The sequence below is a fragment of the Caloenas nicobarica genome, chromosome 24 (genome assembly GCF_036013445.1).
Source record: "Caloenas nicobarica isolate bCalNic1 chromosome 24, bCalNic1.hap1, whole genome shotgun sequence".
Lineage (NCBI taxonomy): Eukaryota > Metazoa > Chordata > Aves > Columbiformes > Columbidae > Caloenas > Caloenas nicobarica.
In genome coordinates this window covers 1,177,570-1,248,711 of record NC_088268.1, presented here as the reverse complement: position 1 = coordinate 1,248,711, position 71,142 = coordinate 1,177,570, and the positions used below count along the sequence as shown (strand labels likewise).

Genomic DNA, 71,142 nt, shown 5'->3' with positions numbered 1-71,142 from the left:
CTGCCCAGATGTAAGACTCCGCACTTTCCCTTGTTATATTTCATTAAATTTTTCCCCACCCAACTCTCCAGCCTGTCAAGGTCTCTGGATGGCAGCACAGCCTTCCACTGTTAGCCACTCCTCCCAGTTTGGTGCCATCAGCAAACTTGTTGATAGTGCACTCTATTCCCTCATCCAAGTCATTGAAGAATATATTGAATAATACTGGTCCCAGTACTGACCCTTGAGGGACTCCACTACGTACAGGCCTCCAACTGGACTCTGCTCCATTGACCACAACTCTCTGGCTTCTTTCCAGACAGTTCCCAGTCCACCTCACTACTCGATGGTCCAGTCCACACTTCCTCAGTTTAGCAGCAAAGATGCTGTGGGACACTGTGTCAAATGCTTTGCTGAAGTCAAGCTAGACCACATCCACCGCTTTGCCATCATCTAGCCACCTGGTTATGTCCTCATAAAAGGCTATGAGGTTGGACAAGCACGACTTCCTCTTGGTGAAGCCATGTTGACTGCTCCTAATGACACCCTTATCCTTGATATGCCTTGAGATGGCACCAAGGATAAGTCGTTCCATCACTTTCCCAGGGATGGAGGTGAGGCTGACTGGTCTATAGTTACCTGGGTCCTCCTTGAAATGGAGATTAACTTCTAACTGGTAAATATTTGATGATGTGATAATTATTCAAAGAAGATTAACTAAATAGAAAAGTATTGAATATTCTAGGAATGAAATATGAGACGTGGATTTGAGGCTGACAAAAACCATAGTGGGGCATGGAATTATCCATCACTCTCCTATGCAATGCTGGGATGGATTGAAGATGCTCCTACCAAAGTAGGGCATACCCAAAGAGAAATGGAGGTGGTGATAAACAGAATTCTTCCCAGTTTTGGGAAGAAGGGTAAGTCATGACCATAAAATCAAAATCTACAGCTAATTTCAAAGTTGATGATATGAGAATGGTTTTTGATATTCCACCTGCAGGGTGCATTTATTAAAAACAATCTCTTACTTCTTTTGAGCTAAAGACTAGTGTGACTTACACAAATGTCAAACCAAGAAACGAAAGGGAAAGTTGGGAGATTCTTATGTGAACTCCATGGTTGGAAGAGACGGTCAGATAAAGGAGGATAAAGCAATGGACAAGTTGCATCACCTGGGCAAGCAAGTGGAGAGGAAAAGTAAGAAAATTTCTGTATGGGGGACAGCATGGTGCCATGGACAATATGGATAATGAAGTATCATCCCCTCAACCTTCTTTCAGGTAGAGCTGAACCCCTGCCTTACTTGCTCCTCCTCACTCCCTTATCTGCATTATCCACATCCAGGAAGATGTTTATGCAGTGCTGGTCATCCAAAATCACGCTAAATCTGGGTGGTTATATCACACCACCATTGAGTCCTTAAACTGTCTTGCATGCCTTGAAAGAAGCAGTGCCTCGGAATAAAGAGGGAGAGGGAAAAAAGTAATGTGAGTGGCTGTAGTTTTGTATATTTGATTTCAGCATTAAGCAAAGGATTTTGATGGAACATGTAATTGAAGAAGTGGAATTGACTAAAACACTGGTTTATCAGAAGATAATTGGGATAGACTAGTCAAACAGCTTGGTAAGGCAACTGTTCTCCTAAAAATACCCAGAAAGCTGAACTCATTTGAATTGAGTTCTTACCTTGTCTTTTAACATGCAGGAAGACCTTGCTTGATTGCCATTATCTATAGGTTTAACAAAGGCATTCCTTATTCCAGTGTCCTAATCATTAACTAATACAAATTCTCATAATACCAGAACCAGGACTGAAGTGGGGACCCTGCATGAAGTTTCATAATGAAACTTTATAATCACTTCCTGAAACACCTTACTGTTGTTGGAGGTAACCTAGGCTTTTCTAACCTACTCCAGTGACTCAAGATATGAATACGCTTGCTTCTTTCTTAGCCACCAGGATATGACCCTCACACTGGAGCTGAGCTACTTTGGTGTGATCTCTTCTTGAAAATCCATGTCAGTTTTGTCTGACACAGCACAAAGCTGGGAGGCACTGCCAAGAAAGAAGTAATAGTGATATCCTGGGGCATGTATCTACATCCCAGACAATGTGTAATAGAAAACGGATGTAATTCAAGAGTATAGAATGGAAAGATGTACATTTACAAACTCCTAACAGCACCTTCTGCTGCAAATTTGGAATTTGCCTCTGTAAAGCATCAAGGGAGATGAAAAGCTTATGATTCAACCACTGAATGGATCTGAAACTTCATATGATGTAGCCATGAAAATCAGAAGTGCAACATTCAGAGAGTGGGAAGAGGAATTGGGTAAGAAGAGGGGAATCACACAAACATAGAAGGTGTGTTGCGATCAGGTAACTTCAGTCTGGTAGTGGGTAGTGTTTAAAAATTTTGACACCCATCATGGTGAGATTGAGGAGGATAATGTCTTATGTGTGGCTACTGCTCTCTGGTACAAGGAGATGACTATAACCCTGCAAGAAATTTTCTGAGCATACTGATTCTTGCTTGTCAGAAATTACAAAGAACAGACCTAAGTATTTTTAATCCAGTATGGTTGACTTTCTGGGCACTGATTGCTCTTCTGTGTTGCTGGATGACAAATAAGGGCACAGCCACCAACAACCACCCTTTCCCCTATGGAAGAACAGAGGAGCAGATGAGAAATTCATCTGTGACCAATAGCTAGTGTGGAGAACCTAAAGATTATGGAGCAAATTAGAGAATATGCCCTGCATATCCTCAGGGCCGTCAGTGACTGCTGCTGGAATAGGCACTAGCCTCATAGCGAGGTCTGACATATGTTGAATATGTCTACCTCCCCATCCCAAGCTTGACTGCCTAAGGCTGCTTTGAGCGTCATGATTTCCAGGTATTCAATTAATTGATTCAAGTGTTACTGATATTGGTACTACCATGCATGACTTCAGTAAGTCTCTCTCAACAAAGTTCTAGTTACTGCAGGCTCTTGCACTGGTGTCTTGAATGATAGTTTCAATCTGGTAATTTCTGCTTGCCACATAAATCTGTTCTTGTACCACCACTGAAGCTTCATTCAGACACAGAGCAGTGCCCACCAGATGGACCCTAGAGAGAACCTGGACAAAACACACTTCCAGTATTGCTTAACCAGTTTCTTTCCCTTATAAAAATTAGAAAATATGGGGAATTTATCTTTATTCTAGTCTCTAGGAAGCCTTTGCACTGTTGGTGTATGGCCCACGGCACATAATAGCAATGGAGCAATCCAGCTATCTTCCAAGCTTCCTCATCTCTTGATTTTATTTCTGCTTTCTTCTTCCACAGTTTGGTTCTCATCCCTTCTTTTGTTCTCCCCAAATGCTCTTTTAATTCATTGGTCAGACAGAATATCCCTTATTTCATGTGTTGACCACAAAATCCTTTTCTTTGGCTATTTTCCGTTGTCTTTTCTGGTCTGAATTCTCACAATGTTGGTAATACTTGGAGGTTGGCAACCCCATCTTTTGTCTTACATGAGTTAGATCTTGGATTGCTCCAGCTTTGAGAAGTTTCTCTTTGGTGGGAGCCAGTGACTCTCTGATCCTTTTCCCCCTCTGTGTGTATTTCCACTCTAGCACAGTCTTTCGCCAAAATGGAACATCAACTTTAGGGGTTGGGTAAGCAGTGAAATGCAGTTGTTTCCAGATTTGCACCTGGACTTTCTGAGGTTTTTTTGTTAGTGCCTGAACAGACGTTGGGGCTGTAGACAGGCTGTAGATAGGACAGTTGTCCTGTTAGTGCAAGAGCTGGTTTCCTGTGGCACAGGATGGGCATCACAGGAAGAAAGATCTAGGCAGGCACCAAAGGGGCTACGCACAGGGCACACTTGTTCATCCCTCCCCCATTCCTTCTTACACCGGATACCTAAGAACAGCCAAACCGAGAGTCAGCGAAGCAAGAACAGGTAGGACAGGTCTGCTGTGCCTCTGGCTTTTTCATGAGCCTCCACCCAGGAGAATGAGAGGCATTGCATGCCCCTCCATCATAAGCTGCTGCTAATGATTCCTTCTGCCCGGAGGACACGGTCGGGATCGATGGAGGGTCAGCCATTAGACATACATTTCCCAATGCCCAGCATAGCACACGGGGTCAGGGAGCTAATCATCGCTCCTATCTCGCCTGCCTTGCTGCGGTGTCCAGCCTGGGGCAATTGGAGGTGCATTAAAGATTAAACAAGAGGTGGGGGGGTCTGGTGAGTGTGTTGGAATAATTCCAGGGTGGGTGGGCAGTGGTTGGCCCAAGAAAGTGGATTTCTGCTACAGCGGCCTCTACTTTAGATCTTTCAGCCGAACAAACCGGCGGCATCTCTGTTGAGACAAAAAATGCCTCTAGCTAAAATTCCACTAGCTGACCTCAGAAGGGCTCCAGCTGTTTCTGCCACCAACATAGCAGCTAGAAGAAGAGTTTTAAAAAGGTTGGCCATGCTGAAACAGAAACCCACTTCCTCAAAAGACCTGGCAGGACAGAGCCTTCCTCCTCCTTGCACAGCCCTTTCACCATAAGAGCAAACGCAGTGTGGCCTGAGTATTGGCTAATCCTAGAAATACTCTTTGATTCTATTCTTAAATGAGTGTCTGTCACTTGCCATCACCATGCCATGTAGATTTATTGCAGGACCTTGACACCTCTTCTAAGGTGGGAGGACTAAATGATCACCTTGCTTGACATCTTAATTCCTAATGCCTCCAATCTCCAAAACCAGTGCATTGCAACTCATGTTCCTGTTGAAGCAAAAACATTTTCACAGGAACAGGAAAACACCTTCCATTTGAGGTGTGTTAGTGGGACAGCGGCTCATCCCATGGCTCTGAACACATCAGTGTCAGTCTCGGAGATGATTTATACAGGCAATCCACGCACTTTTTTCCTCTGTGAGGCTAATGAGCATGTTGATTGTTAGATTCTAGTGTTAACATGTCTATTCTGACTCCAGTGGTCACGGGACTGCATTCATATCTGGCTCGGGTACCTGTGAGTTCTCACTGGTAGATGTGCCTTTAGAGGATGACTGCAAAGCTTGGCACTTAATGGAGAGAGGAAAATGACCTGTCTGGTGCTTAACAATATTGTCTGGAGCTGTGTGGGCTCAGGAACTGACAGTGGCTGATCGGCACCCTGCAGACCCTGCCCTTTGGTTCCCCAGATCCACGGGGGTTTTTTGAGCCTCAAATTCACAACCATAGAATCATAGAATCATTTCAGTGGGAAGAGACCCTCAGGGTCATTGAGTCCAACCATAACCCAACTCTAGCACTAGACCATGTCCCTAAGAACTTTGTCTAAGCGACTTTTAAACCCCTCCAGGGATGGTGACTCCACCGCTTCCCTGGGCAGCCTGTTCCAACACCTGACAACCCTTTCCAGGAATAATTTTTTTCCTAATATCCAATCTAAACGTCCCCTGGTGCAACTTGAGGCCATTTCCTCTCATCCTATCACTTGCTACTTGGGAGAAGAGACCAACACCATGCTACAGCCTCCTTTCAGGTAGTTGTAGACAGCAATAAGGTCTCCCTTCAGCCTCCTTTTCTCCAGGCTAAACAGCCCCAGCTCCCTCAACTGCTCCTCAGCAGACTTGTGCTCCAGGTCCCTCATGGTGTACTTAGCAGAAGAAGAGTAGAGGAAGAGATTCAACAAGAGAAATGTGCGGAGACAAAGTTACAGCCACGAGGAAGCAGCAGGACTCTCCACTCCTTCTGGTAAGCATTAAAACCCGTCCAGCTCAGGGATAATCTCTTTCAAGGCTTACCATCTTGTCAAAGATCCTTCCTAAGGAGTCCTGACACGGTGAGGGCTCTTTGCCAGAGCTTCCTCAACTTCTGTGTCCCCATCTGAGCTAGTTACTCTGTGCTCCCTTTATGGTCAGTGGAAGAATCATGCCCTCAAAGGATGAATGCTCTCTGAGAAGGGCCAGATGAATTGTCCTGAGCCTTTTTTCTTCGTCGAGTATGAACAGAGCCTAAAGTAACCGGCTCACACTTGACATCTCACTTTCCAGCTCCAGAACTGAGAAGAATCCCATCTACGAGGTCTCAGGCCCTGGACACCCACGTGCATGCTCCTCTTGCTGGTCGGGGGTGATGTTTTCAGTGGCATTAGATGACATGAACTGAAACAATTTTTAGCTGTGATTATCATCTAGGATTGTTTTTGATCATGGGGCTTCATGCTCATCAGCCAAACTCAACTGTAAAGTGTTCTCTCAACAGGTTCCCATCCAGGTTTGCCATTGCCAGAAGAATTCAGAACATGGGCTGCAGTTGCTGTTCTTATGAACCAAGCATTATGTATTTCATATGATACAAGGGAAGTGTTATTCATTTACTGGAATTATCCTTTTATCAAGTCAGTTTCCTATTGCATTTCACCCTTCATTGCACTGGCAGTTCATTCTTTTAACAAGGCTGTTTCTATTCTTGAAAGTATATTTAAGAGGTTTTGCAATTGTATTGTGAAATACAGATTTTCCTTTTTTTTCCTTTTTTAAATTGAGTTCCAAGCATCCTTAAATTCTGGAGAACTCAGAGCAATAATGAACAAACCTATCACGGAATTAAAAGATAACAAACAGGGCCTCATGAGAACTTTCTCTAAATTGTCTTTGAAGACAATCTGTTATTGTACTTTAATTTAAGCACTTTCTACTGTCAGATTTTGTTCTCTGTTTCCTGTTGCAGTGTTTGTTTCCCAAGTCCTGACTTGTGCTGGAAATCTGCTCCTGGGTCCTTTTGTAAACTTTTGGTTAGACTCACGAGATGGATTCAAGCGGTGGTGACCAAACTCCGCAAGGAATGATTTGGGGTGTTTAGTCATGCACAATCCCAAGCTGGTGAGGACTGGATTGCTACAAAGCAGGATAGCATGGGGTAGCTAATTAGGCTACAGGCAATGGTAGAGCAAAGAATTGAGGCTTAATCCCACCTCTCCGGGGTCACAAGCAGACCATGGGGACAGCACTCAAGTCATGAGCCAGGCCAGGCCAGGAATCGTGAACTGAGGTTGAAAGCCAAGAGTAAAATCAAAAATTGTCTTGTAACTTCCCAGTAGCTCATAGCGAATTAGCAGCAGAAATGCCCCTGCTGTGGGTGTTTGTTAATCAAGCATGGAGATAAAGTTGCAGGAAGAGCAGATTTGTCCCTGGTAAGAGTGAGGCCTCAGTAGTTCTGCTGGGTCCCTCTGAGTGGGCTCAGAGTGAAGAATGGGCACACATGTGGAAAGAATTCTTTACCACAACTGCATCATGACTAGTTCATAGAGGTTTGTATGTCCACTTTTTGAGTCTTAGCTCTTACATGCTGGTCAATTGGAGATTGTAATTCCTATCAATGGGTACAAAAATTGGGGCAATCCCAAGCACAAATACAGGTGAATGGACTGAGAACAGCCCTGAGGAGAAGGACTTGGGAGTGTTGGTTGATGAGAAGCTCAACATGAGCTGGCAACGTGCACTCGCAGCCCAGAAAGCCAAACGTATCCAGGGCTGCACCAAAAGCAGCATGGCCAGCAGGTTGAAGGAGGTGACACCTTTACTTTGCTCTCATGAGACCCCACCTGGGGCTCTGCATTCAGCTCTGGGGTCCCCAACATAAGACAGACATGGACATGTTGGAGCAAGTCTGGAGGAGGGCCATGAAGATGGTCACAGGGCTGGACCACCTCCCCTATGAGTACAGGCTGAGAGAGTTGGGCTTGTTCAGCCGGGAGAAGGGAAGGGTCCAGAGAGACCTTATTGTGGCCTTTCAATGTATATGAAGGGGGCTCATAAGAAAGTTGGAGAGACACTTTTTACCAGGGCCTGCAGTGGCAGGATAAGAGGCAATGGTTCTAAACTGACAGAGGGCAGGTTTAGATTAGATATAAGGAAGAAATTCTTCACATTGAGGATGGTAAGACATGGAAGAGGTTGCCCAGAGAAGCTGTGGATGCCCCATCCCTGGAAATGTTCAACATAAGGTTGGAACTGGCTTTGAGCAGCCTGGTCTGGTGGAAGGTGTTCCTGCCCATGTCAGGGAGGGTTGGAACTAGATGATCTTTCAGGTCCCTTCCAACCCACACCATTCTATGATTCCATGACTCAGTAAGATTTTTTTTAAGATCAGTCAAAAAATCTCTTCCAGAGCTCAACCAGTTAGCAGTCTGAGGTGGGTGAGTCAGTTTTGTGGGAAAAAGCTTATCAAAGGATGTTTTAAGAAGACAGGGGAAGTTACGTACATCTTCATGAAGACAAAGGGAAGAGGGTCTTTTTTAAGCTAAGATTGTAAAATTATACCAACATAGTGGAGAGCAGCATGTTGGAGATTTTGTGGGAGAGCTTCAGTTCTGGCAGCCAAGCCATAGTGGTAAATACATCCTGTATTTTTTTACAATTCTTCTTGGCCCATGTCTTGAGTTCACCCTAGCCTCTTCAAACATTGTATCATATAAGCAGAAGACAAAAAACCAAACCAAACCAAACCAAAACCACCACCACCACCAAAAACAACAAAAAAAGAGGTGCCTTCAGAATATTTGAAGCCATAGGTGAGAATTACACTTGAAATAAAAACCTAGTTTGCTGCACAGAGGAATAGTTGTAAGCAAATTCAGCTAGAACTCAGCTGAGAATTCAATCTATGACTTTCTTCTAAACTCAACCTAATCCAATAATGCTATTTGGATGGGATAATGAGATGCCGTCAAATTTGCTCCCAAGGACTAGAAATAACCTGCACGTGTGTCTGTCAGAATAAGCCCTGTAAGTAAACAAAGCAGACGGAAGAAACTTCTTCAGTAAACATTAAAAATTGATCACTTTAGTCAAAATATCAGACATGGGCAGGAAGAGTGAAATTGCCTGTGAAAGCTGACATTTAGAACTAAATTAATCATTTGCAGCAGTTTGTGTGGTTGTGGAGAATGGCAAAGTGGAGATGGCTCGTAGCAAGTTGAGGAACCGCCACGCTGCACTTGTAGAAGTAGAGCAAGCAATGTGTCACCCCTGGGTCATTGGAAGTTGTGAGTCAGGCTGTTGATGAGACTGAAATGTTCAATTAGGGGACTCATGACACAATGGGCTCCTAGCTTGGTTCTTGAGGTGGCACCTGCCAGATTAGTTTCTTATCATGGACTTCCGCCATACTGAGGTACCTTACCAAGAGAGATGTCTCAGGAGTGGACAGGCCACCAAAGCTGGATAGTTCTCTCTTGAAATAACCACATGAAAGATATGGGAGCTTCTTATAAAATACCAACAGGAAGTTTAACCTCAGTGCAACCAGCCAGCTCTCACTGTGTTAATCAAATAGGACTGTACTCTCATGGTGTGAAAGGATTGTGCAGAGTGCACCATGGGGTACATCACTTGGCCAGACAGTGTGATGTTGCCTCCATAACATTGGGATTGCCAGTTCTTCTGTGTAGGTATTTTGTGAGGGATGAGGTCCTGTCACCAGGGACAGGTAGATCTCTGCTGGCACATGGGTGTCCCTGTTCAGTGTTGGTCCTTTCTCAAATACAGATTCACTACATTTATGGGGGTCCCAGACTCCCAGGTACCTCCTGCTATGAAGTGACCTGGTGCTTCACTGCATTGGCTTCATTCTCTTTTTCCTGATGACCTTCCTCAGAGATTTCTCCTGGCCACAGCCAGCAACACAGCACTGAGCTAAGATAATCCGGGGCTTGATTCAGATTTGACAATCCTATGTCCACATGTCTTAACCAGGAGGGCTTTGTACAGTCTGTTCTTCTCTCAGCTATGCTTAGATAGACTGTTCACACTTCATGTAGTTCTGGGAAGAAATAAGCAGCTGTCTTGCTGCTAAGGTGTTGAATAAGAATGGCTTATAAAAATATATAATTCGTGATGTAGTTCAGCAAACATGGGAGTGAATGGCTCGTTGGCAATGAAAGTGAAAGACAAGAGAAGAGCCCTTCTACTGAATTGCATCAGAAATTAAGAGCTAAAGAGAAAGTAGGTTCTTAGACGGGAAGACAAATTGAAGATCTCACATCTACATTTCAAAGACTTCATTGTCCCAAGGCAAGACAAACAAAATAGTATTTGCATATTCACTGACAATTGGAACAGTATTGAAAGGCACCAGCCAAATGGAAGAAACTGAGAAAAGGGAGGCGAAATTAGCTTACAATATATTTCCTCAAATTGAAAAATGAGATGGAAGGAGTAGGAGGGGAAGATCCTAAAATCGTCCTTTGATGCTTGTTTTTTCCCAAAAGGAATGAGTCCATGGGGAAACTGTGATTTAAACCTGCAGTTCAGTGACAGGCTAAATCTAACTTGAGGGCTTTTAGTGCTACAGCAGAAATACCAGAGCCTTACAACTCAATATGCTGATCTGGAATAAACTTTTTGTGCCAGTTGAGATTTGTTCAAATACGGCTGTTTGGTTAAACTTTGTGCCGGCGTATTTCACATCAGGGATGCCATCTGCACCTGAAGTACTGTTTTGTTGGACCTCTCTTGGCTCATCTGTAGGCCTTTTCATCAATCCCCTCTTGCTGTCTTCCCACCCATGTCATTTTCAAGTCACTGCCTCCAGGCATCGCCTGGTTTAGTACCCTCCACAAGCTGGATTCCCATCCCCAGCAATAGCGAGATGCTCTGCAGACAATACGTCCTCCTTTTACCTTCTGCAGACATATTTCTGTTCACTACAGTTCTGAAAACACCCAGGCACAGTCTCATGTAGGATGGCTGCTGTGCTGCAGGACTGGAAAAGTGCAGGACCGAGGTCAAAGCCCTGGAAGGCCAAGGATACTGGTGGTCTCTCATTACTGAAGAGAAATTCTGGCTGTACAAGGATCTTAGCTGGAATTTCTAACAGGGCAGAGACCTTGTGTGGAGTGTATGGGAAAATCTTGCAAAAGTAGCTCCTTCATGAAAGAGTAGCAACCTGAAGATGAGTGTACCTCCATGGCAAAGCAACTCTCAAAGAAATTGAACCACAGGAATCACAACAGTCCTGGTGGAAAGAGATTCTTGGAAGCCTCCAGCCCAGGCTTCCCTGGACTAGGATTAGATCAGGATAACCAGGTCTCTGTACAACTGAACCCTGTAAATACTGAAGGATAAAGACAGTCTTGGCATTTGGACCAAGGCTGTGTCACTCTCCTGGAGAGTGTTTCCTAATGCCTAACCTGAACCTCCTAAGCTCCAGTTCATGTTTGTTGACCATTGCTATGTTGTCTGGTGAGAAGAGTTTGGCTCTGCTGTCCTTGTAACGACCCTTCAAAATTTTATAGACTGTTTTTAGACACTGTTCAGTCTCCTTTCACCCAGCAGAAGAGGTGCAGACTTCTCACCACCTCTGTGCTAAAGCAGCTCTGCTCCCTTTACATCTCCTGGCAGACCTTATGCCCCAGGCCTTGACCATCTTGGTTGCCTTGGCTGGCCCCTCACCAGTTTCTCCACATTGTTTCTGAACTGGGAGCTCAAAACTGAATGCAGTATTCCAGGTGCAGCCTTCCCAGCGTGGAGCAGAGGGACAAAAACTTCCTTCTATTTTCTGGCTACACTCATATATGCTATGATAACCATGTATAGTCCAGCAAGCAGCTTGTCTTATTTGCAATGAGAGCGAGTGCAAGCTCATATTCACCTTGGCATCCACCATCACCACTGGTATTTGGCAGCAGGACTGTTGCTTAGCCAGTTTGCTCACAGTTCATAGCACGGCAGGGGATAACACTGATCCTGGTGCAGAGTGAGTGAAAAGAAGAGTAAGAGGTAACAGACGGTATAATAGTAGTTGACTCTTCCTCTGTTAACTTTATGAGGTTTTTGCTTGGCCCAGGCATGAAGTTTAAGGTCCTTCTGCACTGAGGTTTGGCTATTCAGCTTGTCAAAAATGCTCCTCCCCTGGCCCCCCACCTCTAATTTAGCATCATCCAGAAAGATGCTGGAAGTTTAAAGTCTGGCGCAACCTGGTCTGATCTCATAGCTGGTGCTGCTTTGAGCTGGATGTTGAATGAACGTAAATGATCCTGTGATTCTAGATGAGTCCATATCACAGTAGAAGTCACTGGTAATGATCTTGATCCATATGGGCCCATGTATCAACCCCTGAGGAGTGACTCCAGCACTGGCAGCCACCAGCTAGATGTCTTGTCATTGATGACCATCCTCTGAGTCCAGCAGTTGAGCTGAATTGTCTGCTTTTCCAGCCTATATATTCTCAGCCTGCCAGCGAGACTGCTGTGCGTGATGGTGCAAAAGCCTCTATAGTTTGCCATGGCTAAATCATGGAATCACTTAGGTTGGAAAAGACCTTTAAGATCATCAAGTCCAACTGTTAACCTGACACTGCCAAGTCTGCCACTAAACCATGTCCTGAAGCAACACATCTACGTCTTTTAAACACCTCCAGGGATATTAAACACCTCTATGAACGCCCTGGGCAGTCTGTTCCAATGCCCAACAGCCCTTTCTGGGAAGAAATTGTTCCCCAGATCCAACCTCAACCTCCCCTGGCGCAACTTGAGGCCGTTTCCTCTGGTCCTGGTGCTTGTTCCTGGGGAGCAGAGCCCGACCCCCCTGGCTCCAAGCTCCTTTCAGGCAGCTCAGAGATCAGAAGGTCTCCCCTCAGCTCCTGTTCTCCAGGCCGAATCCCCAGCTCCCTCAGCCGCTCCCATCACACTTGTGCTCCAGCCTTTTCACCAGCTCCATCGAATTCTCCTTTGATATCTGTGGCTGGACTCTACAGGATACAGACGAACTGTCCCAGTGTGGATGCACAATCTGTAGTGGCAACATGTGAAAAGTAAGGAAGAAGCTAGTTGTAATGGTGAGTGAAAAGGAACATATGTACTTCTGGAAAAAGTGTAGCATTTCAGAGATGCATGAATCAGCTTCAGCTTGGCCTCTGACTGTGAGACAGTCTGAAGCATAACATATGGCATATCTTCCATAGGACTTATCACCTAATGTCTTCCCAGCATCTCATGTTCCTCCTGCAGTCTGATCTGGGTTGGATTCATGAAGCAAAGTCAGGCAACATGAAGCTCTGTACATTCATTACAGTGACTGTTGTAGAGTGACCCTTCAAAAACTCTTCTATGCTCTCCAGTCAACTTCTTCACATCACTAGCTTTGGTTCTAGCACTTCAATGCCAGTAAATGCTTCAGTCTTCATGTGAATTGAGATTATTTCTGTAGCTGAGATGTTGAAAGTCACAAGGATTTAGTTGGCAGAACCCGTAGGGTTGATCCAGGGGTCTGCAAGGGAAAATACCACCTGCCAATAAGAAATGTAGCAAAATTGGGAGTTTATTGTTTCCGTCCAATCTGGAAAATGTCAGGTTATAGCAAGCATCCATCTGGGATTCTCTGTAAATTAATCATGTTGATTTACCTTCCTGATTCTCAAAGCAGTGACATCCAACCACAGCTTGTGTAGTTACTGGTAGTTTCAGGTGACCTCCCTGGCCCTAATCCAACCTCTTCCACTAATTGCTCGTTTTGCTCCCATTCTCATGTGCAGGCAAACACTGTTGGGGAAAGAAAAGGATGGTCAACCTCAAATCTGACACTGAAGGTCTTCCATCCCTACTTTAGATCACCCCGCACACTGCACAGCCATGCAGAGCATCTGAGTTGACATTTAAGGAGATCCAAGGGACTGGTAGGCAGGATGACTGGTGTTGAAAGAAGCATGGTGGATCCATTGATCTAGGTGGGCTTAACAACGGTTGCTACTGGCATCACGCCCCATGTGTAAGGCTCAGTGACACCCTCATGTTACTTGATCTCAACACCAGGCACTCTGAAGAGCTCTGAGATATTTACTAAGCTGAAATATTGCTGATTTGTTCTGCAGTTTGGTGGCACTACAGAAGACTTTCAGAGGCTTCAAGCTTCCCAAGGCAATGGACTAACAATAGGATCATGAAACCACATGCTGATCCTGTAACCACAGGGACAGGGCAAAGCCAGTATTTGCTTCAGGGAATCTCCTGATGAACTGACTCCAGGCCTGGAGCCTTTTCTCTGCTATTTCCTATTCATTTAAACCAAGTTTCCTCCATGATACCTCATTATGGAATATGGTGCATTCTTTCCTACTCATGAGCCATTCACAATTCCTTTTCTGTTAAACAATTTGTCCTGAAATTCCTAGTAGAAGATACTGAACAGAAAGACATGGAGGCTCCTGTCCTGCCAGTCCTCAGAGAAGAGCAGCCATGGGCATTATAGATGGAGACATCATTGCTCTATGGGCAGCTTGTAGCAGTAGGAATGAAGACTCATTTTGTGTCACCGGCTTTGCCTAAGGTTATCAGAATGATTTTTTGCACACTTGAAGGTCTCTTGAAAGTGTTTAAATCTTTAAAGAGGGAAAAATTTAAATGTTTGACATGGAAGACTAGTGAAGGAGGCTCTGAAGTATGGCTACAGTGAGCAATATTTACTTGGGGGCTCCAGGAGTTTCCAGTCTGACAAAACCTGCTTGTGCAAATTCCTACAGTGAACATTTTCAGGGAATCAGCACAAATGTCTATGCTGAATGTCCTCAAGTGTGAGATTCTTGTGGGAATTTGAGCCCAATGGTATATGCTAAGAACATGGAAAGCAAATTGTCTCCTTTCATGGCTTCCACAGAAATACCAAGACAGGATCCACGTCCCAGACAATTGATCGCTTTCTTATTTTTGCCAGGAGCAGATGAAACTACTGACAATGACCAGGGAGGAAACAAGTTTGGCTCCTTTGAAAAATCAGGAAAAAAACATTTTTGGAGGCATCAAAGGTATTCTTGCATCTTCTCCAACTCAACATAGTGCTCTGGACCACTTTGATGGTTGTACAGAACAAGTGCGATCCAAAGCCAGGCCTAACCCCCTCAATACCTGCTCAGTTACCACCTGACAAGCAGGAGAGCTTGCTGGGGGTTAAGCATCAAGGTTTGACAGTTATTGTCCTCTAAAGCGAACAGCCAAGCCTTATGTCGTGGTTGAGACGGACAAACGACAGCCTAATGCACGGTCATTCATTACGGACTTTCTGAATGGTCAGCTGCAGTATTAGAGGTGGTCAAAGGTCTCTCCAAACATTTACCATCCATTAAAAGCTAACCTTTCTGTGTGTATGTTTGAGCTTTGAGTTCTCGAATAGCTGCGGGCGATGCATAAGACTCGGCACTTCTCTGGGGGTCTATTACACTGTCAGACGCAGCTCAGCCTTGCTAAACGCCCCAGCAGCATTCCTCAAGTGGACTCTCCCTCCCTGCCACCCATCACTCCTCCCGGAGCCTGAAAGCCGTGAACAGCTTGCTGGCAGCTGGACATTCCTTATGGGCACTGTCAAGTTTGCTGGTCTTCTCCCTCTGAAAATAAACAGCAAAATGTATTTGAGATCAGAGCTTAGGAGAAAATGTGTGGGGTTTTTTTCCTTCCCAGGGCTAGTTTTAAAACATTTGGAATTTTTCCCATTATATACTGTGATCAAAGCGAAAATTGTGGAGTCTCAGAGTGAGCTGACAGTCTGATTTTTCAATGTGGTCAATCAGATTTGTCATTTTGGGAACATTTTAAATGGAATGACGAGAGTTATTTATTTTCAATACCCGGAGAGATGCTAGTTTAGGGACAGTGACTTTATCAAAGCTTGTGCTTTCTATGCACTCAGATGACACTTGGCTATTGATGCTGTGTGCCAGGAAATCCCCTACTTTTCTCCAAGTCCAAAGTTTACTGTGAAAAATCCAGCAGCCTCAGGTTCACCTCTCTCTCGCACTCAGCTTTGCATTGTTTTATTAAACCCGGTGTCAAAAGGCACGCTGTCCACTTCTACTTTGCAAATAGCGTTTCTTATGTCTTTCCCTTCCTTCCATTTTTGGTCTATTTTCTAGTTTTGTCTCAATCACCTCTTTCCTACCTCAAGGTTTTAGAGATGCTTCTGGCAAACAGATAACTCACCTTACTTTGCAGGCAGCCTTGTATCACCTGTGATTTCATGGCTTCTAGTTTGGAACTAGCTTGGATTTGGCAATTTTAGCTTGAAGCGTTGGCATAATGATCCAGCTTTTGCCTGAAAAGAAAGCATAACATATCTTTAGGAGTTCTTACATGTGAGAAACCAGATTTTTTTTCCTGGCACTTAGGAGTGCTCAAATTATGGCTACCTTTAGAGGGACAAGGATACTGTGAATTCACACACTATCTGGTGTGCAAAAATTTTCTTATCTAGATAGTCCTCAGACCCCTGAAACTGGTGGGTTTGGGTCTGAGTCTTTGAGCTGATTCTTTTTTTCTGTCTTTCAAAAATTTTGGACTTAAAATAAAGCCCTTACATCTATAAACAGTCTCATAGAGTGGTTTGGGTTGAAGGCACCTTAAAGCCCCCCCAGTGCCACCCCTGCCATGAGCAGGGACATCTGCACCAGCTCAGGTTGCTCAGAGCCCCGTCCAGCCTGGCCTGGGATGTCTCCAGGGATGGTTCAGCCACCACCTCTCTGGCCAACCTGGGCCAGTAAGAACAGGTACAGAAACACAAATATACTGTTCCAGTATAAATAGGTACAGAAGGAATGTGTTTGAGTTTCAAATATGCTGAAGGACTGCTCCTCACACTGTCGCTACTGGATTTATCCTCACAAAGGAAGTAGACAAATATGTCTACCAAATTCTTTGCACAGCCTTATGTTGATATTGCTCTAGATGAAGTGAGTTTAAAAGGGGAAGAACATTTTTGCACCTGGGAAAATGGAAACTGAGAGGAACAGAAAGATTTTCCCTGTTGAGGAAGGTGCTTCCAGGGGACTAGTACCTCCCTGAACAAAGGAGGCATCAACCAGCACTAGCGTCTATCCAAGGTCTGGCCAGGAGAGATCAGCAGAGTTCAACTGCAGGGACAACTGAGACCAGCACAGCATTAAATCAGACTCACAAAATGAGTAGAAAGTATCTCAGAATGTCCCCATCAAAGCCTAATTATCTGCTGACTTCTTAGACGTGAGAGAATTCTCTTTGTCTATTTAATTTCATGCTTATCATCAAACGAGTCATTAAATAGCTGAGTATTAGGGGAAAAATTCAAGGCTTTCTGGTCTGTCTTGTTTAATCCTTCAGTCCCTCCCTTCCCTCCTCCCTGTCCCACTTTCTCTCTGGCACAGCCAGGCCAGGGAAAGCAGGCAGGGTTGTGCTGGGCAGTGTGGCACAATCTCTGTGCTCTGGTCTCAGAAGGGACAGGATGTGAGGGTGCGTAATCTCAGGTACAGGAAAATCATCCGGTGCCACATCAGAGCTCAGCAGCGCAGCTCTGACTGCAGCAGGAACTTTGCATCCCATGGGATGCGGCAGAATTGCAGAGACCTCTAAGAGTGGGGTGAGACCCAAAGGTTTGATCATTTTAAGGAAAATTAACTGTCCGGGAGCCAGATAGATGGTTAAAAACATAATCAAAATTATTAAATGGCAAATGATACGGAGCTTTCCTGTCTCATAACATATCACTCAGGGATATTACATGAAATTGGAAAATGAAAAAGATTTTCAGCCACTGAAAGACTTTTGTATGTAGGATGAATCAAGGATGCAGAAGTGCTGCCTTGGGCTATCTTTGAAACTGGGAACATAGAAACATTTAAGTAGAAATCAGCTATTTAAGCTGATGACAACACCATCCTGTTAGAATGAATTACTGGTTTAGGTCTCCGCTTCTCTTCAGTTGGTCTGTATGGAGGCAATGGAGGCAGGAGAGGCTACTTGCAGCCTTGTTTTAAAAACCTTTTTCTGGCTGTGGCAGACTTAGCTAGACCAGGACCCATCCAGTCAGGCAGTTCGTAGGTTCACAAGTGTTTGTGGCAATGTTCTGCTTGCTCCTCCAGTGCGATGCGTTTCCTTCTCAGGGGACATCACTGCAACACTCACTGTCCAACAGGACTGTACAGTGCGACAGTCCCATCAAAAGGATCCTTGATGAAGTATTTTGCCTTGATGCCAACTACTGCTGCTTTCTGCAGTTTGGTTTCTAACATCCAGGAGGAACCATTTCCCCAGCAGCAGCCTCCAAGCCTTAAACTTTTGACCTGAGCTAATTACTGAATTCACTTTATAGAAGTAATGAGGTTCTGAGCCTCTGCAATGCCTTGGAGGCTCTAGAGAGTTCGAGCCAAAACCTGAGCTCCCTAATCAGTTCTGACTCTGTTTTTTTTATTCATTGACTGGGTGCCCTGAGGCGCTGCTGCTCCTTGAGATCTCTGGCAGGAGCTGCAGTGCTGCTTGTCCCCAGTCTGCAACTGGTCAAAACATCCCAGTTCAGGGCTGCAGGTACACTCAGCACCTTAGTGATAAGAGGAGAAGATACCAGTGGGGACCAGTGGTCAGAGCAGCAGGGACAAGAAGGTCATGCTCTGCTCTTTCCTCAAGTCTGCAATTAGAAAACTCAGGTCTCCTCCTTCTGCCTCAAATTCTCCAACAAAAAAACATTAGCACTTTGATATCTGTGGGTAGTATAATGATGAAGGAAGGTGAGGTGTTGCTGTACAGGACCATACATGGACACTGGCAGCAAGACCTCAGCCAGGAACAGGCTCCCACACAGCAGAAATGTGTTCCTGTGCTCTGGCCAGCTTGTGCAGCCACCACGTTCCTCCTTTTGCTGAGTTCTTCCCACCCAGTATAGATGCCTTAACCAGCACTCCAAAACGGAGCCCATCCTGGGAATATCTAGGAGATGTCAGCAGCCGAAGAAGGGCTGGAGACATGCGCTGAGCCCCTCAGTCTCCAGGTCCATCACCGGTCTCTAGTTGCTCACAGAGCCACTGGCCCTGGCTTCCCCTCTCAAAGGATTTCTCTTGTACTTATGCTGTTTCTCCCTCCAACTCTTACATGCAGCAGCACTCACCAGGCTGAAACCTGGCTGAGGGGCAGGAGAAGGTGACTGTGGCACCCAGGTAAGGATGCTGCTGGCCAAGTTCTAGCCTCAGCCCTCAGCTCAAGCAAGCAACCTCCTGCTCTGGGGCACTGTGGCCAAAAGAGCATCCCCACTTCCCAAGAAGGTGATGGAGAGAGGAAGGCATGGTGTCGCTGACTACCCTCATGACCATTTTGAGGGAAGAAATAGGCAGTGGTTCTGTGGGCCAATGTGACCTCCTGGTGCTGAGTCAGCTGTATTGCTATGGTGGTCTCCTGCGGAGCCTCAGTGAGTCTCATCAATGGGCAGCATGGGACCCCATGCCAAGACACGCTCCATGTAGGGAGGTGTTGGACTGCATGCTGAAGCACCCACGGCTACGTCCCTTCTGCTCATGGCAGAGCACAGGCAGACAGAGCTTGTGTCTGCCTGACAAATGCAGTGTTGGCTGGAGCACACGCAAGGCAGGACTCCCACATCACACCTGCCAGGATGCAGGAATGGACCTGGTGCTGCCATAGACACAAATAACACAATTCTGGTGAGGAGGAGGGAAAGAGATTTACACTGCAAATGTGTACAAGGTTGAGCGTCAGGCACTCAGGGCCAGTGCAGAGTCATTAATGTGGTGTTGGCAAACACAGCTCCCCTTGCTAAGAGTGATGTGTCTGGTAATTACATAATGATGCCACTTTTTTTTTTTTGTGCTTTTCCTCTGTCTCACTTCAGATGGATGGTTAGTGATTCAGAGAAAAAGTGGAGACTTTGTGAGCATCCTTATGTTCAGCCTTACAACTGAAATAATGTTATGTTAACAGGCAGCTTTGGGAGATCACCTTGCCTGACACAGGCCAGAGGAATTAACCTCAGCATCTGTAATAAAAATAATAAGGTATTTTTCTTTCTGGTATAAAGATTCCCTAAAAAATACATGTAATATTTCTAGTTTTTACTCATAATCATGGAAATGAAGCTTGTCACATCTGAAATGCTCGAAAAGCAGGTGTTTTAGAACAGCTGCAGCAGAGCAGTGAAGTGGGCCTGGGGAAGCACGAGTGGTTCTCCCAACCAGCTTGTGATACAGACACCAAGGAGAAGAGTATTGGCAGGTGGAAATGCACCAAAGCTTTTTGCTGTCATTGGAGTTGGGCTGATTTTGCATCACTTGCTGCAAACAAAGAACTTTTCTGGTTTGGAGGCTGCAGGGAAGTCATGCAGAAAGATTCGTGGCTGGACAGGTAGAGATAAGCTGTGAATGCCTGTTACCAGCACAGTTTAATCATATTCTGTAGTTCTATAATTATATCGTTGTAGAATATTGTATAATTCATACAATTCATCAAATAATCCAGCAGGAGTTAAAACTATATTTTAAGAAATTCAGATCCACAAGGATAGTAAGCAACCACCGAGTCAGTGAAGGATATGGCCAACAGAAAATTATCCTGAATTTCAGGTACTTTACCAAAAACAGGAAGAAAAAAATGACAAAATCCATGTTAAGAAAATATTCTCTTAATAATACATTGGTTTCCTTTTCCTCGGGTCACCTTTCATATTGAGCCCTCCCTCTTTCTCCATAGATTCCCCACCTTTCACTGGCACTTTGTGTCCAGTTTATCTTGCTGGGCGCATTGCTCTTGTCAGCAGAGCCGCCCTGGCCAGAGGCAGCATGACCAGGGAGGTAGGCACCCCTGACTAGTCTCAGGAGACATTGGTTTACCAGAGACTAAAGTAATTATGGATTCATCCCAACATGGGCAACCTAAAATCACTGGAAGACTCAATGAATCCTGGAGCTCTTGACCCAGCGTGTGCTACCCAGCACAGCCCCAGCAGCTGCACTGTGATGCTTGGGTCATGCGAACAGTATTGGAAAACTTGAACGAGCCATAAAATAAATACATTTCATTAAAACAGGGAATACTGGTAGATATAACTTTGCAGATCTCATTTGTTGTTAAATAAACCTGCCTTGTACTTGGGCATATAAGCCCCTGCTGCTGGTGCAGTCAATGACTGGAGTGGGCAAATGCAACTGAACCTGGAAGGAGACTGAATTGTAACAAAAGAGGTGCAAGGTTGGTTGCTGGACGTAATTTTTTTTTTGCAATTAGACCATCTAGTCTGGTCAGAAAAAGCAGATAAGCTTTAGGAAAAACAAGCCCTTGTTTGAATTTGAAATAGAAGTAGCAAATTGACAGATGGCTCAGGATAGTGAGCAGAGCAGGACAGCGGGGCCAAGCTAATCACTGGAGATAAGATCTCCAAGGCCAACAGCTCCTGCCGTCGCACCTTCCCTCTCCCCGCAAACACCATGGCAAGCGGGTAAACGCCACCGCACCAGTGGAGTGACCTCACGTCCCAGAGGACATCTGCAGCTCCAGCTGTACCTGGTCCACTCCTGCTGTCCAGGAGGCTGAACCAAACTGGTGCAAATGAGGCTTCTCTGCCTGTGCTCTGTACCTCTCTCTTAAAGAATATAAAAGCTAATGAGATACAATCTGCTTCTCCATCCCTTTTCAGGTACTTTCCAGGCTCAAATACAATTTAAGTTACTTACAGGTACCAAAACCGTCTTGTGAGAAGACATCAAAATTAAATTCCCACGGAGAAAGTCTGCAAAAGCAACAGAAAGATCGGTGTTAGGGCTGGATTTTCTATATAGTGGAGTGTGTTGGATGATGAGTGCAGATTTGATGAGAAAAAAAAACAACCTCTGAAGAGATTGCTGTCAGAAGCCTATGCTATACCTTCCTGAATGCCACTAGAGTCCATAGTTTACTGGACAATAAGAAACTCCTGGGACCATCTAAGCGAAACATTAGTCTCACCTGGGAACTGGAAAATGGCCTGAGAAGCACCAGACTGTCGTAAACATGCACCAGGTAACCCCAGTTAAACAGACTACTATGGACCCTTCGTCACCAGAACCACCAGACCGGACTGATGGGCAAACTCCATCTTTTATATCTGCATTCAGTCCTCACACTTTCTCCTGGCCTCTGTTAATGGCAAAAGACTTGGTGAGATTTTGTTCAGATTTTTGGAACAGGCTGCCCCGGGCAGTGGTGGAGTCACCATCCCTGGAGGGGTTGAACAGATGGAGATGAGGTTCTCAGGGACAGGGGGCAGTGCCAGGGGTGGGTTATGGTTGGACTCCATGATCTTGAGGGTCTTTTCCAACCAAAACGATTCTGTGATTCTATGGTTCTATGATTACTGGAGAAGGTTTTAGGAAAATTCCTCTGTGACATTCTTTAGAGGACTCTCCCTGCCTTCCCGTCGCCCGTACAGACAATCCTGTTTTCCCTCGTGGGGGAGTCCAGCTGGATTGACAGAAGAAGACATCTCTCCTGTGGGTGCACGCAGCTCCCGGGGCCTCTTTGTGTCAGGCTGTTTTAACAACAAACGTTTCACAGCCCCTGGAGCATCCAGTCCAGTGTGTGAGAAGCTCAGCATGTCCATCTATTTATGCCCGGATTACTCAGTTGATGAAACTTGGATGAAAACAATTTTTACTTTTTTTTTTTAATTTTGAGATCACCCATATTGACAAAATGTGAGCGTGAGGCAGATTGACTTTGGGAGGCAAATTTGACTTGGGGAGCAATTCAGAATCAACATATTAAACAACTGAACAAAGCAGGGTACTTATCTGGATCGGTTTGCCAAAATTAGACCGAGCAAAGGGGTGTTTATTTAGTGGAAAAGAGTAGCACATAAAAGAACTGCATCTAAAATTTCCCAAAGCAGCTGATGATTTTGTCTAATTCTGATGGAATTCTAAACCTGACACATTTCAGAGAGACTGACTGTCAGGGAACAGACCCCTGGAAATATTAGGATAATAGCACACGCTTTCCTATGTAAGTGTTAAATTATGCATACAGTTCAGGGCTACATTAGTGACAAAACAGAATCTGTCCTGATACATTTATGTATCAAACAGGGCTGCCCAGTAAATAAATTCAGATTTTCAAAGCCTGGATGCAGAGGTTGCGATGGGATTTGGGATTCAGGGGGCAATGCCATCTCAGTGGAATGCACCTGAGGCTCCTGATGAGTTCCTGATGCTGGGCAAGTGGATGTGAGGTGCTACATTTCTTGGCAAGATTATTGCAATTTCATCTGCTCGTTGATTGGGGAAGGCAAGGTTGTTTCTTGCCCATTCTGCCTCCTTGGCTTTGTTGGAGGAGGCTCTTTTGTTCATGATTTCTGAATTTCATTGATAAGGTCAAACTGAGATGTGATCAGCAGGGAAAAGGCACAAGGATCTCGGTCCTGCAGGGAGAACTGAGCCATGTTTAATCATTATTGTGACAATATAACACATCATACCGCAGTGGAGGCATGGAGGTACCAAACATACCCAACATAGTGTGTGTACCAAAACCCCATTGAGGTCAGTCTTTCATCTCCAGCAGAGATCTGTGGCTGTCGCCCAGCGAAGGATAAATATAAATATAAATATATTTGCCCAGGATATTCTGCGAACCTCCAGCCATTTGTGTCTCAAAGATCCCCATGGCTGGGGGATGCTGCAGTGTTTTTCACCCCAAGCGATTTTTTTTTTTTTCTTCTGTTTTTATGATATTTCCTTGGTGTCATTGCAGAAGGGAGGGAACTAGTGCAATGGTAGAAATGTTGCATGACTTCTTTGTCCTTTGGCCTGACCTTCCCCACACTTTCCATACCCCTTTACCTGATACGTTTATGAAGAAGGGAATGATGATGCAAGCATTTGTGACTCTTCTGCCCACAGATCGGTCTGAAAACTGACCATGACAGTTGTGCAGAAACATTCTTAATTTGGGAAAATGAGGAGGACAGCGCAACGTGTCTTAAAAAGCTTCCTGCCCTGGAAGACCTGGGTCTAGCACATCACCCAACAGTCCGAGAAATTTGATAGATGAGTCTCCGACATTCTTGTCATGTCTCCCCTTCTCTTTTTCACTGCTTGCACAGCCTGGAAATGCTGGGAGGCGCGCTGTGAGGTCTGGCTTGTGTAAGGGCGTCTGTCAGAGCCGGGACACGCAGCCCATGGCCTGCAGCTGGACTGAGTGAGGAGTCTCCATCAAGCATCCATCTAAATGTCTTGCCTCGGCAGCATGCCCTCAGGTTCGGCACTCCTTTGTTTTTAAAGCCACAGTTATTAGTATCAAGCAAGCACGCAAAGAGCTGGGGAATACTTTGTGTGCCTGAAAAAGAGGGAGGGAGAGAGGAGGGGGAAAGACCATTTCTGTGCCTGTTGGTATCATGCTTAGAGAAACAGGGACACGTATTACTAGGGTCTGGTTTTAAATAGGGAATCAGGGTATTTTTTTTTCTTTAGCTATGAGGGGGAAACAGGCCGGTGCAGGCGGAACAAAGGGGACCCTACAAGGATCCAGCCTTCCCCTGATGCAAGGCTTTAAACTCCGAGCCAGGGGAGAGCGACGGGGAATGCACCCATGGGGGTTTGAATGCACATGGTGTCTGCAGATTGTCTGATAGAGAAAATCCCCACAGTTGGCTTGGGGTTTCTGAGAGAGCACTGAATATGAAATCCTTTTTTTTTTCCAGTAGGTGCTACACAGGAATGACCTGGGGACACATTAGACAGTGATAAGTGACTCTCTCCATCCCCTTTTATCCTGTTTACAATACAGAGGCTTTCCTTGAACAAAACACTTTTTTTTTTAACTCTCTGTGCTCCTGGCTGTTGTGTCTAAATGAGCCAATTTGCTGAAGGACTCCTGGAAGGTCTTGAAGTCTAACAAGAACAGACACTTGGTTGCAGCATGTTGTTTCTGGCAAAAATCAATTTCTTCACAGAAGAACAGAAATTCGTCCTTATATTTCAGTGCTTGCCACTTCATCAAAACTCTTGTGATACTTCTTAAAGCCCTGGCCAGGAGGGAAATCCCAGCATCTATTTTCATTCAACCTCTCTGTTTCCAGAAAGTGTTTGAAAACAGGTTATAATGACTCAGATAAGGGAGAGCAAAGAACAAGAACTGAATGTATTTGTTAGTGCTGCTTTACTGATACACTGTTTAATCTCAGACTGATGTGATTTTTGTGGCTTGAGTTACTATTAGACATCCAGGGGATAATCTTTTGCTCAAGACCTGGCTGGTTGAATGGCCGAGCATGAAAGACAGTTTCATGCATCGCCTCAGACGCAAGTTGGACTTGGTTGGTCTTGATGATCTTAAAGGTCGTTTCCAACCTAAATCATTCTAAGACAATGTTTAAGAGAGAGAAGAAATAGTGGAGAAGGAAAGAGCCAAGTACCCTGCTTGCCTGGTCTGTGAGGGCAGAGGCTTCTCCTACTAATTTTTAAATGACCCATCTTGTGGTATTTAGTTGAAGGCTTTAGAGAATATGTATCTTTCCCAATTTTTCCCAATCAAGCTCATTGTCTTGTTAGTGTGAAGTCATGTTTCTTGACAAGAAATATTTTCAATTAAAGTACACTGACAAGAATGAGTCATAGTCCTAATTTTAGCTTTTTAATCAATCAGTTTTTGTATTGGCATTTCTAATGTCCTGGTGCTCAAACTAATATCTACCCTTTTTTTTTTTGATAATTCACCTTCTCTCTGATTCATAACATTAAAAGGTTGCAGGAGTTCAGGTGGCTCAGCAGACTACAACCATAGAGCACGTCAGGTTTTGTCATCCAACAAACACAGGAAAGCTTCAGCTGTGGTTGATTATCTGGTCAAAACAATTAAGGAACTACGTAAAGATGAGCTAAATGAAAGCAGTATTTCATAGAACCCCAGAGCAAGGCCTAAAGTGCCAGCCCTGTGAAAAATGACAGAGGAATCCGCTGTTACATTATGAATGGGTGATAATATGGTGTGGAGAATTTCATGTATGTGAAGATAAGGGGAAAAACAGGATTATTAAGAAAACAAAGCTATGTGCACAGTGGATGCCCTGAGCTGACCATGACCACTCATCAACAAGCCCTTGGAGTTAAATTAGTTCTATGAAAATGAAAGACTGAATGGGACAGCTACCTGAGGTTCAGAGAAGATGATAATGACGATTGAAGAGCTGGAACTGCTGTTTTAGGAGGGATGGCTGGATGCAGGATTAATCTTCCTGCTCAGTCTCCGCGTGTCCATGTGCACTTCTCACCCAGACTTACAGGTATGACCTGACTTCTGGAGACCCCACCACGAATACTGTGTTCAGCTGTGGGGCCCTCAGCATAAAAAAGACATGAACCTGTTGGAGAGAGTCCAGAGGAGGCCACAATGATGATCAGGGGCTGGAGCAACTAACCTGTGAAGACAGACTGAGAAAGTTGGGGTTGTTCAGCCTGGAGAAGAGAAGGCTCCGAGGAGACCTTAGAGCAGCCTTCCAGTACCTAAAGGGGACTTGCAAGAAAGCTGACGAGTGACTTTTTACAAGGTTATGTACTGATAGGACAAGGGGTAACAGCTTTAAACTGAAAGAGAGGAGATTTAGACTAGATATAGGGAAGAAATTTTTCCCCATGAGAGTGGTGAGGCTCTGGCACAGGCTGCCCAGAGAAGCTGCGGATGGCCCATCCCTGGAAGTGTCCAAGTTCAGGCTGGATGGGGCTTTGAGCAACCTGGTCTAGTGGAAAGTGTCCCTGCTCATGGCAGGGAGGTTGGAACTGGATGATTTTTAAGGTCCTTTCCAACTGAAACTATTGTCTCATTCTATGAAGTGGATGGAGTTTATATGACCAAAGGCAGCTGGATTGGTTTGAATTGGAAGGGACCTTTAAAGATCATCCAGTCCAACCCCTCTGCCCTGGGCAGGGACATCAAAGCCCTGTCCAACCTGACTGTGAACACGTTCAGGGATGGGGCATCCAGAGCTTCTCTGTCAGAGTCACAGAGCAGTTCAGGTGCACTTCAGACACCCATGCTGGCCTGATCCCTTTCTCCTGGCAGCCTTGAGCCAGACGATGAGGGGATGTGGAGGCAAAAGGCATGGGAAAAACAAGCAGAGGACAACTGCCCATTTCACCTGGACACCGAGGGAACCCGGCTGGTGTCAGGCTGAGAAAGGGGGCACAGAGACCTCCCCATGGAGACCTCGAATCCTGGGCGCAGTTCTGGGCCCCTCACAACACGAAAGGCCTTGAGGTGCTGGAGCGAGTTGAGAGAAGGGAACGGAGCTGGTGAGGGGCTGGAGCACAAGGGTGATGGGAGCGGCTGAGGGAGCTGGGGGTTCAGCTGGAGAACAGGAGCTGAGGGGAGACCTTCTGATCTCTGACCTGCCTGAAAGGAGCTTGGAGCCAGGGGGGTCGGGCTCTGCTCCCCAGGAACAAGCGCCAGGACCAGAGGAAACGGCCTCAAGTTGCGCCAGGGGAGGTTGAGGTTGGATCTTGGGAACAATTTCTTCCCCAAAGGGCTGTGGGGCATTGGAACAGGCTGCCCAGGGCAGTGCTGGAGTCACCATCCCTGGAGGGGTTGGACAGACGGACATGAGGTTCTCAGGACATGGGGCAGTGCCAGGGCTGGGGGAACGGTTGGACTTGATAATTTTGAGGGGTTTTCCTACCAGACGGACTCGCTCCTCACCGCTCACCCCCATCCCGCCCGGCGGCGGCGGGACCGCGGTCCGGCAGCGCCCCCTGGCGGCGCCGCCTGGCGCTGCGGTCGGCGCGGGCGCCAGAAGCGGGGTGGGCGGAGCCCGCGGCCGTCGGAAGCGGAAGCGGAAGTCGGCGGGGCCGGAAGTGAAGCGGAGGCGACGTGTGCGGCGGAGCGGGGCCGGTCGGGCCGCGCCGCCGCCATGGACGGGCTGTACCACCAGACCAACAAGTGCGTGAGGGGACGGGGGCTGGGGGGGGCTTGACCCCCGCGGGAAGCCCGGGGCCGGGTGTAGCGGTTTCCCTGAGGGACCGCGGGGAAGAGCTGGAGGGCGGACACCCCGCCCGCGGCCCAGCGCCCTTTAAAAGCTTTGTTCTCCTCATAAAAGTTCTCGTTTTCCACCCCGAGGCGTTGCTGTGAGTGTTTCAGCCGCGGGAGGAGCCCTCCGGGTGTCCGTGTGTCCGCCCGGGTCCAGCCACGTCAGCCCAAATCCACCACAGCCGCGGGATTTTCACAAGTGTTCACTGAAAACAAGGGATTCTGCTTTACATACCTGTCGTGCAGACTAATTTAGTTGGGTTTTTATGGCGTGTAGGGGTTTTGTGACAGCAGACACTGTTTAAACCACCTTGGGAAACGTGTGAGCCCTTGACAGTAAGAATCACTGTTCACAGATAATGCTGGTGAGGTAGAAGTGGTGTGAAAACTGCAAAATTAGGCAAAAAGTCTGGAATGATATGGAGTAACTTGTGGGAAAGAGGCCAAAGGCGGTGGTTAATCCAAATATTCCAGATTTCTGTGGTAATGGGTGTTCTTGCTGAGCTCTGTTGACGGTTGTGAGGTAACTAAGAGACTTTCATTGAATAATGACACAGAGTGACCCTGTAGGGAAGAGCTGGGAATCAGCTCTTGGTCTAGAAATGCATCCCCAGAACAGTGACTTATGGCAAGAGAATCATCTCATCTTGTTCCTGTTTCCATGTTGCGTTATTTTGTGATCACAGAACAGTTTGGGTGGAAGGGACCTTGAAATATCACCCAGTGCCACCCCTGCCATGAGCAGGGGACACCTGCACCAGCTCAGGTTGCTCAGAGCCCCGTCCAGCCTGGCCTGGGATGCCTCCAGGGATGGGGCATCCACAATTTCTTTGGGGATCGTAGTCACTGAGTTGTGTTCTTATTGTAGTTTGTTGTCAGTCTGGGGATACTCGTAATTTTTAAACTCTCTTCCCACCTTTTCCCAGCCTTCCTGCCTTTTCTGGCAGGTGAGGAGTTTGGGTGAGCGTGAAGTAGTTTTTCTGATCCAGTTGCACACGATCTGGTTTGGTTCCTACACCTGGGTTTCTAAACAGTCACTTTAAGAGCAACACAAGTCTCAAGCTGCCTGGCGTGTCCTCCAGGAACATATCGAAAACAGAACTATAGAACCAGTATGGATTGCAAGATACTGGATATTGAATTTGTTGTCTAGTTAAATCCAAGTAATATGGCGCTTGTGACACGCTCAGTTATCTCTTTAGCAGCACAGTGTCGTGATTTGGAACGTAGCTCTGATAGTTATTAAAAAAATCTCATATAATAACTAAAAATAAATATTTTATCATTCTGAAAGGTAAGTTGTCTTCAGAGCTCTGGCTTCATAAACATTTGTGCCGTAGTTATCAAACAGTACACACACCAGACAAAGAGTCACTAATGTGAGCAAAATTATGATGTATTTTTTTTGTTTTTCAAAAAAGATCATATTTTTGTAATTTTTAAGTGTATTTCTTGAAGCCTGAAGCCCAGCTGCTGTGAGATTGTTTACCCCAAGTATGGCCAAAGCTCCACCTGTCCCAGGATACATTCAGCATCGTGTAACCACAGATCTCTAGGAAGACAGTAAGAAATGGGCAAACATGCGATACCTTTGTTATATATTGTCCCAACTTCCCAGAAATTTGAGGCTTGGGGGCTTCTTGAAACAGAGGAATTTAACAACTGTCAGTGTTAGGTTTTTTTTTCCTTTTGCCACTGTTTGTCCAGCATCGGGAGTTCCTTCTCTTCAGTTTTAAGCGATCTTTTAATTTCATTTGATGCCTCTGTAATTGATATGTTGTAAGAGACAGTGAAAGTCATTCCTTATCCACCTTCCTCTGTGCCATTTGTGCTCTAGGACGCCTGCTATCATCTCCAGTCCAGGCTGAACAACCATTTCTTGTATAAAAGCTGCTCTGTACTTTTCATAACGTTTCTTGTCCTTCTCCGACCCTTCGCCAGTGCGTCTGGTTTTGAGAAGGGAGGGAGAAAACCTGTGTTTAGTGTGAAAGATGCGTTACTACCCGTTTACGCAGTGACGTAAAGGTGTGGTGTCTCCTCAGCGCTCCTGACTTTAGTGGCATACATAGGTAGATTTCCCTGCAGATCTATCATTAAGGTCTCACTCGTACCGACTCTTCTCCCAGTCACATCTTCCCTCTGCTCGCAATTTGTGAGTTCCTGCTGTGAATCTGCCGTCTTGTCGCTGTGGTTCTCTTGGAGCAGGCAGATGTTATTGGCTTTGAGCCCTGGTTCATGTCATAGATATGAAAAGGGAGCTAGAACTGGATTGGAAATCTTTGAAATAAAAGATAAATAAAATACTAAATAAATAAATAAAGCTTTCACCTGGATCTTTTGTTTTAAACAGAATGTTGTTTTGTAAATGCATATTAAGTGAAAGCACATACTGAAGAATTGGACTGTATTTTTGTGTTCAGTGGTGGGCTGTCTGCACTGAATACCATGTATCTGATTTCTATTCTGTTCTAAAAATTAGTTTTAAGTAAAAGAAGATGAAAACTGAGGTATTGAAAAATGATTGACTTCTGTTAATTTACTCTTTACTTTCAATAGGCAAGTCCATGAGGTCCAATCTTACATGGGGCGCCTGGAGACTTCAGACAAAGAGTCAGTGCACTGTAAGTAATTAATTTCATTTCATTTTAGTTGGAAAAGCCCCTCAAGCACATCGAGTCCAACCGTTCCCCCAGCCCTGGCACTGCCCCATGTCCCTGAGAACCTCATCTCCGTCTGTCCAACCCCTCCAGGGATGGTGACTCCAGCACTGCCCTGGGCAGCCTGTTCCAATGCCCCACAGCCCTTTGGGGAAGAAATTGTTCCCCAGATCCAACCTCAACCTCCCCTGGCGCAACTTGAGAATTAATTAAAGAGAAAAGTCCCACTCTAGTACTGATGGATTTAACTTGCATCTTTAACCTTGTATACTTCATCATTGTATTTGTAATCATTATTGGAACAGATTTGGCCCTTCAGTCATTGTGATAGCTGGTGAGACACATCAGCGCTTTGGAACACATTAAATTATTTTACTATTTGACTTCACTAAGGTGATGTTTTGTGTGAAGGACAGAGTGGAGAAGACAGAACAAGAGTTTACTTCAAATCATCTTCATATTGCCATTCTTTAACTGACAGTGCTAACTGTGAGTGCTTCTACAATGACTTGATACGGGAATGCCAGATACGTTCAACGTAAACAGGTTAAAAAACCTCACTTTGATGAACTCATGGAGGTAAAACAAACACGTGGATGCAGACAGAACTGCAAATTGAAGACGTCACCAGGCTAGTTTACTACAAACTCGAAAAGCTGAGAAGCGTGATTCTATTATCTGTCCTATTATTTTGCTGCTCCTTAAGCACACAGGATCACGGAATGTTAGGGATTGGAAGGGACCTCGAAAGATCATCTAGTCCAATCCCCCTGCTGGAACCACTAATTGGCAGTATTCTCCCAAAGATGCATAGTCCACTGTCTGGGGAAAATGCTGCAATTTCTTGTGCAGGAATTGAAGTAGGATGATTTGGATAGTTCCTGCTTGCATCGGGGTCAGAACCTGTGATTCCATCTGCTTATGAGAAATATGTGGAACAGCTGCGTCTGACATTGCTTCAGTAAATTTGGACTGTGACCCCATGCTCATAAAATGACCGTAATAAAATACTGTGACATTGGCAGGTGTATTTTGGACCTGTGTTTGAACACTTAATTCCTGTGTGAGTAATTGCTAATGGGCCTTGGGAGAAACTGCTGCAGTGACAGCAGACAGCACTGATGGAATAAGTTTATGCACATGTCAACTGACTTCTCTTACGCCAAACACATTTCTGAAGCATGACTTTGGCTATGATAACTTTTCCTATAAAAAAATAACGACTTGTTTCTGTTTTTTGTGGTGCTTGTACTACTAGTACAATACCAGGCTGTCTGGGCTGCTGTTCACTGGCTGTGATTTCAGAGCCCTTTGAAAATTAATGTAATTTGCCATCTTGCCTCTGCTACTTGAGACCATTTCACGGGATAGGATTATGTACCATCTTCCATAGTCAATAAATGAACATACTGTTCTTATGTATATATTATATAAAGATACAGATACATGTTATAGGTATTAGTATTTCCGAACTTATGGGAAAAAGGATTATCATTTGCCTGAAGAGCAGGAATAAGAGCCAGGAAATCACAGTTTCTGTTGCAGCTTTCTTTTTCCAACTTGTGCAAATCCCTTCTTGCTCAGAAAAGTATAAGATGACCAAGATATTGTTGCTGTTGTTCGGACTGGCAAGATCTGTTGTAATTGTCTATCTGCTCTCCCCGTTGCTTTCCTGTTAGTTTAGCTGTTCTAAATGCTGGAGAGATGAATTAGAACAATTTGATTTGTGTGTGTGAGTTGGTTACTCTGTGTGAGATCAAAGGGCAAAGAAAAGGGTTGTATGTGCTGTTTGCTTTTCCTGGTTCTGCAGAATGCGATTTTCTGGAAAGTCCTGAGACACTGTGGAGTGGTTAGTTGGTTAATATTTTTCTATATACTTATTTAGTCTAAATGCAAAATACGGACAAAGAGAGTCTATAGGATTTAGTGATGATTTATGCTGGGTCTGACCGTGGCATTTTGAGATGTCAGGACTGTCCTCATGACTGCATGGACGTGATGGTGCTTCTGTCCTCGAATAATCGGCCCGTGGACATGCTCTGAGGGTGCGGAGCGTCAGCTTACAGCTCACCTTCCTTACACAAGGCATTTCAGATAATTAATAGCGCTCCTTTTCTGTGTAATTCTGTTAGTTGTGACGTGCTGGATTGTGACATGGTCAGAAAACATGGTTGGCACATAAGGAAGTTCTGGGCTTCCCAGTTTAAGAAGGACAAGGAATTACTGGAGAGAGTCCAGGGAGGGACACAAAGATGCTGAGGGGTCTGGAGCATCTTTGTGATGAGGAGAGACTGAGAGAGCTGGGGCTGTTGAGCTGGAGAAGAGAAGCTGAGAGGGATCTGATCAATGGGATCAATATCTCAGGGTGGGTGTCAGAGGATGGAGCAGGCTCTGTTCAGTGGTGCCCAACACCAGGGTGAGGGGCAACGGGCACAGACTGAAACACAGGAGGCTCCATTGGAACATGAGGAGAAACTTCTTTCCTTTGCGGTGCCAGAGCCTGGCCCAGGCTGCCCAGAGCGGGTGTGGAGTCTCCTTCTCTGAGACATTCAAACCTGCCTGGACCAACCCTGTGTGATCTGCTCTGGACTAGATGATCTACAGAGGGTCCTGCAACCCAACCAGCCTGGGATCCTGTGATTCTATGAAGGGAGTTGTGGCTTGTACCAATTTTGCTGCACAACGACTCCAGTAACCAAAAGCCTGTGCCTCTTTTTCTCCAGTTGTATCAGTTTCCGACCTCATTAAAGTACAATTATGTGAGTCTGTGTCATGTACTATTGCCCCTCTGCTATTTCTATGCACTTTATCAGGAACAATTGCAGTGTAGGTGATTAGAGGCAATTATTTTGTAGCCTTGTTTTTCCACCCGCCAGGGATATTCAACCCTTTTTTGGCCCTGTTTTTCTGAGGAGTTTCTCCAATCTGCCAATTCCTATCAACTCTTAATCCTGCCCATGCTCTGTCAGTGTCTCCTGTGATTGGAATGGATGAGGTGTATTAACTTAGAGATTTAAATCACCATTGTGAGAATCATCTTGTGTGAGCTAATCCTGCTGACGCAACAAGAAGGGGATGCAGGGGGGAAGTGGGAGCTTTAAATCATAATACATGGAGCTGAGAGGGAAACGGGCTCAGATATCTTGAAAGAGCAGGGGCTTTCCTGGCTCACTTCTCAGAGGAGGAGAAGGCAGGAGTCTCAGATTATTGAGTGAAATAAGTAGCTTTTTCATGGTATGTATGATTCTCAGTTATCTGTTTGTTTTCCATCCTGTAAGGATTTGCATCTGCCAGGTTTTACATACTGATTTGAATGCTTTTCAACTTTTACCTTCACTCAAATTGCAGGTCGTTAATTCAATTCACATTTTTATTTCCTTGCAGTAGTAGAAAATGAGATTCAGGCAAGAATAGACAATATATTCAGCAACTTGGAGCGTCTGGAAATCCTGTCGAGCAAAGAACCTCCCAATAAGCGGCAGAATGCTAAACTGTAAGTTCACCTTCTTTGTTATGATAGTGTAGTCTGTGTAATTATTTTCATTAAAGTTATTGAAGCCCTTTGCCTTTTGTTTTAAGTTAAATCTTTAATGCTTCACGTAACTTAACTCTGTAGCAAAATTGAGGCAGGGAGGCAAAATCACTTTCTTACGTTTCACCACAGGCTGGTGATGGAGCTGGATTCATGGCTCTGTTCTGAGATGAGCAGAACATAGCACTTGGATGCTTAAAAAATGTCTACTTTATATGGCATTTGATTTAGTGGCTTTTGTGAAGGTAAGGAGTAAAATTATCTCAATTGGTGTCATTTTCTCTGGACTGTTTTCCTGGCTGTTGGTGACTGAAATAAGGAGGTTTGTAAAGTGAGCGCTGGTTTGAGCAGGAGATCGGGCCAGAGACCTCAGGATCTTATGTCCTAATTTATTCTGTGACTCTACTACTAATGTCGATGTGGCCGAATGGTGATATCTGCTGTATTGGCTGGTGACTTTTATACCTCTCTTAATGAAAACTCAGACTTACGAACATAGTGCTAACTAATGAAACTCCAAAGCTTAATCTTTTGTGTGAATGGGGGTAATAAAATAAAACTCTTTGAATATTTTCCCTTATCTGTGTTAAATGAGGAATGTGTATATAAAACTCCTGAAGGGACATGGGATAGGATGTCCAGGCTCAGGAATTCTGCTCCATATTCTGTAGCCCCCACTTAAATATTCACCTCTTCAGTAGAAAAATGAGTCATGGAACATCTAAGTCTGGAATACAGGCCTAACATTAAATGTCCTTTATCTTCTAGATAAATAGAACCCAACATTCTTTATTATTTTTATCTGTTAATTTATAATGCTCCATTGTTTATATAAAACCACCAGAAACGAATGGTATTTTTATCCCTGGGAATGTCTTCCTGTCTTTGATCCTTTGTAGCCGAGTTGACCAGCTGAAGTATGATGTGCAGCACCTGCAGACAGCCCTGAGGAACTTCCAGCATCGCCGCTATGTCCGGGAGCAGCAGGAGCGGCAGCGGGAGGAGCTGCTTGCGCGTACATTCACTACTAATGTAAATACTCTTTATTGTAGATCTCTGTTCTAGACGCCGTAGCCTTTCAGAGAAGTTTCAGGCAGGACGTAGGTTTGACTTGATTAAATTGCTGCTGTGAGATGTAAACGGAACAAAGAGAGGAAAGTATAACAATACACGTTGAAAAAGTGCAACTTCCTCATGAGGAAAAGTTTGTCTATTAGAGGCAGCAGTAAAAACGCCAGAAACTGCTGCTCTGTTTTATCCAGTGCCATTCTGCCTGACTTACATAGCCATTTCAAAATGAGGTAGGTACCAGTGTACATTTTACTTGGATTTGTGTCAAATGTCTTTGTCAAATCCTGAGATTTATAAAATATCTGGCTTTTATACACTCTGCCGTCAGTAGATGTCAGCAAGCTTTCATTTATCCAAGTATAAATCACACTGCTGGGGAAAAAACCTTCCTTTTAACCTGTAAACCATTCAAAAGTTTTTAATGACGGGAATGTGTTCCCACTTGTTCTTGTTAATTTTTAGTTCCTGCATTGGGAATTCCCCGCAGTGCAAATTCCTGGAGGAATTTTGCTCTGAATAATGTAGGTTTGCTTTCAGATTTCACTTTTCTGTAACTCAAAAGCTATTTTTGTTTGTTTGTTTGTTTGTTTTGTTCAAAGCGTGTAACCTACCATTCCGGTTCTTGTTGTCATTCACTGTTAGGGCAAGGAAGGGCGAATATGAGCGGTCGTATTTTCTTGAGATTGGGCAATTTTGATGTACTTCACAAAGCTGACATAAAGATGACATTTTGTTGGCTATTTCAAAATTACAAACAAGGCTTGAAAGGAACACCGATATTTGAAGCTTGGTTTGTTTTCAAAACACTGTGGTGTTCCTCTGCAAATATGGAAAAAATTTCCTGTAGGAAATCTTGTTGTCCAGAAATAAAACACGTGTAAGTGGAACAGTTTTGAAGAGCAGTAGCAGGCTTGCAAATACAAAATAGGTGGCGAGTTATTTTTTTTCTCCTTTAGTTGCTGAAAGGTGCCTGAAGATGAAAAAAAAAAAAGCCTGGTTATTTTTTCTTTCTTTTAACTCATTGTTGTAAAAATGTGACTTTTAAAGTACAATATCCTTTAATTGGAAAATGATGATTTATTTGTCAGGGTTTGGCCAGTCTGTTTTGGTTAGAAGTTTACACAGTTTCAATTTACATACTAACCTATTCTATTAAATAGAAAACTCAGCTGAGCATGTCAGCATCCTGAATAAATCACTGTAACATACATAACAGCTTTCGAAAGCTGTAGCAGTGTTCTGAACATCATGCTTAATTTGAAGATAAATATGGTCTTTAACACCTTCTCTTGTACCGTTCTGGAGAAAACCACTAACAGCAAATGAAATGGATGATGAGGAGGATCAAAAATCTGCTTTGCTACTTTTCTTGCTGCTTTGTGGTCTCTTAAAAACCCTTGCAAATGCTTCATATAGGAAATGGAATCCCTGATGATTTGAAGTTTAATAAATATCTGAAATAATAGCCATTCAGAAGCAAATCCAAGTGCTTCTGCTCTGCAGACTTGTGTAAAACAAGTCACTTGTTTGAAGCTTGGGGCTTCGTTACCGTTTGATCAGAGATTGTTGTGCTGTCACAGCTTCTTCATCAGCTTTGACCCTGCAGCTGCTGACAGCTCTGCCCTTTATTCTTCATCCTTTTACAGAACGCAGAGAACTCACCCAGGCAGTCCAGCATCTGACACTGGACTGTGAATGTCATTCCCGTATTAATATTATTTTATAATTTGGTGTTGTGACATGCGTGTAACCCAGAGCTGACAGTCAGCTGTAGGGTATAAACCACCTAAATGTGAATTCCCTATTTTGGTAGTTCTTATTCTGAGTACGTGGACTCAGGTAGGCCAGCGTTTCCACTCTTACCAGTATCGTGAATCCTGTTTGTAAAACCGTGTGGGAGCGATGAGCTGTTATCTTGACTCCCTCCATGGAATGGTGTCCAGGGAAGATTAAACCGGAGGCCTTTGAAAGACAAAAGTGATCGCATCCTCTGACTTCTTGTGCATTCCAGGTGCCAGAATTTTATCCAGTTATTTCCATTTCAAGATTCATAGTTTCTAGTTGAGCTAATGCATCTTCTCTGGAAAACAGTTAATTTATTTTATTTTTAAGTAAGGCCTTGAGTGATGAGTGAGTCAGACCTCCAGGGAACTAGGCTCATGTCTGCTTGCCCTCACCATCAGAAATGTGCACCATGTTGTAAATTCATAGCATGTCATCATCCAGACGTTGTGTTTTGCAGGCCTTTTGTCGCTTAGAAATGTGGTATTAAATCTTTCAAGAGTCTTTCACTTGCAATGATCAAATGACTCCTTGTTAAACACCTTCTCTTAATGTTCTCTCTCGTAACACCCTCTCCTACATATATTATAAACTGAGATTATAAAAAAATCTCCACTTTTAATCTGACCTTTTATGCCTTGAGTTCTAATTGCAGTTGAACTTTGCCTTTTGGCTTGCTTCCTGTAGGCTTCTCTAAATTACTTTTTCCCTCAAATATCACTGTTGTATTTACTATCCTTATGAAAAAAAAATGTTTAAAACATCCTTCCAAGCCCTGTCGAGTTTTTGCCAGATTTGTTTCTGCATGTTCTTTTTTCTGGATCTATGTGAGCGAGCAGGCAAGGTAACTGAGACCCTGCGTTTCCCCCACAGGACTCTGACACCACCATCCCGATCGACGAAACGTTACAGTTTAATGAATCCCTCCAGAATGCCCATCGTGGCATGGATGATCTTATTGGCAGTGGGACCAACATCCTGCAGGGCCTGAGGGACCAGAGAGTCACGTTAAAGGTGGGGGCATCACATTTTACCAAAAAGACCCCACGTTTTTCTGTTTATGATGACCAGGATAAGTAAAATAAATACATGAGTTTGTTCCAGTACACTGCTTTGAGCTGAGAATACCGGGAAAGGCCCAAACTCCATTTTAACTAAACCTGAAATATTTTTTGAAATTATTTTATCATCTTATTAGGAACATCTTTAAGCTCTTTTTGTGGCTGGACAGCCAAGAGGTCTTCACCTGCACAGCACTTAAAATCCGGAGTGCTTAATGTTACGTTTTGTTCTGTCATGGGGTTTTTGTTTGTTCGTTTGGGGGTTTTTTTGTTCAAATGCAGAATGGGAAATAATGGTTAGCTTGCAAATAGATGTTGATTCAGCTGAACATCACTCAGAGCAACCCCAAAGCTGGCATAAAGTACTTGTGTTTAAGATTAGTAATAAAGATAGTACTCCCTGAGGTCTAGTGCACCTCAACAATATTATCTTTCCCCAAATACTGTTAATGACAGCTGTATTTCTTCATGTCTCTTAAATATGTGCCTTTTATTTTAAAGACCATTCAAAGTAGTGTTAAATTTTAAGCAAATAGCTCAGAGATAAAAAAGCTTTTTTAATAAGAAATAGGTGTTGGGGGAAAGTTGGATCTCTGAAAAATGTGGGGAAATTCCTGTCTGTGTTGTATTTATCTTCTGATGAGGATAATGATTGTAGTCTGTTTTATGATATTGGTTTAGTTTGAGATGTACCTACCAGAGGATTTAGACGTTTTAATTGAGAACATAAATCCCTACATTTGGTCAGATGAATCGCACCTTAGGCTCCATGGATTGCGGTCAGCCAGCTGCACACAACCAAGTTGTACGCATGTGTGGGTCTCACCGCTAATGCGCAGAGACATTTTCCTGGAGCAACTTCTAGTACCTGTGATGCCCATTTCTTAGGAGTTACCGGAGCTGGGTGTTCACAGGACAGAGTTGACAGGTGCTTATTTTAATCCTAATGTTGCAATGCACAAGCCAGGCACGTCCTGTCTGGGTCACAGAGGTCCAGGCTCCCTCGTGTCCCCAGGCAGGGGACAGGGCCACCGCAGGGCACAGTGGCAGAGGACACTTGTGAGCTGTGTGTAGCACTGGGGGGCTTTGGTAGCTGGTCATGTTGGTTTGGGGCATCCAGTCATTAAAGTGCACGAGGGTACATGTGCTTCACACAGAGAGTGGGAGGTTGGTGGTTCTACACGATAAGTCACTGATTCAGGGTGATCTCTGCCGAAGGACAAGGAATTACTGGAGAGAGTCCAGGGAGGGACACAAAGATGCTGAGGGGTCTGGAGCATCTTTGTGATGAGGAGACACTGAGAGAGCTGGGGCTGTTGAGCTGGAGAAGAGAAGCTGAGAGGGATCTGATCGATGGGATCAATATCTCAGGGGGGGTGTCAGAGGATGGACCAGACTCTGTTCAGTGGTGCCCAACGCCAGGGTAAGGGGCAACGGGCACAGACTGAAACACAGGAGGCTCCATGTGAACATGAGAAACTTCTTTCCTTTGCGGTGCCAGAGCCTGGCCCAGGCTGCCCAGAGCGGGTGTGGAGTCTCCTTCTCTGAGACATTCAAACCCGCCTGGCCCGACCTGTGTGACCTGCTCTGGTGACCCTGCGTGAGCAGGGCTGGGCTGGGGATCTACAGAGGTCCTGCAACCCCAACCGTCCTGTGATTCTGTGAATGACAGAAGTACTTGGTATCTGGAGGGTTCCTGAGACATCACAAGTCAGAACTTCGCCGCGGCTGGCAAATATGAGAAGGGAACACTTGCAGGACCTGCTGCCTCAAAGACACGGAGAGAAAATGCTGTTTCTTGTTGTGGTCAGAACTCCTGACTTGCTGCTTTTGCTGGTTAGATCGCAGTAACGTGCCTGGACTCCTGTTAGATTGTGATGGGCCTCCTGCAGATGTGATTGCCCTCAGCTTGGGGCAAGTCAGGGATACTTTGATTCAGAACTGTGATAGTGAACTGTTGGTGTCTCTGCCCACGGCTGCTGATACTCTAATTTTGGGAGCGCCACGTGCTTATGTTTTCAGGGGGATATTTCTTCTGACTCACAGATGAGGAAACATCTGTTCATATTCCTTTTCCCTTCAGCTTTTCTTACACTATCAATGACTTTGTTGCCCATTTATAAATCTGACAGAAGCAGCTAGCATGGAGAGAGCTTCTAAAGATAAATGGGTTAATTTGGAAGCATGTTAATCTATGTAACTTCTTGGGTATTGGATATAAATAGAGACAGGCACGAACCAAGTATTCCCAAATTGTCACAAGGTTTTAAGTGTTCAGTTGTACAATTCCACTGTTACACAGACTGCAAGAATTGAAGAGTCTTCACTTTCCTATTGTTTGCTTTCATTATAAAACTTAATATTTGTTTTCTCTTCTCCAAGCAAGCTTTTCTTTTATTCTGATGTAGTGCGAAAAGATTTCTCTAGAAACAGGAAAAGTGCAGAACATGAAAGTTTAGTATCCAGAGGTTTAACGTGAGGTGTATGAAATGAAGGTGAAAAATGTGATTATGTTTTATCAGCTGAGACATGACCTGATTTCAGCCAAGAGCCTGAATACCTACACAGTGTTCTACAGAAGAAAACATTTATCTCATTTGGTATCACAAATTTTACGGATTGAGAAACTGTTTGTTGCATGTATGTCCAATATAGTTGATATAAATTCTGTCCTCAGCTTCTCTGATCTTAGGTCAGGTTGATATTCAAAACAACTCCTAAATTTCACCTTTTTATTCTTTTGAGACCAAAGATACGGTGGACTGTGAGAACAGAAACTGGAGCGTTTTTAAAGTGTGCTAGTAGAGTATTGTGATGGGAATCTGTGCTATTGACCTCGCTCAGAAAACAAATAACTGAAGTCTTGCAGCTTTCTGAAGCAGGGTGTTCTGTAAGGACTTGGACCAGAATTCAGTTTGAGAGAGACCACAGGTCTGTTACCGTCACCATGATGTGACAAGGCTGCTCTCTAGCAGAACCCACCTTGGTGCGCGTCATAGAATCATAGAATCATTTTGGTTGGAAAAGCCCCTCAAGCGCATCGAGTCCAACCGTTCCCCACCCCTGGCACTGCCCCATGTCCCTGAGACGCTCATCTCCGTCTGTCCAACCCCTCCAGGGATGGTGACTGTTTTGTGGTCACTGCTGATGTGGTGGGATCCATGTTATTAACGATACCAACTGTGTCAGCAGTGAAACCAAATAGAAGTGTGTCCCTGCCTGCAGTTCCCCTGCTAGCAGTCTACGTTCAGTGCTTTTCTCCAGAAGGATTTCTTGAAATTGCATTAATTGCACTTTTTTATGCCTTTTCTTTGCGCTCTATCATTAGCCTTACAAGTTTCTGGACAACCTTTTCAATCTCTTGTTGGTATGAACTGGACTTCAGCAGTTCTGCACGAAAGGTCTGATCAGGAAGCTCCAAGCTCTTGTTAGACTGAATGCCTGAAAAAGGGCCAGAAAACTCTTAATGCCTCTGCAGGGAGTGCACTTTCTGTGAGCCACTCTTTATGATCTCTGGCCAGACAGATTGTTTCGTATCTTTAACCACATTCCTGTTCGTGTGTGAATTAATTAGTCTCATCATCTAGCTATTAATATTTCCAGGGTCCTATGGGCATCTCCTCCTAAATTGTTTTGGCTGATGGCAAGTTCCATCAATCAGAATTCATCACTTGCCACCCCTGATGAAATATTCTTGGACTGTGGAATAAGGAGTGATGGACCGTGAGGTTAATTGTTTCTTTGCTTTGTCTTCCTAGGGTACTCACAAGAAGATCCTGGATGTTGCCAACATGTTGGGTTTATCCAATACAGTAATGCGGCTGATTGAGAAGCGAGCCTTTCAGGATAAATACTTCATGATCGGGGGAATGATTTTGACTTGTGTAATTATGTTTCTCGTCGTGCAGTATCTGACATGAGCTCCTGAACTATTGCCGGAGGAGATCGTCCTTTGGAGCAAGACGGACTGTCCTCCAGACTGTTTTTTCCTCTGAGTCCTGCTTTGGATGAGCCCGTCCTGTGAACTTCAGAGTTTACAAATCACACTCGGACACGCGTCTTGTGGAAAGCACGTAGGGAAACAAATTGCTCTGGGGACACTGTAGTTGAGAATAGCCCTATAAAAATAACCCTGGCCTTACTGCTCTCACTTGATTGTCTGCAAGTTTACAAATCTGGTTAAATAGGAAGCAGAATTGAAAATTTGGCCCCACTGTACTGCAAGGTAGGAGTGTCCTTTTGGGTAGAGAGGGATAAGAGGGTGCAAAGGCCGAGTAGAAGATGTAGTGAGCAAGAAGTGACCCTGATCACAGTGTTTTGCAACAAAAGAACGCCACGGAGGAGAATTCCGCATTGTTTGTGGGCACACTCCTGCCTAAGTGTGCAAAAAGAGGTGAGAACGGAAAGGAAGGGAAGGGTTCCCATCTGCAAACTCACCACTTTGCTTGGAGGGAGAAGGATTTGTGGGGAAGGGTCTTAACTCTCAAAGCACGGTTATAACCTCAGCTACCTTTTTTATTTGCGCATACAGTATTAACCAGCACAAATCTTCCCATTTTATGGTGAAATGCTTCTCATCTGAGGTGTGTTTTGGTACCTTTTAATGCCCCGCTGCTTCCCAGTGGAAGCTGAACACTGTGCTCTGCTGCTTTCAGGCTGATGCAGCCTGTGTCATCTCGCTGTGCCTAGTACCAAATCCAGCCTCCGAAAACTGTAAGACTGCCATTTTTAATGCTAGTGCACGTCACGTTTTGGTGAGTTATATTCATTTTCCGAGGTGGCTGGTTCGGGTTTTGTGCTCTGTAGCTGGTATTTCTTGCATTGATGAAGCAGGCAAGTCCTTGCCTTGCTCAAATTCAGATTTGTGACTTTTACATTCATGGAGCTGGAATGGGCTCTCTCTGCCGTTCTTTATGTTCAGAATCACAGTGGGATCAGGGCAATGAACCTTTCACTTAAAATCAGTTGTTGTCAGAAGAGTTTCCTGAAGTTACGTGCCTTGGGATGGTGAACGTCCCTCATCCTTGGAAAGGGTTTCTTTGCATTATCCTTTGTACCTGCAGAATTACTGTGAAAGACGTTCTAATTTGTGTCATCTCACAGAGGTGACAGCCGGCTTTGGTTGTAGGTGTCTGTCCACACGTGAACGCTCACAGTTGTGAAATGCCTCAGTGTTTAAATGTGCCGCTGCTTTCCCTGCAGACCGTTTGAACGGCCATCCTGAGATTTTGGGCATCACCCATTTCCATCAGACTTCAGAGACATTCCCACCCCCATTTGTGTGCAAGTCCAGAGCATTTCCAGATGTGTGACAGTGGCACAGAAGTGTCACATTTAGATGATGTGGCATAATGCTGGCAATTCCTTCGTTTTTCTTTCTGTCTGGAATGGTTATGGGTCTTTTAATTAGTAACATTACGAGTTCTGCATTCTGTCTTTGCTGCAATAAGCTTTGCTTTTATTATGTAGCACGTTGCAAACTTGGAGAAATAGTATAAATAGCTGTAAAAAATGTATTTCAGTTAGTATGGGCAAGTGGAATGGTCGGGTTCACACCCGGAACCCAGGGCAGGGGAAATCAGCCGTCAGCGCTGCCTGCACCGCAGACACGAGGGGCCAGGACACCATCAGCACCTAAATAATCCTGTCGGATGGTTCAGCAGAAGAAACCAGGAAAGCCTTAGAGCTTGTAGAGTGTCTTTAATCTAAATCTTAGATATAAGTTTACCTTAAATTTACTTAAAATACGAAATCTGATGGATTTAGGATACTATGCGCTTGAGAGGGCAGCTTCTATGAGATCAGCTGGGTACCTTGTCAGGGATCCTGGGCAAATCTTTTTCTGTTCTGATAAACTGGTCCTTGATTTTACAATTTTATGCTTTGGGGCTTAAAGGACGGCATTTGACAGTGTTTAGAATTTATGTAGTTGTGACCCGGCGTAGCAGGATTTGTCTTGTACCAAAGTGAGACTCTGGCCTATTTGTTTCCTTCTTTGGCTTGTGGTAGGAGCCATAAAATAATTGGAACTGGATTTTTTTTTTTTTTTTTGAGACTAGCTGGGCATTTTCATACGTGTTTTTGTGTTCTTTTATTTCGCCCTTTTAGAGTTTTCTTGTTCCCGTGTAGGCTCATGTCCCTTTTTTAAGCAGCGTCCTTGCTCTTCACTCTGTCTAAAGGTGAGATGTGGGGCTCGAAGGAACCACTTAGGTAAGTGGATTTGATGACGTGCAACTTCAGACAAATCTGTACCAGATGTTAAGTCCAAAGTGATCTACAAGAGCATCTGCTCTCAGACGGTTGGTGTAAAACCCTCAAACCTCTGTCATTGCGGTTGCAGCACAGGTGGGATCAAGATCTCCACTAACATGAGACAGAGCTGAAACGCCGGTGGCTTTACTCCTGTTGCTGCTACAACTCTCTGTAAAGTTCCTTTTCTTACTAAAGGCCACATTTCCTTCGACAGAGCTGTTTTGCATCTGAATGTCTGTGGCACAGCAAGTGTTTGAGCTGTTGGATGAACTGCTCTCTCATGGGGCGACACTGTGGAAACTAACTTGCCTCTGGGGAAAAAAAAAGCAAACCAAACATTTTACCAATATTTTATACATAAAGGGGCAAGGGTGGGACATGCTGTGATTCATGTGATGTATTATGTGAATAAAGATTTTTCAACCAAAATGAAGTTTTTTACCGTGACTCAGGAGAAGGCACCAGCAGGGAGAGGTCGCAGCTGTGGAACTGCCCGTGTCTGTCTGTCTGTCGCAAGGACGTGCGTCCCACCATGATGGGGGTTTGGAAGGTGGGGAGAGGGTGTGCGCCGGCTCCAGAGCGGGTGCTCCCAGTGATGCGCTCACTGGTGGGACTGGTGGTGACACGCGTCGTGGTTTAACCCGAGCTTCAATACAACCACGACAGCCGCTTGCTCACCCCCTTCCCAGCCCCCCGAAACAGGGGAGGGAATTGGGAGGGAGAAACTTGGATTGAGATAAACAGAGTTTAATAAAATAACAAATAACACTACTAGTAAATATATATCTATATATATATATGTGTGTGTGTGTATATATATAAAATAGAAATAAAAGATACTCAAGGCAATTCCTCACGAACTCTGTCCACCCTGAGCAGCCAGTGCCAGGAAGCAGCACCTGGTCCTGAACTCAAAGAGAGAAAACATGACACTCAGAGAGAGAAAAGAGGAAAAAGGCAGAAAAGCCCAGAGGCCTCTGCAAAACGGCAAAAGGCCGAACTGAACGTCCTGAACAGAACTCCCCCAGCTCTGACAAAAAGAGCGAAGAGGCGAGAGAGGGACCGGAAAGTCCTGACTCTCCTTAAATCTGAAGCCTGACGCTAACGGGCTGGAACGCTCTCATTGCTCAGTCTGGGTGTCAGTCCAGCTCTGTCCATCCACCCCCTTTGGGCTGGAACGCTCTCATTGCTCAGTCTGGGTGTCAGTCCAGCTCTGTCCGTCCTCGCTGCCTCACACGTGTGGGCAGAGCTCAGAGTGTCCTTGGCTCTCAGACCAGAGGAATTACAAACATTAACTCTGTGCTGGGCTGTTATCTTCTTGTTCTCAAACTAAGTCCAAACAATGACCGTGCTAGCTATGAGATAGGAAGGTTTCTAACTGCATGAAGAAAAATAATCCATTTTCAGTCAAACCAGCATGTGGCTGGTGATGTGGCCCTGGAAGGAAATATAACAAGGGAAAATGTAGAGTCTTGCATCTGGGCAGGAACAACCCCAGGTTCCAGTACAGGCTGGGGAATGACCTATTAGAGAGCAGTGTAGGGGAAAGGGACCTGGGGCTCCTGGTGGACAGCAGGATGACCATGAGCCAGCACTGGGCCCTTGTGGCCAAGAAGGCCAATGGCATCCTGGGGTGTATTAGAAGGGGGGTGGTCAGTAGGTCAGAGAGGTTCTCCTTCCCCTCTACTCTGCCCTGGTGAGACCTCATCTGGAATATTGTGTCCAGCTGTGGGCCCCTCAGTTCAAGAAGGACAGGGAACTGCTGGAGAGAGTCCAGCGCAGGGCCACGAAGATGATTAAGGGAGTGGAGCATCTCCCGTGTGAGGAAAGGCTGAGGAGCTGGGGCTCTTTAGCTTGGAGAAGAAGAGACTGAGGGGTGACCTCATCAATGTTTATAAATATATAAAGGGTGGGTGTCACGAGGATGGAGCCAGGGTCTTCTCGGTGACAACCAACAGTAAGACAAGGGGTAATGGGTTCAAGCTGGAACACAAGAGGTTCCACTTAAATATGAGAAGAAAGTTCTTCTCAGTGAGGGTGACAGAACACTGGCCCAGGCTGCCCAGGGGGGTTGTGGATTCTCCTTCTCTGCAGACATTCAAAACCCGCCTGGACGCCTTCCTGTGTAACCTCACCTAGGGGTTCCTGCTCTGGCAGGGGGATTGGACTAGATGATCTTTCGAGGTCCCTTCCAATCCCTAACATTCTGTGATCCTGTGATTCTGTGATTCTGTAAATGGTGGTGGGTCTCTGGCTGGGTGGTGGCACAGGAGGGTGGGTGCAGGGGAGACGCTGTGGGGATGACACCCAGGACCTCAGCCTGCTCTGCCCCATCCTCTTTGTCACCAGAGAGGGGACAGACCTTCCTGTCCTGCCCTCGGCCAGCTCGTGGGGCAGGTGGTGGCAGCTGGAACCCCCGTGTCCTGCTCAACCTCCTTCTATGTTCTAGTTAAGGAAGAACTTGAAGGGCAAAATGTGGCTGTTGATAAAGAGATCGTGGATTTAAAATGCGAGATCAAGGGGTTAGATTATCTTGCAATTATGTTTTGTTTTGCAGTAATTCAAGTTCCCCACAGCTACAAAACACTTACTAAATCAGAGAATATCAAGCAAAGAATGTGAAAACTTCAAAATTCATCCAGTGATGTGGGTATAAACTAGATAAATAGATCAGATCAGCTTTTGGCAGCCTGGTGAGCCAGGTCTTCACAGTTTATCCTCCTGGGTGGTCCCCTGAAGGACTTCACACAGTGAGCAGCAGCTCAGGCCTAGCGTCCTGGTGTTGTTAAAAACAAGACCAGTTTCTCTTTTAGTGAATTTTTCTTTCAGCTAAGTTCTTCGTAGTAACTGCACTTTTCTGAAGTTGAATACATGTTTTGGTAGACATAGCCATGGAGTGCAAGGTCGCTGATAAGGATGCACGTCCCGTAAGTGATGGGGGCAAGAAGGAACAAACTGAACAGGTGACTAAAACCGACCAGCTAAGTATTCCATCCCATCCACGTGATACTTCATATAAAATGGGAGATCACGAGGGTCTCGACCTCTCTTCGACTATGGCCGACATCTGGGGAGGACCCTGCCTGCCGTCCCCGTGATCTGAGGCCTGGTGACAGACCCCGCATCCTTGAATCCAGCTCCGGTTTGCTGCGGAGTCCAACCCAGGACTTCCAGGTGCCTGCCCTGCCGTTACTGGAGCAGTTCTGAGCTTTGCCACGGAATTCAAGATGGGTTGTATGTATTTTGTATTATTTTCTCTATTTTGTTAGTAGCATTAGTAAACCATTTAAAATTCTTTCCAACTTGCAAGTCCTCTCTTTTTTTGCCTCTCTTTGCCCTCCTATTGCCTTTCCTTACCGGGGGTGGGAGGGAGGGGGTTAACAAAACATCTGCCACGGTTTATTGATGCCCTGCAATCAAACCTTGACACCTAGAAACAGCATTGTTGATTCCTCAGTGTGCTTTACAGTGCGATTGCGTTTGTCGAGGAAATCTGGGAGGGTGTAAAAGAGAAAGGTAGAAGTTTTGACTAAGTGCAGTCAGTATTTTAGCAGTTAAAAACAGAGTGAAATGTGGCCAATGTATATACAGATTGGAGGGGGAGATAATGGATAATAAGATTATGATTTGGTGGGGAAAAATTAATTTAGAGGGAAGACAGTACAGATAAGTACTAGAGGGTGTGTGTACTTGTCTAATAACCAAAGCTTAATATGTATGCATATCTATGTATACTGTTGCCAAATGTTAACCATATAATGCACAATTACAAGAGAGATGTGTTAAAAATCAACGCCTCCTTTAGCGTAAAACAGAAGCAGTGGCAACACTGCCTATGACTATAATAATATTGAATGTCGCAACTGTAGGAGAAAAAAAAAACCAAAAAAGTCTCTTTGTGAGCTGTAACACAAGTCGGTGGTGACAGCGCTGTGTTTTCACTATAGCGCTGTGTGAGCATCACGGTTTTGGCAGCTGCTCTGCAGAGGGTGCTGCTGCCTCGCGCTGTTCGTCCGGCCCGGGGGTGCTGAGCTCTCCCTGCACAGCCCCCACCGCCCGGCCCAGCTCCAACACCAGCTCCTGCAGCCCTGGGTGGGCTCCTGGCAGCGATCACTGGGCTCCTGTTCCACCACCCTCTGTTGTCTTTGTACCTTGATGTAGGGAGGTGAAAAGCCAAAAGCAGAAGAGATGGGGGAGAGGGGAATAAAACAGTGACAGGGGATGAGAGAACAGTTACGTCATGTCAGTGTTCTGGAAATGGGCGGCAGAAATGACAACATGGCTGGACTTACTCTGTGCTGGTGCAGCCTCACCTGGAGCGTTCACTGTGTGCAGGGCTGGGGACGCAGGAGGAAAAGGAGATAAAGCTACTGGGGAGTGCCCGGAAGAGGCTCTGAAGCTGGTGAAGGGTTTGGAGGGGAAGCCGGATGAGGAGCGGCCGGAGTCCCTGGGTTTGTTCAGCTGGAGCAGAGGAGACTGAGGGCAGAGCTCATGGGGCTGCAGCTTCAGCAGGGGAGCAGGAGGGGCAGGGCTGAGCTCTTCTCTCTGTGACAGTGACAGAACCCAGGGAACGGCAGGAACATGTGCCAGGGGAGGGCCAGTTGGACATGAGGAAAAGGTTCTTCACCCAGAGGTGCTGGACACTGGAACGGGCTCCCCAGGGAGGTGTCACAGGCCCAACCTGACAGTGTTCAAGAAGAGACTGGACAACGTCCTCAGACCCACGGTGTGACCTGTGGGGTGTCCTGTGCAGGGACAGGAGTTGGACTCCATGATCCTGTGGGTCCCTTCCAGCTCAGGACATGCTATGATTCTATATGGTATCAGGCACACAGAATATATGGCAGGTATTATACAGTGTCAGACACACCAGTTGTGCTGGACCCAGTAAAGTGGAGCTGCTGCCCTTGGCTATCACGGTGTCTCCAGAGTAACTCAGGTGCTGGTGTGGTGCATCCCCCCAAGGGTGGCCGGGGCGGTGGGAGGAGCCCCAGGCAAAATCTCAGAGACCCCGTTTGTCTGCAGGGCCTGGGGTCCCCCCTGGTTTGGTGACGGGGCTCTGGGATGGGCATGGAAGCGCCCGTCTGCCTCCGGAACCCAAGCACGGGCACCAGCTGGAGCAGAGGCACGGACATCACAGAGCAGGCGATACCCAGCGGCTCGCGGCAGCGTTCTCAGGACAGGGACGTCACAGCAGCAAGGATGGGACCAATGGCCACGGTCCTTCCCACGGTGACCTGGGCACCCCAGGGAACAGGAGCAGCTGCCACGAGACACCCAGACAACAGCAGGGCTGGGAGCTCTGACTAGGAAGGTCCTTCCCGAACATGAGGTGAATGGGCTGGTTGCATCTACCTGCTCTGGATTGCACATGTCAGAGCTGCACACGGAGACGCCTCGTCTGCATCGTTTGGCCAACGCTTCCAAAGAGACACGCTCGGCTCTGCAGCTGTGGGCAGCCCAGGCAGCCACTGCTTTGATTTCCAGCCTGTTGCTGAGCGAGCGCTTGTAAATCATCTCCGAGCTGAAAGCGGGCTTGAGTTATAACCTGGACTAACAGCCAATAAAGGGGAACTGGCTTCTTAAATGTGGTTTGCTTGTAGCGTTGAGAGCTGGGGCCAGAGCCTGATCTCCCAGAAAAAGGAGACTTTGTGCCGCCTCCAGTAACCTCAGGTGGTCGTGCCTGCTGGAACCTGAAGTTCAGAAGCAGGAGGTGGTACCCTGAGGAGTTAAAGGAACCCCCACATACAACTAATCACTATACCTCAGGCTGAACTACTGCTGCAAAGCAAGGGGTATACCCAAAACACAATGGATGTAGTCTGGAGAGAGCCCCCAGGCAGCTGGGTCCTCACCACCACCCAGCTCTTCTCCTCCAGCCTTCCTGACCACAGAACAAAGGAGCTGGACACCGAACTCCAGAGGCAAAACAACGCTCAGAGCCTGTTCACCCTCCAGAACAAGTGTGATGGGGCGTTTTTGCAGCTGGTGCTTCCTTACCCCACCAGGTAGATCTGTCCCCTTCGTTCTCTCCCACCTCCAGCACTTCATGTTTGCTCATAAACACCCCCATGATGGAAAGTCTTCCTTGTTCCCTCTTTTTCTCTCACCCTCTTCCATTGTGCACTAGGTAGGAGCCAAGACAGTTCAGGACCCTTTATTTATCAATGGGCTGAGGCCAGTTGTCTGAGTCTCAACAAGGGCAAGTGCCGGCTCCTGCACCCGGGTCACAACAACCCCGTGAACGCTGCAGGCTCGGGGAGGAACGGCTGGAAAGTGCCCGGCACAGAGGGACCTGGGGGTGTTGGTGACAGCGGCTGAACATGAGCCAGCGTGGGCCCAGGTGGCCAAAAAGACTAACAGCATCCTGGCTGGCAGGCCCAGGGCAGTGACCGTCCTGTGCTGGGCTCTGGGGAGGCCAAACCGCGAATCCTGGGGGCAGTTCTGGGCCCCTCACGCCAAGAAAGGCCTTGAGGTGCTGGAGCGAGTTGAGAGAAGGGAACGGAGCTGGTGAGGGGCTGGAGCACAAGTGTGATGGGAGCGGCTGAGGGAGCTGGGGGTTCAGCTGGAGAACAGGAGCTGAGGGGAGACCTTCTGATCTCTGAGCTGCCTGAAAGGAGCTTGGAGCCAGGGGGGGTCGGGCTCTGCTCCCCAGGAACAAGCGCCAGGAGCAGAGGAAACGGCCTCAAGTTGCGCCAGGGGAGGTTGAGGTTGGATCTGGGGAACAATTTCTTCCCCAAAGGGCTGTGGGGCATTGGAACAGGCTGCCCAGGGCAGTGCTGGAGTCACCATCCCAGAAGGGGTTGGACAGATGTGGAGATGAGGTTTTCAGGGACATGGGGTAGTGCTAGAGTTAGGTTATGGTCAGACTCAATGATGTTAACAGTGTCTTCCAGCCAAAATGATTCTATGATTCTATACATGGACAGACTGCAGCCACGAGTGCATATCTGTGGGATCACATCCACCTGTGTTCGTCTCTAGATCATGGGGAAAGGTTGGGGGTAACGAGGAGAATGGGGCGCCACTGGCTGTGACCAGAGGACTGCACGACTTGTGGGTCAGCAACAAAGGGCCCAGAGACCTCAGCAGTGCAAACCAGAAGGGGTGTCTGAAAGAACCAAAGCCAGCCATCCAGATCTTGACCCTGAAAAGATGCACAGCTGGGGGTAGAGCTCCCCCTTCTTCCCCCAGCACAGTGAAAAATAAAGGAATCTGCATGCAGGCTTTGGTTATGTGAGGGGGAGGAAAGGGGCTTGTCTCCTCCTCAGTGCTCTGGAACTGGTGGGAGGGGAGTCTGGAGAAAGGACGTGTCTCCTGTGGCAGTGGAGTGCAGCTCTGCTGAGGGAAACGTGCTGCATCCTGCAGAGAACAGCAGGGACAGTGCAGGAACTGGCAGGAGACAGTTTGTCAAGAGAGGTGAATCCTCCCCCTCTGCTCTGCCCTGGGGAGGCCACGTCTGCAGAACTGGGTCCAGTGCTGGGCTCCCCAGTGTAAGAAGGACAAGGAATTACTGGAGAGAGTCCAGGGAGGGACACAAAGATGCTGAGGGGTCTGGAGCATCTTTGTGATGAGGAGAGACTGAGAGAGCTGGAGAAGAGAAGCTGAGAGGGATCTGATCAATGGGATCAATATCTCAGGGTGGGTGTCAGAGGATGGACCAGACTCTGTTCAGTGGTGCCCAACGCCAGGGTGAGGGGCAACGGGCACAGACTGAAACACAGGAGGCTCCATCTGAACATCAGGAGAAACTTCTTTCCTTTGCGGTGCCAGAGCCTGGCCCAGGCTGCCCAGAGCGGGTGTGGAGTCTCCTTCTGAGACATTCAAACCCGCCTGGCCCGACCTGTGTGATCTGCTCTGGTGCCCCTGCGTGAGCAGGGCTGGGCTGGGGATCTACAGAGGTCCTGCAACCCAACCAGCCTGGGATCCTATGAAGCTCTGCTCATGGTGTCCCTGCTCCAGCAGGGTCAAGCAGAGAGGAGCTGGACACTCTAGACCAGACCTCCAGGGTGTGGAGGAGGATCTGACACAGCAAGGATCCAGCAAGCAAGAGCCCCCAGAGGGGAACTGCAGGGAGGTGGCTGCACTGAACAGGTCACAGCTCGTGGGGAACTCAGAGCTCAAAAGGGTGAAGAGATCTGTTTCCCCGCCGATCCATGCAGGCCTGTGCACTTTGTCACGGGCACAGCACCAGCACAGGGTGTCCTGCAGAGACGGGTCCACCCTTCAGTAGCAGAAAGTCTGTGCAGAACCACATGGTGAGCCCCAGGGACACAGCACAGCACCAGATGTCTGCAGCTCTGGGAGCTGCTCCAGCACCATGGGGACATCTCAGCACTGAGCAGAGCTGCTGCACCTTGGCGACCGCGTGCAAATCAAGGGTGGGGAGACCCATCAGACACCACACGGGGCTGAAACAAGGAACCCCAGCGTGCCCAGGCTCCCCAACACAGAGGATTTGGTGCCTAAAGGTAAACGCTGCTTCCCCTTCTGCACAACTGCAGACACAATCTTTTCTATTCCAATTTCCACAGGCATTTCTAGTCAGACCAGTCTTATTGCTGCAGAGCTGGTAGCTCAGAACAGGCAGAAATGGCCCAGCAGGCAGGGTGCACCCATGGGAGGGCTCAGAGCGAGCACAGGCACCGCAGAGCTACCCAGAAACTCAGGCTGGGTGAGAGTCACCCAGGGATGCACCCAGAAACCCTCCCTGGCAGGCCAAAAGGGGCTGATATTTCATAGAATCAGAGAATCATTTTGGCTGGAAAAGACGCTCACAGTCATTGAGTCCAACCGTTCCCCCACCCCTGGCACTACCCCATGTCCCTGAGAACCTCATCTCCATCTGTTCAACCCCTCCAGGGATGGTGACTCCAGCACTACCCTGGGCAGCCTGTTCCAATGCCCCACAGCCCTTTGGGGAAGAAATTGTTCCCAAGATCCAACCTCAACCTCCCTATATCCCATCAGCTTCTCCTGGCAAGGGACACATCCAGCCTCTTGGGAAGGGGGTGAAAAGGGAGTGAGGATTTAACGGAGGAATATGTGGCTGTGGTCACAGTGACCGTCACATGAAAGTCCTTGCTCTGCCACCTTGGACCAGGTGCCATTTGACATAATTTTTAAAACAATCCTTGTGGTAAATAGAAAACAATCTGAGCTTCATCCCAACAGCCCCATGACAGACAATACTGTGATTTTAGATAGTCACAACGCTGGAGGTTAATCATCTTTCTGTTTTACATCCCTACAGCCTGTTAATCTTCCATGCCCAAATCACCGCAGGGAACAGTAAAATTGTGGGTTTCCTGCTCTTCACAGGGGGTGGCACGTGCAGGACGTGCTTGGAGAAGCTGCCCAGAAAGACGTGGGATTTCAGATCTCAGAGCTCCGTCATGTTGGCTGCACCTACCCTGCAAGACAAATCCACTTCTCGTGGTCCCTCTCCCCTGATTACTGTGGCCAGGGGATGTTTTGAAGGCACAATCACGACCTTTCCAAGGCCACCTGGTCCCTTTGAGGACGGCGGAGCTGTTGGACAAGAGCTCTCCCAGGGCTCACCCTGACACCGGGCTGGGGAATGGGACAAAGTGCCTCCTGGGAGCAGGTGCACCCAAAGTTCATCTCCTCTGCAGCGCGGGAAAGCGGTGACACCCAACAAAAGCAGGTAGCGCACTAATTACTGCCAGTCTTTCACCAACTGGCAATTATATGAACTTACGGTAATGGGGCCCAATTATGGCACCTATCTGTAAAATTATAGTGCTCTGGCCCATGAATCCTGCAAATAAGCTACTGCAGTTATACCAGAAACAATCAAGCAGCTGATATTTGTCACCACTTTCTTTCAAAGTGACAAAAACAATAATTAAATGAAGGTGGAGTGGAGGGTTTACTGTGTAAGCATTTATGTGTTCAGCAGGACAAGAGTACCAATCACTACAGATACCTTTCAGAAATATAAAATAAGTCCAACAGCATTCATAACATTTTTATTTTAAATTGCCAACAAGAACTTTTGACAGAACCTAACTTGAAAATAATCCTAATTTTTCACAGTAGTCAACAGGTATTTTACATTGGTGAAAATTGAGTATTTTGAGGAGCATTCTTTTCAAAATGTGAAAGGCATTAATTTCTTTCTAGACAAATACCATACCTGGTTTCTTAATTCTTTTGTGTTTGTACATTTAGATCCCATTTGTACTTTGCATCCATTTTTAGAAATATACCACTTGATCCAAACATTTGCACAGTCCCAAATGTGTATTTTTTTGTGATTCAAACCATTCCTACATCCCCACACCTCCACAACAAAGAACAGTTACATTAGAGCTCTCAAACATATTTTAAGCATTAGAAAACTACAAAACCATGCTGGAGACTAAACAAATACTTAAGTACACTCTTTAAACTTCACCTGGGTGGCATTATGTGTATTGTAGCGAATTCACAGAGGATTCCTCGTTACCATAGGGCTCAAAGCACCAGGCACCCACATGACAGGGGTTCAGGCTTGAAGCTGCAAAGGTGTGATCAGGACGCTTTCTAGGAAGAAGACAGAAGTCTCTATAGATGACAAATGTAGTTTAAAACCCAAACTGTCCACTTTATATACCTTATGTGGATAAACTCAGACACTGACAAGATAAAAAGCAAAATGTATGTGCACATTGAAATACTTCTAGGTTTGGCTGATCCAGATGATTTTAATTAAACATTATCCAGTAGGAAGTCTCAGCCTCTTTACATGGCAGAGAAAGCCTCGGATTTTACTTTACGCTCTTCAGGCTCTAACAGGCCCTCAAATATGAGTTCACCAGATACAGATGTTGTGACCACAGCTTACCGCAGTGAAAATTTTCCGCGCCTCCCCAGCAAACAACCAAATGTTCTCACAAGCATCCTGTAAAAGTTCCACAGAAATCACTCCAGACACCCTATAATTACACCTGAAAGCAGAAACATGTAGTGCTGCTTTGTAGGTACAGGGTTGAAATTCCTAGAAATTCCTCTGCTGTGTGGTTCCTGACCTTCACTGAAATGGGACTATAATAGTTCCTACTACACCAAGGCCTGAATTCACACAGACCTGCCATTTTACAGGGCATTTCAATCCCTAGGCATAATTGCAACCCTTCATTTAATTAGCACAAAGCATCCTAAATACAAACTCTGAAGGGGCCTCTTTTGCAAACGCGCGTCCTAAGGGAAAAGATTTTAGCGGTACATGCAACCTCATGCTGTTCTGTTTCCCACTATCACTTCTATGATTAGGAACCTAATCAGACCCCACCTCCTCTACTTAAAACCACCCCCCTTCTCCATACCTGCGACTTAAAACTGATCTCAACTTCAAAAGAGTTCTGCTTGTCCAGAGCAAATAAACAACTTTGCAGATCATCAGCGCTGCCATTTAAGAAATGACCTGACCTGAGACTTGCCAATTCCTGTCCAAGGAATGAGGATTTCCGAGTTGGTGCTGCGTAAATTTATCAGCCTGCTTACTCAATAACAGTAACGAAGATCACCAAATGAAGATAATGTTAACTTGCGAAACAAATGCTTGGGAAAAAGACTTGGCAACTAAGGATAGTATTTGAAACTCAAGTGTGGCAAAAAACACGTCAAGCAGCAACAGCCAATCCACAGAGTCCTGCCATTAGGTCCAGGGAATATCTACTGTCTGCAGGAGCTCTGTGGTCCTGGAAAGGGAGTCATTGAGTGCTGGGAGAGAACAAACTTCCAGGGAGAAGAGACACTCACACTCCAAACTCTGAAAATGGCAAGACACATTTTTAGCACGAGATGGAGAAAAATACAAGAATTTCCTCCACTGCCCCAAGCAAGAGTGGCCTTTGCTGATGTAGCACTTGTCACCTTGGCAACAACACTTATCGACAACTGACATTTCAGTTTGGTTTGGCAAATTCAACCTGACCCTACGGCAATTACACAATTGTGCAGAAGCCCTGACTGCAAAGTCCAGAAGTACCGGGTTTAGTTGCTCCAACTGGGAAACAAGAGTCATTCCTCAAAGCACCTTTGAGCTTTTGCTTTGCTGTTAACAGCGAATAACAGTCTGTGATTTCAGCATCAGGCACTTCAGCAGAGGAAGCTCCCTCCCTCCCACCCACCTCCAGATGTAGTCTGATAGGTTTTTCCCCAGTAGTGCAGGTTTAAGCAGCCCTAGTTCACCCCTGCTCTGACTTGGCTGTGTCTGACAGCCAGAAGAGTTGCACAAAGCAGGGGAATCATTTGGTTTAAGTGGGGTGGTTAGTACGTGGGGGTGAAAGGGGTTAGCGAGGGTGGTGTGGAACACTTGTTTAGAGAGACAAAGTGGCTCTACCCTGCACTGGAGCAGCCTCACGTGGAGTGTGCAGGTCTGGGCGCCACAGTATAAAAAAGATATAAAGCTACAGGAGGGTGTCTAGAGGAGGCCACAAAGTTGGTGAAGGGTCTGGAGGGGAAGCCGGATGAGGAGCGGCTGAAGTCCCTGGGTTTGTTCAGCCTGGAGCAGAGGAAACTTGAGGGCAGAGCTCATGGGGCTGCAGCTTCAGCAGGGGAGCAGGAGGGGCAGGGTTAGAGCTCTTCTCTCTGTGACAGTGACAGAACCCAGGGAATGGCAGGGAGATGTGCCAGGGGAGGGTCAGTTGGACATGAGGAAAAGGTTCTTCACTCAGAGGGTGCTGGACACTGGAACAGGCTCCCCAGGGAGGTGTCACAGGCCCAACCTGACAGTGTTCAAGAGACTGAACAACGTCCTTAGACACACGGTGTGACCTGTGGGGTGTCCTGTGCAGGGACAGGAGTTGGACTCCATGATCCTTTTGGGTCCCTTCCAACTCAGGGCATTCCATGATTCTATGTGGGAGTGAGGCTGCGTAAGTCATACCACTGTAAAGAATATGAAATAAAGAATACAGAGGATGCTTCGAAGAAGGGATACAGATTATGATCCAAGCATCAGATGCCCTCAGAAGGTGCTCTCAAGGAGGTAGGTGTTATACACCACCCCTCTGGTCTGTGTAGTGGCGGCCATGAAGCAACACTGCAGCCAGAGGTGTCAGCAGCTGTCACCACCTGCAGAAGTCACAGTGCCAAAGCCACACGTGTAGTACTTACAGCCTTTCCATGATGTGGCATACGGGAAGGACTCAGGGGCACGGACTCTTGAAGGCAAGCAATTCTTTTTTTCAAAGGTGGCACTGGAACTGAAAGACTTTAGTTACTTCTCCTGAGAAATGCACTTGCTCAAATTTATGCATTTTTCTATAGTGTGGAGGGGAGCAGGGACATAAGGGGATGGTACTTTGCCACTTGGAGGTGGTGGTGCTTAGAAGAGCCATGTACGCTCTAAACACTAGAAAGTCTTCCAAAAAGTGTAATAAGCGAAATAAGATGTCACTGTTGCTGTGGAAGGAGAGGTTTGTCATGTTTGAGCCCATACAGAACTGCAGAGCTGTCAGGTGCAGGACTGCTGCTGCATATGGGCTTAGACAGACCCTAAAACACGCTGTGGCAACTCTGCTTTTGTCACCACATCTCGTGCACAGCCTGCAACCGTGACCCACTGTCAGATCAGTGCAATCAGCCTAGACAGCTCCGTTCAGATCACTGCTGGCCATTAAGCTCCTCACTCCCCCAAGCCCAAACTGTGTTTATGCTTTGCAAAGGGCAAGAAGAGGGGATTTCTGCTCGCATGGGTCCCTAATGACAACACATCTGCCTAGTCTAAGGCAAGGGACTGCTTGCTAACCATTAGCTCAAGAGAAACTCAGTAACTGTTTGAAAAGGCTCCAGATGGAGGTACCTGGCCACATTTCCAAAGCCAACACAAAGGCTCAGCACATTTCTCCTCTGTATATTGGCCATATATCCAGCAGGATTTGAACACAGGCCACAGCCAGGAAGGGCACACTGCCACACGCGTACAGGAGCACAGAGTATCTGTGTTCCTAAATGCTTCCTCCTCTTGTACGGGCCAGTCATATCCAAAAATGAGTGACACGGAACCAGCACCCTAAAAGCGTTCTCTGTTCATCCGCATTCCCTCCTCCCAGGGTATGTACAGCAGCAAAGTCAGCCCGTGTCTGGCCATCCAGGCTGGGAGGAAGCTGCAACATTCCTCGACACAAAACATTGTTGTAAAGAATCTAACTTGCACTCATTACCTGTTTATGCCAGAATTGGTCATGCCCCAAATAAAAGGAGGATCTGACTGTTCCAGTGACTCTGCAAAAGGAAACAGATGTTGTGTCTCAGAACTAAGAAACTCCAGCAACCAACATCAGATCATGTCATATTTGCATATGTTCAAGAGGGAGTACAAGTTGATCTAATGATGATGTGTCGGCTTCTCTGTCATTTAACTGAGGAACATAAACATTGTCATCATTGCACATAAAGGACAAAAGCTTACATGGGAAGGGGCAGGTGTTTAGAAATATATAGCAGTGAATGGCAGGAAGATGTGCCAGGGGAGGGTCAGTTGGACATGAGGAAAAGGTTCTTCACCCAGAGGGTGCTGGACACTGGAACAGGCTCCCCAGGGAGGTGTCACGGCCACAACCTGACAGTGTTCAAGAAGAGACTGGACAACGCCCTCAGACACACGGTGTGAATTGTGGGGTGTCCTGTGCAGGGACAGGAGTTGGACTCGATGCTCCTTGTGGGTCCCTTCCAGCTCAGGACATTCTGTGATTCTATGATATACTTCCATGTCAGTTATGACAGGCATGTTGAATAGTCCTCTATATCAAAAATAGCCCGCTGGGTGCAGAGACCTGTTTTTTCAGGAATGAGCATACACAAGGTGTCCTACAAGTGAGACCTCTGTGAACAGCATCCCTGGACTCACGTTGTCCCAAGTGGAGTTGAAGGACAGGACCAGGGAGAAGGCAGCCCTGTGGCAGATGGAGAAGTTCCTCACCTGTTTCCCAGTCTTCGTCGCAGGGAGGTGCCTGCCATGTGCTCACAGCACTCATCTGCTCTCTCTGGGATACGGAGGACTCATTCACTTCAGGAAGAGAGAAAACTCAGTGATTAGCAGTCAATTCTGCTTCAGAAGCATTAAGTGCTTCGGATCAAGCTGTAAAACAGCTCTTGGCTTTAGAGGAAACCCCGCACAATGCAAGCACATTAGGTACACCCAGGAGCCAGATACTGATCTGAAACTGAGCAACTTTGAGCACATCTTTTTCAATGAACAGGAGAAGACTCTGCCCCCTGGAACTCTGTGGCCGGAACGCTTGAGTTTAGAAGAAACCTGCTCACACGGACACAGGCATCACTGCCAGCCCTGGTGCAACTCCACAGGAGAAAACCATCTATCTGCTCTGCAGTGTGGCAATAAAGAGCCACCACAGGGAATGGAGAAGACAGTGCATAGCACAGGATGCCTTCCTAAATATTTTGGGGGTTTGGGGCAGCCCCCTCACTTTGTCTCATTGGACAGGAGACTGAAATCTGAATTGTGTGGCAGATGAAGCAAGTTCAGCAGCAGAGAAACCTGGAAGAGGAGCTGCCCCATCTCTTGGTGAGAGAGAAGTGCTCGGGTTGCCCAGGAGGAGAAGAGCTGCAGAGGTTTCCAGAGCTTACACACCTGTTTGGCAGAAATCAGCTCTCCCCATGGCACCAGCGGTCAAGCCCCAAAGGGAGATCAGCTCTACAGAAAGAAGAGCCTGTCCTTCTGGTCATCAAAGCATCCCACCTCCTGCTGGAGGAACTTCAGTGTGCACAGTCTAGGGTACAACCTTTTTATTCAATAAGCCTGGTAACAAAATACCTGCAAGGCTTTCCAGGAGCACCTGCAATATTCTCATGAACCTACCCAGTGAATCAAAGCAAGACTCAAGTTTCCCCAAAGCTGCTGTGTCACACAAAACTACAGGCAATAATTTGACTCTCACTTTTTGTTTGTTCTATGAGCAATCCTTACCAACAGGAGACCTCAGTCCCCAGGATGAACAAACATCTCGGAGCACAGGTGGCTCTCTTACCTATGTCTTGCTCAATGAACCCTTTGTCATTGCACTTCTTTATGTGATCGCTGAGGTCAGCTCGAGGAACTAGATGGCGAGCGTTGAAGGGGCATGTGGCCAATTCCTTTGCAACTTCAGGGTAGCTCTAGACAAGGGAAAACCAAAAATATGTGCTATATCTCTCAAGTTCACCTACCTTTTGCTAATCCATAGAAAAAAAAAAAGAGAAGTAAACAAAGAATGTCAATACATTGTTCAGACGCTTACTAAAAATGCAAGGGGAATAAAAAATGACTGTTCCTTAAAACACAATTCAGTGAGAAACTGAGCCAGCTTTGAGCTGGCTGAAATGAAATATGCCCTCAGCTAAATTCCCTACGCTGGCAATACGGCTGCATGGTTTAAAGCACAGATGAAACTATTTTTGTGGGAAAGGTTTATCCCACAGGGGTAAAAAGATGCTGGGACAGGAATTAGCAGGGCTCATTTGCAGGGCTTTAAACTAGATTTGAAGGGGGATGGGGTTGTAGCTGGGCTTGCATCAGTGGGGCAGCACACTGGAATCAGTAAAGACCGGGAGGCCCCCCAGGCCCCTAGGGTGAAATCGGTGTACTCGGCTCGCTCCCTGAAGTGCCTGTACACCAATGCGCGCAGCATGGGGAATAAGCAGGAGGAGTTAGAAACCTGCGTTCGGTCAGGAGATTATGATCTGGTGGCAATTACAGAGACATGGTGGGACAGCTCACATGACTGGAATGTGGTCATGGATGGCTATGCCCTTTTCAGGAAAGACAGGCCAGCCAAGCGTGGTGGTGGAGTTGCTCTTTATGTGAGAGAGCAACTGCAATGTATAGAGTACTGTCCAGGTGCGGTTGAGGAGCGAGTTGAGAGTCTGTGGGTGAGAATTAAGGGGCAGGCTGGCAGGGGTGACACTGTTGTGGGAGTCTATTACAGGCCACCAGATCAGGGTGAGGAAGTTGATGAGGCCTTCTATGGGCAGCTGAGCGTGGCCTCACAGTCACAGGCTCTGGTTGTTATGGGGGATTTTAACTACCCTGATGTTTGCTGGAAGGACTACTCAGCCAGCCAGCCTCAGTCTAGGAGGTTCCTCCAGTGCATTGACGATAACTTTCTGATGCAAATGGTGGAGGAGCCGACTAGAAGAGGTGCGCTGCTGGATCTCGTCCTCGCTAACAAGGAGGGTCTGGTCGAAGCAGTAAAGGTGGGGGGCTGCCTTGGTTGCAGTGACCATGAGATGGTGGAGTTCAGAATCTCCTGTGGTGGGAGCAGAATACCGAGCAGAATTGCAACCCTGGACTTCAGCAGGGCCGACTTTGGCCTTTTCAAACAGTTGCTGGAGGAAATCCCGTGGGCAAGGCTGCTTGAAGGTAAAGGCGCCCAAGATAGTTGGTTAACATTCAGGGACTGCTTCTACCAAGCTCAAGATCAGTGCATCCCGATGTGCAGGAAGTCAAGGAAGGGAGCCAGGAGACCTGCGTGGTTAAACAGGGAACTGCTGGGCAAACTCAAGTGGAAGAGGAGGGTTTACAAATCATGGAAGGAGGGGCTGGCCACTTGGGAAGAATATAAGGCTGTTGTCAGAGGATGTAGGGGGGCAACTAGGAAAGCTAAGGCCTCCTTAGAGTTAAACCTGGCGAGAGGGGTCAAGGACAACAGGAAGAGGTTCTTCAAATACATCGCAGATAAAACTAACACCAGAGGCAATGTAGGCCCACTGATGAACGGGGTGGGTGCCCTGGTGACAGAAGATACAGAGAAGGCAGAATTACTGAATGCCTTCTTTGTCTCTGTCTACTCTGCCGGAGGCTGTCCTGAGGAGCCCCGTACCCCTGAGGCCCCAGAGGAAGGCAGGGCAATGGAGGAGTCTGCCTCAGTTGATGAGGACTGGGTTAGGGAGCAATTAAGCAATCTGGACATCCATAAATCCATGGGTCCAGATGGGATGCACCCGCGGGTGCTGAGGGAGCTGGCTGAAGTCATTGCTGGACCGCTCTCCATCATCTTTGCCAAGTCTTGGGAAACGGGAGAGGTGCCTGAGGACTGGAGGAAAGCAAATGTCACTCCGGTCTTCAAAAAGGGCAAGAAGGAGGACCCGGGCAACTATAGACCGGTCAGCCTCACCTCCATCCCTGGGAAAGTGATGGAACACCTTATCCTTGGTGCCATCTTAAGACATATCAAGGATAAGAGGGTCATCAGGGACAGTCAACATGGCTTCACCAAGGGGAAGTCGTGTTTGACCAACCTCATAGCCTTTTATGAAGACGTAACAAGGTGGATTGACGATGGCAGAGCAGTGGATGTGGTCTACCTTGACTTCAGCAAAGCATTTGACACCGTCTCCCACAGCATCCTCACGGCAAAACTGAGGAAGTGTGGACTGGATGATCGGGTAGTGAGGTGGACTGCAAACTGGCTGAAGGAGAGAAGCCAGAGAGTTGTGATCAATGGGGCGGAGTCTGGTTGGAGGCCTGTATCTAGTGGAGTGCCTCAAGGGTCAGTTCTGGGACCAATACTGTTCAATATATTCATCAATGACTTGGATGAGGGAATTGAGTGTACTATCAGCAAGTTTGCTGATGACACCAAGCTGGGAGGAGTGGCTGACACGCCAGAGGGCTGTGCTGCCATCCAGCGAGATCTGGACAGGCTAGAGAGTTGGGCGGGGAAAAATTTAATGAAATATAACAAGGGGAAATGTAGAGTCTTGCATCTGGGCAGGAACAACCCCAGGTTCCAGTACAGGTTGGGGAATGACCTATTAGAGAGCAGTGTAGGGGAAAGGGACCTGGGGGTCCTGGTGGACAGCAGGATGACCATGAGCCAGCACTGTGCCCTTGTGGCCAAGAAGGCCAATGGCATCCTGGGCTGTATTAGAAGGGGGGTGGTTAGTAGGTCCAGAGAGGTTCTCCTTCCCCTCTACTCTGCCCTGGTGAGACCTCATCTGGAATATTGTGTCCAGTTCTGGGCCCCTCAGTTCAAGAAGGACAGGGAACTTCTGGAGAGAGTCCAGCGCAGGGCCACAAAGATGATTAAGGGAGTGGAGCATCTCCCTTATGAGGAAAGGCTGAGGGAGCTGGGTCTCTTTAGCTTGGAGAAGAGGAGACTGAGGGGTGACCTCATTCATGTTTATAAATATATAAAGGGTGGGTGTCACGAGGATGGAGCCAGGCTCTTCTCGGTGACAACCAACAGTAAGACAAGGGGTAATGGGTTCAAGCTGGAACACAAGAGGTTCCACTTAAATGTGAGAAGAAACTTCTTCTCAGTGAGGGTGACAGAACACTGGAACAGGCTGCCCAGGGGGGTTGTGGATTCTCCTTCTCTGGAGACATTCAAAACCCGCCTGGACGCCTTCCTGTGTAACCTCACCTAAGTTTTCCTGCTCTGGCAGGGGGATTGGACTAGATGATCTTTTGAGGTCCCTTCCAATCCCTAACATTCTGTGATTCTGTGATTCTGTGATTTTAAACACAACAGGAGAGAGATGTTAGTCAAATCCAAACTGTTCAGATATTTTAAAAATAAACAGGCACAAAAGCAGAGAAATTTCTTAAATCTTTTGAAACAGCTAGGGAGTTGGTAGCATTTCACCTGCAGGCTTTGGTACTACAGGTTTACTGTTCAAGTAAAACTTGACCACACAGGTTCTACTGGCAGTGCTCAGCTGTTGCTATGGCAAATTATTAATAGTTCACTCCCTGCAAATGATGCCGCATTTACTGGGAATGGCACAATTTACCACTGTCCCAGTGCTGACTTGGTTCTGGCTGACACAGCGCCACTGGTCAGGGACCAGATTTGCACCTGAGGCAGAAGTGCCTCGTACAGACGCTGCTCAAGGCAGCGGTGACTCCTCCACCACCGATACACGACTGCTGCACAAAATGATGGGAAGCCGAGGCAGGAGTAAGCGTTTAATTGGATTTTATGCACAGGGAATGCAAAGGGAATTCAACAAACTACCAAGCAAGAAGGACAATCTCTGCCTAGGTGCTTGCCACTGCAAATAATTACACAGTGGCATCTTCAGACAGATCAAATGATAATCCTCAAAACCTTCTGCTAATTACTTACAGGCACCAACTGTGTCTGATCACTCACCTCACCCTCCTAACCAGGTAAACTTGCCAAAACTGTCTGGTCATCAGTTATGCAAGATAAGGACAAAACCAACACAGTTAAAAGTTTACTTGCCAACATTGTTCACCCAGCTCATTCTTGCCAAAATTTGCAGAGAGTCAACAAGGAAAATTTCAGCCCCTTGAATGCTGGAAAGATGGAGGTACTTGTCACTTAGCTCTGCTCACCACTTTCACTAGTTACTTAATATTTTTCAAGGCTCTAATACCACCAAAATGAATTGCTTGCAAGTACTGATAGCAGGATCCTACAACTGCATCTTAAATGGAAGGTGCAGCGCTGCTGTACTGTTTTAAAAACACATTGGCAAACTTATTGGTAACGACTGGGTTTTATGAGGTCTCAGCAAAAACCCAAAGCTCAGTCAGATGCTAACACTTGACAGGTTTAAATAAAACCATGAGGACAAGAGAGGAGAAGAAAGGAAGGAATGCTTCCTACTGAATGATTTGTATTCAAATTCTGGATAAAAGATGGAGAGGGGAAAAAAAACCAAACCTCTCCCATATGTGCTGAGCTCAGGATGTGCAGTTTCTGCCAAATGCACATTGAACAGTTATTAGGAGAAAAAACAACACCACTAAACAAACAAAACCAACCCCCCCCCGCCAAAAAAAAACCCCATACCCTGCTATACAGTTGCATTTCCAGCACTTCAAGAATGAACTACAACATCACAACATGAGCCAGAATGGATGCTCATAACTCGGACCGAGTTCTCCTTTCAACTTCAAGAGGAAAAAAAAAAAAAAACTAACGTATCTGAACTTGTGTGAGCTGCTGGAAGAGACCAGAATTTCCTCCCTGACCTACCATGAACAATCTCTATCTCCTTTCAACAGAGCCAAACTGGTCTTGGGTGAATGAACATGTACTTGAAGCTATTACTAAACAAATAAAAAAAGTTATATGAAATAAAGGCCAAACAAGGCTATTTGTCAGGAACTTACTCCAGCCAGAAAATGCAACAAGAATGACAATGTGCATGTCATATTTATGTGCACAGAATTCCTCCTGTTCAGCGCCTTGTCCTGCAGTCCCGCTTACCTTCCGACACTTCACAAGGTGGTAGGGGAACCGACAGGCTCTGATTTGATGATACTTATTATATGGACACTGTATTAATCGCTCTGGATCCAAAGCATCTAGTAGAATGGAAGAACAGAGAGAGAGAGAAAAAAAAAAATAAAAAACAAATGAGTTAGAGACAAGATCTAGCATCAGCAGCGCAGCAAAGTTGGAAAAAAAAAACCTCACCACCACATCAGGGCTGTGATCTTAGGAAGATAAACCAGTTGTTCTTATTTTGAAACCATTCAATAAGGCAAGTACCTGTTTTGCATAACCAAACAAACTCATTTTGAAGTTTGCGGTGACTGAGATGCTGGTCAAAACAGAGAACAGCCAGCAGCACTGAGCATAACAACTCTTTACGTTACCATGTTCGGTAGCTCACCACACTTACTCCAAGCGAACGAGGACAGCAGAGCTTTACCAGCCATCCCAGAGGAGAATCAGTGGGGCGACCACACACCCACCAGTGCCCTCAGGAGCATTCTCAGTCTGAACGAAGTCTTTTTTTGATCAACAGCTGGTTTTGCTTGAGAAAGAATGCCAGGCAATTTAGTGTGTCTGCCACGGCGCACGTGACTTTGAAATGAAATTTTTCATAAGTCTTGCAATTATTTAGGAGCTGAGGAGTTACTAAACTGGCTAAACCACCTAAGAATCTAGTCACTGAACCCTGGAGCAGCATGAGTGCATGCATACATTAGATAATGTTTTATTCATCTATATTTTAATATATTTTATCTATAAATGTTAATATATATACAAAACCCCAACATTTCCATATTCTCAGGGAGGCAGCCAGAAGGAGACACTGGTCTCTGCTGCCTGTGGGTCTGTTGGTGGGGTACATGTAAGGAGCCATTGAAGGAGGAATGTTGTTTTTGCAACCGTCAATTTGAAACCTGATAAAGACTGAGAGACATCCAGCAACCAGACCTTGAATGCAAAACAAAGCCTCTTGGCGCTAATCAAGGAACGCAAATTGATTCCTGTGGTTAGAAGTTAAGCTGGGGGAAGGTTCGCCAGAGCGCCAAGAAACCACACCTAAAATGGAAATAAGTAAATATGGGGAGGAGGTGGTTAGAATTGGAGTAATGAGATAGGTAAACTGAGGCAGGACATCTGGGAAGCGTCGGGTAGTCTGTAAACCCTGCAGTACCCAGCCAGCGGGGAACAGGGAGGGAATTTGCAGCCGGGATTTGGGGGGGGGCGGTACAAGCAGCAGCTTTTTGCCCTGTTCCATGTGCCTACCATTAGGTAGAACACCCGGTCTTGCAAAATCATTAATAAAATATGCTTTACTGAGAGATCCTGCCTGAGCCTGTTATAATGGCAAGGTGGTCGCTCCCTACAGTACACAGGGAGCCAGCCCGGCTTCTTCCATCCTTTCTGCTCTGCCAATCTTTTTGCAGCAGCTTTTAGCGCATTTAGGATTTGATTACACAGCAGCTTAAAAAGATCTCAGTACCAGCTGCTGCCGTTCAGCCTCTGTCCTGCCATCACACCCCCCTCTCTTACCCATGCAGTGGTGCTCAACAGCCAGGTCGAGATACCCTGAAAATAAGTCCTAGCATGATTTCTCAGGATTTTTGAGGATGCTTGAAATACAAGCCCCGCTCCAAAAATAAGCCCTAGTTACAGTTCGTTTAAAAAGTCAATTTAAATAGTGTCCAGGCAGCTATACATGGAAAAAAAAGTAAGCATCTCTTGGAGAAAAAAATTGTATAAGACCCTGCCTTATTTTCAGGTAAACAGGGTGAGTACCAGCTGCTGCTGTTTGGCCCTTCTCTTACCCATGCAGTGCTGCTCAGTCGTCTCAATGGCCACGTCAGGGACAGATATTAACCCCGAGGCTGACGGTTAGTCAAGATGTTGCTCCACAAGTCACAGCTTCGTGCTGTGAACCACTGAGAAGGAAGGACAGACTTCATCCTTCTGTCAGCCCTGCCACCTGTGAGCACCTCTCACCTCCACTAGCCAGCTCAGGCCATTAGAACAGCCAAAAACTAGAGAATTCTCCATTATTACAGAATCGCAGAATCACAGAATCACAGAATGTTAGGGATTGGAAGGGACCTTGAAAGATCATCTAGTCCAATCCCCCTGTCAGGGCAGGAACATCTAGGTGAGGTTACACAGGAAGGCGTCCAGGCAGGTTTGAATGTCTCCAGAGAAGGAGAATCCACAACCTCCCTGGGCAGCCTGTTCCAGTGTTCCGTCACCCTCACTGAGAAGAAGTTTCTTCTCAAATTTAAGTGGAACCTCTTGTGTTCCAGCTTGAACCCATTACCCCTTGTCCTATCATTGGTTGTCACCGAGAAGAGCCTGGCTCCATCCTCGTGACACCCACCCTTTATATATTTATATACATTAATGAGGTCACCCCTCAGTCTCCTCTTCTCCAAGCTAAAGAGCCCCAGCTCCCTCAGCCTTTCCTCATAAGGGAGATGCTCCACTCCCTTAATCATCTTTGTGGCCCTAAGGGATTAAGAAGGATTGGCAAGCTTTGTACTGGTTCACCCACCGCAGAGAATCCAGAAGCGTTTCCTCTCTCTGAACTGACTCAAGGCAAGATCAAGACTGACTCAAGAACTGACTCAAGCGTGTTATTATCAGGAGAAGGCAACAGAAATGAGCATCAGAGCAAGAGGAACGCCCTCGCCGCAGTATATAAACCAGCAAACACAAAAATAGGCAAACGGATGCAGTTAACACAAGGCTGCAACGTGCAAGGCCTCCAACACACCACAGCAAAGCCATGTGCGTTTAAGCCCCGGCCACACTCACAAACACAAACAGCAGCCCCGGGCGTGTGTGGGGGCGGCGGAGGCACCAGCCGCGGGCGGGAGCAACACTTGGAACAACCTCAGCTGCTTTATCCTGCTACTTCCTAAAAGCCAGACCCCCAGCCCCACACCTGGTGTGGTAACCACCTAAAACACCGGCCCGGTTAAAATAAGCAGACACCCGCTGGAACTTTCCCGAGTCACAGAGCACATGGAGATGGAGACAGGCCCACTGCAGGCGGCGGCCGCCTTCCCTCTTCCCCTTCCCCCCTTCCTCCCGCGACATCGCCCCCCGGGCCTCACCGAAGTCATCCTCCAGCTCCATGGCGGCCGGGGCTCGGCCGGGGCCGGGGCAGCCGCGGTGCCGCCCTCACAGCGCAGTGTCCGCGCTCCCCTCGGCGCCCCCGCGGCCGTTTCCTGCAACCGCCCCCCGGCGTGAGCCGCCTCTCGCCTCACAGCGGTTGCCGGGGCAACGCCGCGGGCGCCATCTTGTGCGGGCCGAGGGGCCCGTCCCTGCAGGCTGAACCGCGCTTGGAGGAGTTTGTGTTGAAGGGACCTTCCCAGCTGCCCCAGTGCCCCCCCTGCCATGAGCAGGGACATCTGCACCAGCTCAGGTTGCTCAGAGCCCCGTCCAGCCTGGCCTGGGATGTCTCCAGGGATGGTTCAGCCACCACCTCTCTGGCCAGCCTGGGCCAGGCTCTCACCACCCTCAGGGACAACAATTCCTTCCTCATGTCCAGCCTCAATCTCCCTCCTTTAGTTTCAAACCATTGTAAGGAACATGTAACGAAGAACCGTTGTTTTTACGTAACTGAGGACCTGGTGCCTGACCCCAGCCGGGGGAAAGGACCGAGAGACATCAGACTATGAATCCTCAATGCAAAACACAGTCTCTTCCAGAATACTTACTGATACCTGTATTTACAAATTCATTTAGGGGGAAGGGTAGCCAAAGTACCAGGAATCCATATTTTAAATAGATTGATAAGGGGAAGGGTATTGTATGTGTTGGGGTAGTTTGTAAACCCTGAAGTACCAACCAATGGGGAACAGGGGAGGGAAATTGCAGCCGGGGTTTGGGGGGATATAAGCACAGGCTTTTTTCCCTATTATGTGTGCCTGCCTTTAGGTAGAACACCCGGTGTTGCAGTATCGTTATTAAAAGAAGTTGCTGTGCTGAGAGATCCGGCCTGAGCCTATTATATTTGCAAAATAATTGTTTCCTACACCATCACCCCTTGTCCTATCACAACAGGCCCTGCTAAGAAGCCTGTCTCCATCTTTCTTATGGGCCCCTTTTATGTACTGAAAGGCCACGGCCAATGCAATAAGAGATATAGCATAAGGCAAGAGATATAGCATAAGGCTGGAGTTTGTACACTGAGTGTAGGGACGCCTGTGCTCCTCCAGATCCCGTCAAGCAGCTCTGCTCCCAAGCCAGGGCTCAAATTGCATCCGCAGTTTTTATTAACTGCTTTCCAGCTCCAACTGCAGAGGCCTCAAATATATTAATAGTTTATTCTGCTTGTTACCAACCTTGTTCTTGCAGAGGGATGCTGGAATGGTTTTGCCCCTGGACTTCGTAGGTCAGGGAATCTTGAAGATTTGTAAGACAGCTGGTGGGCTGCAGCTTTGCGGTTTGGGTGGGGTTTTTTGGGGGGGAGGTAGGTTTTTGTTGTTGTTGTCATTTTTTATGAATTAATGAATTATATTTATATTTTTGTAAAGCTAGCTAAACCTCAGGGGTGTGTGACACTAACCAGAGGTCGGAGTCCTTCACTCAGTTAAACGGTGGCCTCTTCTGTTACTCATTTATAAGACCACAGGGGGCCTCTCACAGCATAAACCAAGCCAGTTACAGCTTGCACTTTCAACATAGGGTGTTTATGAAAACATGGGCAGGCACACCTCCTGGATGTGCCCAGATTTCTCCTGACATTTACGAAACTATTCAGCAACTTTATTTTCCAGCTTAGAGTAAAGCCGGCCTGGTGCCTGGGCCTTCCTCGCCACCAGCGCTCAGGATGGGAGCTGAAAACTCAAAACTCCTTCCCAGGTGCAGGGAGAGTGTGACCCTGCCCTGGAAGACTTGCAGGGGGCTGCTGTTGATAGGAGGAGCAAAAGTCTTTTAGAAATCCCTAGGCCCAATGGAACAAGACTAGGCCTGATGTAACAGGAACTCAATAGAGAAACAGGAGCTCTATAGAGATGGGATATAAAGAAAAGCAGGATGTTTGGTTTGCAAGCTGGGCAAGCGGAATGTTACACTAAATGAAGAAAGAGCTTTTGCTCTGTAGTAGCACAAAATGACAACATGCATGCTCAAGAAATTAGGTTAAGAAGCTGACACTTGGGGGGCACCAGGCTGCAAAGACCTTGGGGGGCCACTAGAGACCCACAATGAATACTCTTGAATACCAAAGATGGACTTCTGGGAAAAGGTGGGATTATGTAAATAATTTATGTTTAATGCATGAACTAAGCTGTAGAAACAACTGAATATGCAATTGGTACGCGTAATAAATACCAAGAAGTGTGAGTTATGCACGTGCTCAATTAGAGGAACAATCCTCCGAGCATCCGGCGCGCTGCAATAAAAGTGCTGGTTTTTAACACTTTCAAAACAGTGTTAAGGAGTCTTTTTGCCAACTTCTCAGCATAATTTCCTGGCAATCCAGGATGGGCCAATCTTCCTAACCTTCCATGGATTGCAGGATCTCTGGAACCTTACACCGGCACCAGGGAATTCCTGGAAGGGACCACAGGTCCTCGGACCAGCCTGGGACGAGGGTAAGACCCTATCAATAGAGATAAGGCCCTTCTTAAAAAATTTAGTTTGGTTTGGATACTACCTACATAAGACGTGTGGGGACAGCAGTGCTGTAGGTGAGCTAGCCTATTCCGAAATTTGGTGTATTGATACTTGTGACCTGAGTGAGATGTGTGGATTTGTCTACTTCCTGGGGGAACACCAGTGCATTGGGTCTTTGCTATCTTTCAAAAAAAAAAAAAGAAA

General features: G+C 46.5%; 2 protein-coding genes across 3 annotated transcripts; one reads left to right on the top strand and one right to left on the bottom strand.

Moving 5' to 3' along the window:
- Window positions 1-27,591: 27,591 nt before the first annotated feature.
- On the top strand, window positions 27,592-44,871 carry GOSR2 (golgi SNAP receptor complex member 2). Of its 2 annotated transcripts, XM_065651074.1 has the most exons (6): window positions 27,592-27,680; window positions 30,324-30,388; window positions 33,809-33,917; window positions 34,856-34,988; window positions 37,683-37,823; window positions 41,629-44,871. In XM_065651074.1, exons 1-6 carry the CDS (start codon window positions 27,652-27,654, stop codon window positions 41,788-41,790), a joined length of 639 nt encoding a protein of 212 aa, XP_065507146.1. In that variant the 5' UTR covers window positions 27,592-27,651; the 3' UTR covers window positions 41,791-44,871. The 2 variants fall into 2 exon arrangements, with proteins under 2 accessions (XP_065507146.1, XP_065507147.1); XM_065651075.1 differs by lacking the exon at window positions 37,683-37,823.
- Window positions 44,872-54,403: 9,532 nt separating this feature from the next.
- Window positions 54,404-68,511, bottom strand: LOC135998188 (gametocyte-specific factor 1-like). Its single transcript, XM_065651323.1, has 7 exons — window positions 68,430-68,511; window positions 65,317-65,414; window positions 60,124-60,250; window positions 59,055-59,141; window positions 58,297-58,357; window positions 57,248-57,336; window positions 54,404-54,670 (listed from the first exon to the last, which is right to left on the bottom strand). Coding segments are annotated over exons 1-7 (486 nt in total). The 5' UTR covers window positions 68,452-68,511; the 3' UTR covers window positions 54,404-54,668.
- Window positions 68,512-71,142: the final 2,631 nt, after the last annotated feature.

Excerpts from the sequence above, each read along its gene's own strand:
- GOSR2 (XM_065651074.1), top strand. The coding sequence starts at position 27,652 with ATGGACGGGCTGTACCACCAGACCAACAA. Across the intron at positions 27,681-30,323 it reads CTGTACCACCAGACCAACAA|GCAAGTCCATGAGGTCCAAT; the intron begins GTGCGTGAGGGG and ends TACTTTCAATAG. Across the intron at positions 37,824-41,628 it reads ACCAGAGAGTCACGTTAAAG|GGTACTCACAAGAAGATCCT; the intron begins GTGGGGGCATCA and ends TTGTCTTCCTAG.
- LOC135998188 (XM_065651323.1), bottom strand. The coding sequence starts at position 68,451 with ATGGAGCTGGAGGATGACTTCG. Across the intron at positions 58,358-59,054 it reads CGACGAAGACTGGGAAACAG|AGTCACTGGAACAGTCAGAT; the intron begins GTGAGGAACTTC and ends TTCCTTTTGCAG. Across the intron at positions 57,337-58,296 it reads ACCAATTCTGGCATAAACAG|TTCCAGTGCCACCTTTGAAA; the intron begins GTAATGAGTGCA and ends AAAGTCTTTCAG.